We start from the raw sequence: 61,278 nt of genomic DNA, 5'->3' as shown, positions 1-61,278 counted from the left end.
TCTCGGGAACCAAAATTTCCAAGAACTAATTCCGAAAAATAAGGTTTTACTGAAAACTTAAAAATCCTTACTCTAAACATTTTTCTGCTATTAACTAATTAAATGTTTTGAAAACTTTAAATATTATAAAATTTTACAAAACATAAAGGCTTAACTTGACTCAACTTTTGATGTAACACTTCTGCCCAAAGGCGATGAGTTACATTTACCATATCATTCAAGTCTAACTGAAAACTTTTGTTAGTTTTTGTTAGTTTTTTGCCTAACATGATATAAATATCTCACTTCTGCTCAAAGGTATGTGTTACATTTTATCAAGTAAAACTAGCATGCGCATAATTAAAATAATTGTATCATTTATGCCCAAAGGTGATCGGTTACAAGTGTTTTGCACACATACTTAAATAAATTTTAATTCTACCCAAAGGTGATTTATTTTTTGTTTAAGTAGAACTTTTAATTATAGTCTATTAGTTTGATGTTAATAATAGACATATCACATCTTCAATAAAATATAATGATCATTCATTAAGCTAATAATCACAAATATAATATGTATTATTTAATATCCCATAACATTACTCGCTATAATTTTCTTCTATAAATAACTATCTCATCTAAATCATCCCCTCTAATAGTAAAACATAATATAAGTTTTACATAAAGAGTTTCAATAATATTTAGCTCTTCTCAATTTTAGTTATTCCTTAAGACATGATATGACTATCCTACTGCTCTTTATAATAACAATCATTCCATTGAAAACTGGAGAATAACTAACAGAATGAGTCAATCATAATGTTTCTAACAATAATGATAATCAAGAAGTTATATAAATAAATGAATCACTAGAGTTATTTTAGATTTAGTTTTTCCTAAGACTAATTAAAATAACTCCTAAGATTCATGCACTCCTTAAAAGTTCTAACTATAAGGTTAAATGACATTACTGAATACATCATAATGTACAATACCATAACCCATAAAGTTAAGGGATCACACATGAAAATAAGTACACTTTTCTAATGCATTACATACTAAAAGTTTCTATTATTACAATTTGTTGCCTTAAGTATCAACTATGACACTCATAAGTACAAAAGGAAAACGAGTATATTGATTAGCAACCCATGTAAAAGAAAAGAATATGGCAGTGGAATGATATGGGCTAAATTATATATAAATATTATAGATATTTTCTACATTTTAAATAGCTTTTGACGTTGTTTTTTATTTAATATTACTCTCAACTGACACATATTAAAAGTTTATAGGTTTCATAATGAAACGAGTTTAAAACTAAATAAGTGATGTGAATGTATTGTAGGTGTCGAAGTCTTGGACATCAAATCTTAGAAGATATATGGGCTGGGCCCACAAGAAGATCAAAAGAAGTAAAGGATTTGTGACCAGAAAATAAACTCGTAGGCTTTAAGATTTGTGAGAGCTAAAATAAAAACCCTACATAACTATTATATAATAATATTAAGATATTAAGGGTTTTGTTTTGGTTTTTGGTGGTGGACGTAGAGATTGAAGAATATATAATATTAGAACTTTGGGTTGTGCGGCTACGGTGGAAGCAAATACAAAAATAAAAAAATCACGAAAGTCAAAGATTGTTTTGGTGTTTCATAATTGGAGACAAGGGCGCAGATCGAGAATAATATATTGGAAGGTTTTGTTTGGTTTGGAGCTCACGTCAGGAAAGAAAGAAAAGATTGAGAGATATTATTATTAGACAGAATTACAAATTTTGTCCTTTAAAATAAGTCGAATTACGGTTCGTGTCCTTTTCTAAGTTTCCTTGCAGGCGGTGTACTTTAAACATTTTTTTCCTGCACGTTATGTCCTTTACGCTAACTGGGTTAGAAAAACTCAGTTAAATACCCTCACGTGAGGCGCATGTGAGGGTATTTTTGTCTTTTCGTCTTTCTGACTCCATACTCTTTCCACTGTTCCTCTTTCTCTCTCTAATCTAAACCACCGGAAACCACTGCCTTTTTTGCAGGTGGTCACCTTCTCCGGTCACCATCAAACCACTGTTCCTCTTCTCCGGCACCATCTCCGGTCACCTGCCCCCATCCAACCTCCGGCAACCACTGCCTTTTTTGCAACCAGCCACCACCACCGTTCACCGCCATATCCACCTCCCCTTTCACCAAATCCGCTACCACCACCGTTCACCGCTAAATCGAACACAAGTCAGATGTTAATTTCATGATTTTCGCCATATCCACCTCCCTTTTAACCCAGATCCAGTTTACCCATCCAATAACAATAAATTCTTTCTTTTTCAACTTTTACCCTTAAAAATCTCAAACCCAGATCCACAAACCCAGATCCAGTTAACCCCGCTGCCGCCACCCCCGAACCCGACCCATCCAGATGTAGCGAGATGTAGCGAACAAGAAGGATAGTTGCAGTTAATTAGGGTTTCGTCTTCCTCGCCGGAGAAGGTGACAGGAGATGGTGCCGGATTTAAGAAGAAAGGGAGTTGATGATGAAGTTGGGAACAGTGGGAGGTACAAATAAGATGAACAGGGGCAACAGTTTTAAGTGTTTGATGGTGCTGGTGGCGAAGCTATGGTGGCGGTGGTGATGGTGTTTGAGGAGTGGTTGTGATATGGTGATGGTGTGGTAGAACATAGAGAGAGAAGGATGAGAGAAGGAAGTGGTTGTGGTATGTGGTATGATGATGGTGGTGGCTTAGAGAGAGAAAGAGAGAGAAAGGAGGAGAAGGTGTTTTGCAGGTACAGACGAAAAGACAAAAATACCCTCACATGCGCCTCACGTGAGGGTATTTAACTGAGTTTTTCTAACCCAGTTAGCGTAAATGACATAACTTGCAGGAAAAAAATGTTTAAAGTACACCGCCTGCAAGGAAACTTAGAAAAGGACACGAACCGTAATTCGTCTTATTTTAAAGGACAAAATTTGTAATTCTGTCTTATTATTATTATAATAATAATAATTATTATTATTATTCACGTGGGGGTTCAACAAGAAAGAAAGAAAAGAAGAATATAATATATTTTTTTGTGAGATGTTATCTATCTCTCTTTTATTTATTTTACAATGTACAATAATAATTATATTTTATTTTTCTTTCATACTTTAATATGAGTGTCTAATTACTTTACACTACTTAGGTTTTGGTTAAGTACTATGTTATATTAATAGTTTGACGAATTATTATTTGACGTTGGTTGATTTAATATTATAGTAAAGTTTTTAATCGGTTTGGTCATAATATGGTTGAGTAACTGAATCTAGTTTATTGCTTTAATATTTATTCCACTTGTGTTTAATAGTTTTTGGTTATTGTTAGACGCATGATTAGGTTGGCTACTTTGTGTTTTCAACTTGTTTGCGGTTTATGGTCGAAATAACCGTAGGAATATTTTATAAAAGTTTATTATATTTTATTGTTCTATCACTAGAGAGACCGGGAGGTGATTTAGTGTTGTGTCATCTTTGTCTTTTGCGGGTTTGGGTAATAATTGCACGGGAGTGGGTTATCCTAGGTCCCTTAGATTATTGTGATACAAGTTATGTTCAAACTATTTATTAATACCCCCTTATATTAATATATATTGTATCCGAAGAGACTGGGAGGTGATTTGGGTTTTGGGGTATCATAATATTATTAGGTAAGGTGAGACCGGGAGGTGATCCAACCTTTGACAATTGAGCTTTACATGTCATTAGAGTTCTAGGGTGTCGTTGGTGAGGCCGGGAGGCGATCTAGCGCATTTTTAGTGGTCTCTAGTGTCATATTTTTTTAAGATATTGTTTTTCAACCAAGTCAAGTTCGTTAACTATTAGTTTAACTAGTAGGATTTCATTACCTAGATAGTCGTTTCTCATATTTGTTTTAAACCCAATTTTTATAAAGTTTTATTTTTAGTTTAAATTTTAATTAGTTAAGTTTTATTAGTTTAATTAATATAAAAAAAGAATTCTAAAAAATCAAAAGAAATTCTAGGTTAGTAATCTTTTAGGTTTAATAATTAGAGTTTACCCATAGTGCCCTAGGTTCTATATTCATTCTTACTTGCTAACTACATTGCGACCGGTACACTTGCCGATTGTGTGTTTTTTAGGTGAATTCGGTAAAACTTGGTTTTTAATATTATATACGTTTTTCACACATCATGGAACATAAGATGTTATTCAACTCACCACCATTAAAACCTTAAAGAGGATAATTCTAAGGTTTATAGACAAAATACAAGTATTACTTCCAACTTGAAGTTCTCTAAGGAGAAGTCTCGTTGTAAAAATATGTCATTATATTTGGCATAAGTAATAAGGCTATCCATAACTCAAAAGAACATCTGGCTAAAATAGTAGTCGTGTATTAATGATATTTAAGTCTGCTAATCATAATATTCCAATTAACATGATAGGTTGAGTCTAGTTCTACAAGTTTCTTTACTGATATCAACAAATAACTAACACGAGTGTTGGTGACAAAATTTAAATGTTAAGGCTATTATAACCATGAAAAAACTGTCTTCTAATTACATTGTATGATACCTTAAATATTCTAAAGATCAATCAGAATTTAGTATCAATACTTAAGCTACAGTATGACAATTGTGAGGTTTGCATAGCCAACATAAAGTCACTCTGACCTTAAACTCTCATATTATTTGTTATCAAAATATGGATTGAAACATTTATTAAATAGAATTAGATGATACTACATACTTTCACAATTTTTGTTATCATGCGAATAAGAATTTAACAAAAGATAAATGAGACTTATAAAATTCGCCCATTAAAACCAAATTTCATGAGAAATCATGACATGGTTGATGAGGGTGAATTTCACCTAATCACATTCTTAGTGATTTTTATCATGTGTTGATGCCCTAAACATTACTTGGCTTAAGGAATAAGTATGGGTCCAATATAAGTTATATTTTACTGACATTCGTGGAACTTATTTAAAACGGAATATTCAGACATAATTCTTTTATCATTTAAAAAGCTACTTACTTGTATCTAATCTGACTTCTATGGTACATGGTTTTTAAAGATATCCATTCATATATATCTAATACGATTTCTTCTAATATGTCCCTAAGTTTATTATGACATCTTGACGTTAATGAAATCAAATCAAGTCTAACATATATATGACATATCCCACATCACGTACATCATTGAAACTCCTCATGTATTGTTTCTAGAGACATTAAAGATCAGTGGGAGCATTAAGTGTCTTGATCATAATCTGCAAGATCTCCAAGAGGTGGGGAGTGAAAACTTGATATTATCTCAATTACACATCTTGTACAAGACACTGCTCCATCACAACACTATTCCATCAAAACTTATCTCTATAAAATTTATTACTACTCTTACAAAAGTTTTATTGTTTCTTAAATGTGGGCATATTCCGATTCCTTACTAAAATAATCCTCACAAGAAAAACTACGACGACTTACATCTTTAACTTGTTTCTCTATAAGAATCTATTGGTCTTTAAATATTGACCTTAAGCATGCTAATTTCCTAAAGGTTTTTAAGGTCAGTGGGAGCAGTAAAAGTCCTTATAATGACTTGTTAGAAGTACAAGACGCAGGGGGAAGAGAGTCATTAAATTTTACTCCAAGTTTAACTCCAATTACACCTCTTGTACACCATACTGCACCAACTCTTACACACTTAGAATCCTAAAAATGATAGCAACCTAACCAAGAGCAAATCCGTAAAACCGAGACTTTTAAAATTATCCAATTTTAACTCATGAGGCAACCTAGGTTTTAAAACCTACTAACATTGATGATTATGTAACCTCCCTAACTAAAGCTAAAAATGGATTTTGGAAAGCTTACTGATCAGACCTCTTCTAATTAAACCATTAATATCAATCAATTTTCTAAATGGAATAAAGCTATTATTAGCAAAATTGACTCCATAATTCATAATAACATTTGAGATTTTGTTGAAACACCTAAGGGTGTTCATAACTAAACTAAATCCTAACACAAATGTTAAGACACTAAGAAGCATGATTGATTATTAAAAGTTATATTCAAGAGGGAATAAATCATCAAAAAAACCTTCTTACCTATATTACAAAATATTTCTTTGAGGATCGTCATTATTCAAGTAGCTTAAATAGTTTAGAGCTACATTAGATGACATTAACACAACTTTCCATAACAATCGGCTTACATATTTATATATTCATAAAACAACCTAAAAGTTCTAAACTGAAGGACAAAGAACACTTAGTATGTAAATTAATAAAATCCATGTATGGGTTAATGCATAAATCATAATGTGATGAAATATTTATACAACTATTTTTATTAAAAACAAAGTGGATTAATGTACCTACCTCAAGATGAGTGGAGCAACTAAAAACAAACTTGTCCTTATATAGATGACATTCTTCTGACAAGTACATGTTACATAAGTCAAAACATTGTTCGTACATACTTTGATATGAAGATCTTAGAGATATCCCTTAAGTAATAGATATCATAACATTCTGAGATAGACCCAAAGGGACGTTAGTTTTGTTCTATAAGTTTTACCTTAAATGAGTCCTTACACATGTAACAAACAATATTGCTCTATTTAGTTAACTAATAGGGTTATTGAGATTATTACCTTATGCTTCGTTAAGTAGAAGCCTTATGTAGGTTTAAGTCTATATTCTCTCAGATATTACTCAAAATTACAACACACTAGATATGTCTAGATTAATGTGAAGTATCTAAAAGAGTATTAAAATATCTTTAAAAGAAATGAAAGACTATAATTTAAAAGAAGAAGTGAGAATTCAAACCGGTAGATTACTCTAAACATTGTTATATTCAAATATAACATAATGTAACTTTCAGAATATATTCTTATGTCAGCAGATAAATCTATCTCATGGAGAAGTCATAATCAACTAATAATAAAACTGATAATAACAATCTAAGTTATAATGCATAATATGTTGCTTAATCACAACGCAATTAGCAATAAATGTTGTTGAAAATTTATCATTGGACTCATAGTTTATTAACTCCATATAAATTATATATTGAAGATTTACGGTGATAAATTCAGCTACCGTGTTTTCTCAAATAGTAACAGTTCGAGAAGTGCTGCATTACAATTTCGATATTAAATTAATTATTCGTTTATTAACGAATTGAGGAATCTAAATTTTCGTAACGAATACGTTCATGATATGCTTAAGGATCCGATAAATAAAAGTCTCACCCATAAATATTATGAAAGCGCTTATAATAATGACGGGTTATTGATGACTATGTGCAACTAAATATCATACTATGAATGATTAACTATTAAATTTCCTCATTAGTTTTGATTTTTTACGTCTCTTAATATGTTTAGCATGCATAATGACATATAGACGAACTAATATACAAATCAAACGCTCTGAAGGGCTTACTTGAAAATTTTGATCATAACTACTTAGGTTTTAAATAAGGACTGCAGTATGATTAATGAGGGTCTTAAGCTGATGTTCAATTCAATGACTGTATTTATCTGCTCTAGTTTAAGTTTAAAACTAAAATGAGTATTAACTCCTGATCTGGCTTATCTAATACTCATAATAAATGATTACTCAGCCAAGTGGGAGAATGTAAGAATAAATATATATTATATATTTATTAATATGGCCATCGTTATCAAGTATAAATTAGATCAAAATATTAATTATACCTTATCATATATTAGTTTGGTAATTGTTGATGGGCATATTACCCTTACTAACTAATAAAGGGTTTCTCCTTGGGTGTATATATAGAGAGATTAATATTAACATCATAACCTAATCACACACACATGATAATTTTGTGTGCCTCCTCTCTCCTAAACCGGGTTCCTCTCAAGAACCCTAACACCATCCTTAACTATACATCCTAAAGGGGAACTCGATCAAGCTGACAACTATGTCGTCTACATCCATACTCTGCTGCGATTACTACTCTCCATGCTGTAACAGGTTCATAGGTTTAATATTTATTAGGTTTTCTAACACTTACATGAAGAACTGATCAACATAGATAAAGGATAGAATACGAAAATTGATTATTGTACATTACATACGCGACACCCACAGCCCTAGATTTCAAAAAATACGCGGTGGCAAATTTGTAAATTATTTCAAAATCGTTTCCATCCTAATTAACCGTTGCATCGATTCAACCATCGTCATCGGTGTCATTTGCAGACACACACTTCATTTGAATTTAAATTGAAATACGCCATTTGCAGACGTTCCATATTTTTGTTCATATGATCGAATCTATGATCAAATTGAAGGTCGATTGATAATTATTTGATGATTACGAGATTATATGAAGTGATTTCAGTGTTCAATTTCATGTTACAGGTGTTTAGTTGTTTTTGTTAGTTTTAGAACTTCTAACACCCAGAACTTCTTAGAACTTCTAAACCTTATCAGAACTTCTAAACTTTTTTTAACACCCAGAACTTCTTAGAACTTCTAAACTTTATCAGAACTTCTAAACCTTTTTGAACACCCAGAACTTCTAAACTTTATTAGAACTTCTAAACTTTTTTGAACACCCATAACTTCTAAACTTTATCAGAACTTCTAAGTTTTTTTAAACACCCTAAACTTCTTAGAACGTATTAGAATGTTTAAAGATGTTAATTTTTTTTAATACCAATAACTTCTTTGAATGTATTAGAACGTTTAAAGATGTTCTTTTTTGGTCAGAACGTTTAAAGGTCTTCATTTTTGTTTAAGAACGTTTAAACATAATATTTTGAACCCTAATCAGAGCTCGATTGAATGCGTTACTTCTGCAATTACATAATCGATTGATAATTCTAAAGCCTCTTACACATCAATTCGATTGATTAAATCATCAATTTTTTATCAATTTAAAGATTTTTAATGTTCAGTGACGTTCTATTTCAATTTTGGTTTTTGACTTTTGAGATTTCATACTGTAAGTTGTGATTAGAGTTTGGAAATTGGATGAGATAGATTAAGGAGTTCTGAATTTGGATCGGAATCGATTTTAAATCGATGAATTTGATCGCTAACTACTGTTTGGGTTATTTATGAAACTAACACCGCGTGAAATTAACATCGATGTTCAAAAAGCTCGCGTATCTAATGTACGATAACTGATTATTGTACGTTAACCTCCCCCTATATATATATATATATATATATATATATATATATATATATATATATATATATATATACGGGTGGGATCTAGAGAGAACTCCTCTTAAAAAGAGAACTAATAAAGAATTATTTTTAACTATTTTTAATAAAAAAAATTGTGATTTTTTTCTTTCCTCCTTCTAATAAGATGAAAAAAAAAACTTGTCCGTATAGTGCATATGTGCACTAATGCCTATTGCATATATACAATAGTGTTTTATTGCATATAATACAACACAATTGCATTATACAATACACACTATTGAATATATGCAAATACAACACTAATAATTGTATGCAATACACACTATCGCATATATGTAATACAACACTAATGCACAAATGCACTATATCGATTTATTTTTTATTTTTGTATATAATATAACACTATTGCACATATACAATACAAATAATTACATATATGCTAATCAACACTATTGCACATATAAAAATACACACTAGTGCACATATGCATTAAGAAAAAGTCGACGTATTGCATATATGCATTACAACGAGTTTTTTATTTTTATTTTTATATTTTTTGTGGTGAAGAATAACAACATATAAGAAGGATGAAAGAAAAAAAAATTAAGAATATTTTTTTAATTAAGTTAAAAATACTTTATTATTAGTTCTCTAGTTCTCTCTTTAAGGATGAGTTCTCTCTTTATCATTTCCCTATATATATATATAGATAGATAGATAAATGATCCAATACAATAATTTCTAATCATACATTACGTACGCGACTCGTATCCCCGTCGATTTCAAATAACACGCGGTGGCAATACTGTAATTTTCATCAAATCTGATTCACTGCTCCTATCGATTCTGTCCACCTTCACCATGACCGTTCAGCAATCCGTCACCATCCAGCGATTCTGTCCACCGTCCACCATCCTACGATTCCGTCCACCATACACCATCTTCCTCTGTCATGACTTGTTCACTGGTCAGTTGATAAAATTTACCAATTGAAACTGAAAATGTTGGACTAATTGATCAATTAAACTTTGAAATTGGTCCAATTAATCATCAATTTAAAGTTTCAATTGATCAATTTTGAGTTTTGAGTGATTGTTTGAACTTAATGTTTAAAGTTTTAAACACCATTTGCAGAAACCCAGTTGCAGACGTTCCATATTTTGTTCATATGATCAAATCGATGATCAAATTGATGGTCGATTGATAATTGTTTGATGATTACGAGATTATATGAAGTGATTTCAGTGTTCAATTTCATGTTACATGTGTTTAATTTTTTTTGTTAGTTTAAAAGTTCTGTTTAGAAGTTCAGAACTTCCAAACTTTTTTGAACACCCAGAACTTCTTAAAGCGTATTAGAACGTTTAAAGATGTTCATTTTTTTGTTTGACACCCAGAAGTTCATTGAACGTATTAGAACGTCTAAAGATGTTCATTTTTTTGAACACCCAGAACTTCATTGAGCGTATTAGAACGTTTAAAGATGTTCTTTTTTGGTCAGAAAGTTTAAAGGTTTTCAGTTTTGTTTTAGAACGTTTAAACATAATATTTTGAACCCTAATCAGAGCTCGATTGAGTGCATTATTTCTGCAATTCCATAATCGATTGATGAATCTAAATACTTCTACACATCAATTCGATTGATTAAATCATCATTTTTTGATCAATTTTGAAGATTTCTTGATGTTTAACGCCGTTCAATTTTGATTTGGTTTTTGACTTTAGAGATTTCATACTTTAAGCTGTGATTAGAGTTTAGAAATTAGATTAGATTGAGCGACGAGTTCCGAATTTGGATCAGAGTCGATTTGTAATCGACAAATTTTGATCGCGAACTACTGTTGGGTTATTTACAAAATTTCCACCGCGTGTTTTTTAATTTAACGCTCGGGAAGGTTGTGTACGTAATGTATGATAAGCCATTATTGTATGTTAACCCACCCTATATATATATATATCTCAAGGATGGGTATCATTACAAAACTGTTAAATTATTTAAGAACTTTAAGGAACCCTTGAAAACTAACGTTTTTATAAAAACTTTTGTATGTTAATGTTATCTAAGTGTAGGTTTATCATTTTTTACATCTATATTTACAATTACAGTTTTGAAAAATTAGTTTTTATACATATTTATGTTTTGTTTTACACCTATGTAAGTTTGTTAGTACACAAATTTTACACATATGTAAACTTGTGATTAATATTTTTAATTAAAATTTTTAATATAAAATATGATAAGACAACTCTTAAATAATGTTAATATATAAAAAAAATTAAAATTTTTTTTGGTTGTTTAGAGTTCCTAAGGTAGAGGGTAATGGGGCGCGAGACTGAGGGCGTGATCCAGGTGGCTGCAAAGGTGGCTCGCGCACACCACTACCCCCTCTCCGCGAACTGAGGCGCGATAGTTCCCCGTGAGCCGGACCGCAGGACATCAAAGAGACGATGGTGCATTGGAAGGCTCAAAGAGCCATTGGTAGCCAGCTTCTAAAGAAAAGAAGGTTTTTTTTCTGCTGTAGAGAAGAATTTGTAGGAATTTAGGCAGCTACAGGTTATTAGGTTTAGGATAAAGAAGAAGAAGAGGATTTTTTAACCTAATTACTTTGGGCTTTTTAGAGTTTAGATTGAGCCAACTTAAACTCTAATAACTTCAAATTTTGGGCTTGAAAGTTAAACATATCCAAAACACAAATCATATTTCAGCACTTACTTTTTTATTAAGAATTTCGGTTTTAAAAAAATCCTATTATTTTTTTATTAAGAATTTTTGGTTAAAAAAAACTGGATCAAGCCCCAAATCACCTGGACCACTACACCCTCTGGGCTTGATTCTGGGGCTTGATCCAGGGTCATGTCATCGCCTACATTTCGTGTTTTTATTGGATCACTTGGGGCTCAATCAAGCCCCATTACCCTTACCTTAAGAGTTCTTAACTTTTTTTAGAGTTCTTAGATGATACTAACCCTATATCTTAATATACAAAAATATGAAAACTAACCTGATTTGTCATGAGTAGCAACATTAAAATCGCCAACATTTAATGGGGATGAAGAACAGAATGTTCCAACATTAATTACTGGAGAAGATTTTATTTCTACATAATTTAGTGTAGAAACGTTAAATCCCTGATGGGGATTATAACATCGAATATTGACATAAGGAGGGGAAGAAAAAGCTCCATGAAAACTCGCATCATAAACAACGTCGACTACAAAGTTATTAGAAACAACGACTAAAGGAGAAGGAGGTAAACTTGAATTAGAACTCTTGGTGGAATAGTGATATACATGAAGATGGTAATGAAGTTATATGGGAGAGGGAATAAAGTAAAGTGTTTAAGGAAACATGTGAAAGAGGGTGCATTAAATAAAGATTGGGTAGATGGAGTAGATATGGGTGATGGTGATAAACATAGTACATGTTGTAGACTTACAATTTCAACCATCGGCTGCGACATTGACAAGGCCAAACAAAGAAATACCATTACTACCATTCTGCCCATCACCAAAGATGTATGTCGTCTATGCTTATCAACCACATATGGGGTTTTCATAGCTTTTCCATATATTTGGGTTTCCATCCCTCCCTATAGGGTTAATATCATTACAAAACTCTTAAATTATTTAAGAGCCAAAAGGAACTCTTAATAACTAACGTTTTTTATAAAAAATTTTGTATGTTAATGTTATTTGAGTGTAGTTTTTTCACTTTTTGTATCTATATTTACGATTACAATTATGAAAATTAATTTTACACCTATGTATGTTTTTTTACATATATGTAAATTTGTTATTACATAAACTTTACACATATGTAAACTTGTGATTTATATATGTAACAGAAATTTTATATATAAAATATGATAAAACTAGTCTCAAACAATGTTAATATATGAAAAAATAATTTAATGTTTGGCTGTTATTAGTTTCTAAAAGTTCTTAACTTTTTTTGAGTCCTGAAAGGATAGTAACCCCCCATATATATATATACATATATATATATATATATGTGTGTGTGTGTGTGTATAGGAGATGGAACATGCGAGAAATGATATTTCAGTGTAAGGCCCTGTTCCCGGTGCCTCACATCTGACGTTGGATTTACTCGTAAACGCAGTTCTAAATATCAGAGTTAATTAAAACTTTCGCGGAATAATAATATTGGTCAACCATTCATTACAAACATTCGTAACTTGTCTTTTAAAACATAATCATAAACGATAATATCAAAACAACATGACCAATCTTTAGATGCCAGCCTCTTCAATCTTGCCATGTGTCCTGCTCAAACCAGTTGTCTCAATCTGTTAACCCGCGTGCATACTAAAAGTCAGCTACGCTGAGTGAGTTCTAGTTAATCAGACGACATACGATACATTCACATAATTACATATGCACCCGAAGGTACATACCTCCATATTTACTTACATACTTGCATACACACATACTTTCATTCTTTCTTTCATACTTACATACATACTTCCATTCATACATATACGTTTAAAGAGCATTTTGCCTTATAACCTTCTCCGATATTATTAGGGTCGGTTCCCTACATTCGCCGACATTATCAGGGTCGGTTCCCTACATTTGCCGACATTATCAGGGTCGGTTCCCTACATTCTCCGACATTATCGAGGTCGGTTCCCTACATTCGCTGATATTATTAGAGTCGGTTCCCTTTCTAACTATGCCGTCCATACATTTCTATACATTCATAATTATAACTTTCGTACATTCATACATCACTTACAAATCATATATATACGTCAAACATATCTTTAAACCATCCCTTGACAGTACATGCAATATCCAAAGATCGTTCACGTACTATCAATAATACATACATAACATACATACATCATTCATACATCACATATCAATCATATCTTTAACTACCTCCTGACGGTACGTGCAATATCCGAAGATCGTTCACGCACCATCAAGCAATCATCATACATAAATCATACCAAGCATACACTTACCACTTAAGGTAAGTGTATTAACTATCACATCGAGTATGCACACAGCCCCGAAAACATAACAGGAAGTGGGGCTAGAAATTCACATGAATGCGGTTACGTTCACCATTTGTAGTTATTCCCTTCTTTAGCTGTGCGCGACTAACTGTATAACAATTTCACTTATCAATTATCTATCGCTACCCATAACGTATTTCTTGTTTAATTATAACCCTCAAAGAACGGGGGTCCGGGGGTAGCGCCCTTGGCAGCGGGGTTTGTCACACCCTCAAAATCCACTAACGGAGTCTTACCGTCAGAGGGTGTGAACTAACAGGATCGGAATCATTAGTTATAATCAAACCATAAAACAAAGTTTCAAAACCATGAAAACGTTTACGAGTAATTAAATGCGGAAGCGTAAAACCATAGAAAACAATGTTACGTCACGCAGGACGACTTAAAACCCAATGATAACGGTTAAAATAAGTTTGCATAGTTAAAAGTGTTTCAAGCAACGCATGATTCTAAACCGCGCGCCCGCCTCGGCTACCTGAGAATAACATACTAAAAGTGTCAACACAAGGTTGGTGAGTTCACAAGTTTATATAAAATAAAGTGTTTAGCGTTTGCGTTCAGCGTTTTGCGTTACAGCGTTTGGCGTTACAGCGTTTTGCGTTACAGCGTTTGGCGTTACAGCGTTTTGCGTTACCAGATAGTGTTATGTCAATTATATATCTATAGGTAGCTAGCCTATAAAACAAGTATCACTAAGTGTTCGACACCGAAGCTGACTGTTTATCATTTGCCTTGCCACCAGGTCTATCCCGACCATGGTATGTGTTTAGCCAAGATTACACCCACTCGACCTCCAGTCGAGTTTAGCGTTGGGTGGGGTTTGTCAAACCCAGTAGTACTACTCAACAATGACTCGCTATTATCCAATATTAAACGGTTCGATGTGAATGAAGGACTTTAGTTATTGCGTTTGCCACTTAGTCTTTACAAGTGATATAGAATCTATATTAACAAAATCTTAAATGCGTTTTCGGAGTATGTTATCTCCCCCAAGTGAAAAGCGTTTGAAAACAGTTTAAAAAGGGGAAAGTGAAACTCACTGTTTGCGAAGTATTCCCAAAATAATTCACCAAGATGCGCGTCACAGAAAAACTCTCTCTAGCGTTCTAAAACAACAAAGAGATTTTTCTAAGTGTCGGAATATTATCGAGTCTCTAGACCCGGCACATAATACCTATGCACACAACATGTTTCGTGTTTCATTTGTGAATCGTGTGTGACTTTAACAAGTGTATTTGTGATACGTTACATGTGTAAGCAATTATTTACGTGTCATGTATTCATAATGTATGTCACTAGCAATTATTCCCAGCAAGGGCAATTTGGTCAAAACATAACAATTATATAGTAAGTATCATGTTTCATGCATTTTCACAAAATTCAGCAGCTAGTTTCACCGAGACAGAAATTCTACTTGAAAGATTGTACTATTCCACCGATCATAGCATCTCAATTAATTTACCAAAAATCATCACAAAAGCATATATGTCTTAGGTTTCCAGAACATATTTTATTATATTTTTATTCCACATAAGTTTCTCACAATCATCGAATCATTACAGCAAACTCATAACAGTCAAATTCATGCGCAACAGAATGTTATTTGAAATTCCTGTTAAACGAAAAATCCAATAAATGCAAGACCACTTGGGTTAGGTTCCTAACTTAATAAGTCAACTTCCAGAAGTAGAACCAACCCAATTGGTCTCGTAGTTCATGAGATGTAATATTTACAAAACAACCTAACAGCAGGTCTAACAACTCAGCTTTTCACAACGTGTTTGTAAAATCATAAAAGTTAACTTTTACACGTCCAAAAATTGCAAATTGATATTCTTTAGAAACTAGACTCAACCTAGTTTACTGTAGTATCAATAATCTCAACCAATTTTCACATTTACACCCCGTTACAGTCAATTAAACATCAATAACACAATCTGTCCAGAAACTGTTTGCATCCAAACTCAACATATTAACTATCTACGGACCATCATTCATTCATATAACACTCTAGACTCCATAATCACTATCCATGCACATCAATTACACATTACATACATGATTAGGGTTTTTGTTTGAACTCAAATCAAAGACACAAGCAATTAACATGTAACAATATCCAATCTAGTTATCAAATCATCATCAAATCAACAGCAATCATATGAATTACATACACACATAAATCGGCCTCTAGGGTTTTCAATTAACACATTAAACATCGAAATTAAGTATAAAGGATGCATAGGATAGTCGTTTATACCTTCCTAGCACCTTAATCTTCAATCAAAGGCTTGAAATCTTGGTTGTATGTGTGTGTATGAGTGGCGGCAGCCAATGGAGCCAAGGGAAGAAGGTCCGATCGGGATTGTGTAGGGAGAGAAAGAATAAGTTAGGGTTTATTATTATTATTATTATTTATAATAATACTATGTTACACTTTGGCCCCTCCACTTCTAAGTATTACTTATCTAGCTTAAACTAACTTGTTTACATCTTGAGTTAGTGTTTATAACGATGTTATCACACAACACATAAGTCTAACACATAATTATCACATAATTACTGTTTTGACGTTTTTCGTTTATTCACCAATTGTTTGCGTCAACTCGTTTGCGTTTCGGTGTAATTCCCGAAAGACTACACATGTAGTAAGTGTTAAGCGTAATTTAAACCCTAGTTTAAATGTAATGAGGTGTGCGTTATAGATTCAGTGATCTTAAGTTTGAATTGACGGAGTTGAGTTAACGGAGTTAACCTGAAATTGACGATTGTTACAGGGTTCTAGGGGCGGCAGCCCCTAGCGGGGTCCAAGGGTCAGAGCCCCTGGCTGGGGTTAAGCTGCCAGGTCAGCTTGGGAAAATTTTATTTTCATTAATTGTCTTAACACATTTTCCATTAGGATTTTAGTTTTCTAATTCGCTAACTCATTTCTTATAACGAATTAAGCCTAATTCGTTAATCAATTCATCTTTTGTGATCTGGTTCGTTAACTGATTCCTCATCTGGTCAGCATCTGATTCGTCATTCCAATTCGTCATCTGAACATGACTTAATTCGTTATCTGGTTCGCTATCCTAGTTCGTTAGCCTAATTCGTTATCTTGGCGTAACGAACTGGATGCGCTAATTCGTTATCTTTTTCCTTAATGAATCACTGGGCGAATTGCTTCTAATTCATTAACTCCCTGTTAACGAATTACCTCTAATTCGTTAACTTCCCGTTAACGAATTCGGGTTAGGTCAAAGAATGTCAGAAACATTCCCTGACATCCCCTTCCTCGTACCCGCCGCCTTCCCGGCGCCGTCGTCGCCGGAAAGGCGTATTTTTGCACCATTTTAACCGTTTTTCATCACGTTCGATCCAGATCTGAGCTAAGGTGACCCCTAAGCTCATATTAGGTTCGGTTTATACCCGATCCACTCGGATCTCGTGACTTTAACGGTTTAAAGGTGTCGGCTCGTCGTTTCGCAATTAGATCTAATGGGTTTGAGGTTATACTATCATTACCTTGGTTCAGGATCGGTTTTCATTGGTGATTTCGGCTAGAGAGAGAGAGCGCTAAGTGTGTGTTTTGGGAGGTGTATGGAATGTGTGTAAATGAGAATTACTTGGTAATTAATGCTTATATAATTATGGATCATGGGCTTAAGCCCATGGTCTTTTCCTCTTTCCTTCATAACCCAAGTACATAACCCATATCCATTTAACCCAACACTAGCCCGACTCATAATAAATCATACTTTCATTTATCAACCGAAACTAGAAAAACGGGATGTTATATACAGTGAGAAGTGCGAAAAATAAATATGAACCATTGATTGTGTTTAATCAATGGTTTACAATAGAAATGACATTATTGTAATTAAAAAACACATTTATGATAAATTTTTTATTAAAAAAGGGTAGAAATGTCTTTTGTAGTGTAGGCTTCATTCAACCAGACATTAATAGATTCAATGGTTATTTTTTTATCTATAATCAGTGCTCATAAGATTAATACTATTTAATTTTCCTCATAAAAATTTTGCAAATAAGGTTTAATTTTTACGGTTTAGTTTCATATATGTATTGTGTATGTGTTATTTTGAATTGTGTATTGTGTAGGTTCATGTATTATACTATGTAGGGATTATTTCAATGTTAAGGTGTTTTTAGTTTATTTCTTTTTCACTAAACAAGTAACCAGTATTACATGTGTAGAATAACTTTGTTTACTGGTATGGTATGTAGGAAAAATACTTACTATATTTACGAAACAAGTAACTAATATTATGTGTGTAGAATAATTTTCACCAAACATTATTTTTGCCTACACTATATTAGATATGTCTACACTATATTTGTTATGACTACACAGCATTTGAAAGTGTGTCTACACTATATTAATTCTGCCTACATTACATTAGATATGTCTACACTACAATAGTTATGGCTACATAACATTTGAAACTATATATACAATGTATACACTAACTTTACATTTGAGATCAGATAGAAAAATAATAATAATTAATTACCAGGTTTTAGAATAAATGATTTTAGATCAAATGCATAATAATCACAAGATTTTGTTTTACAAAATAAAGTGTATGTGAATACAATATTCATAAAAACTTAAAAGTTGTATGTACTATGGATTATTACACACCCAAAATCATGAGATATTATGTAATAATAATAAAAATAATAATAATGATATTAATACTAATAATTTGTAATTACCATTAGTTACAAAACAAAACTATTTATATTTTACTAATGTACCATTTGTAATTAAATAATCAGAAATTAAAAAGAAATTATGTGATTGTTTAGAATTACTTCTCACACTTCTCGTACTAATAAGCACTTCTGAAATGAACCTAGTCCTAAGTTTTGTAGGAAGAACATAAAATTTTGAGTTAGGAAAATATGTGAGTCTATTTATGGAACTATTTAGCTTAAATCCTAGATCCTAGGAAACTATTTGGTATTTTGAAAGCTACCAATCTCAACCACTAGATTCTAGATCAAAAAGTATAGATTTATTCTTACTATTCATAGAAAACTACTTCTTTTTACAGTAGCTCACCCATATATATATATACACACACACACACACTAGGCTATATACCCGTGTGATACACGGGTAGAAAAAAGAAAATTTAATACATAAATTTTTAAATTGTAGTATGCTTGATGATTTATATTACGAGAAAGAAAGAAATGAGAGATCACCTTAAACCTAAAAAAGCAGCAGCTTGTTTATAGGTTGTAGTTGAATGTAGTTTGTTTAAGTCGAAGGTAGAAATCATAGAAAAATACATTAACAAAAGCAAATAGAACAATTACAAGAGCCTATTAAAAAAACTCATGTAACGAAAAGCTATAACACCAAAATCGCTTAACATAAAAGCGTTTAAAACCAACCAACCAATATTCAACACAACAAAGTGCCACGTGTATCAATACAAAACATCAAAATAAACTATTGAAAGTTTGAAACCTGGTTAACAAACATAACAGCAACACTAATTCCAATTTGAAAATCAACTACAAACATCAAAATAGATAATAAAATTTGCAAACATTAATTAATGACTCAAACTGAATAATGAGTAATTAGCACACATTAATGGAAAGTTGAAGAATGAAGAACACTATACGAAAGAAATAAAATTAAAAAAGCGATTCATTTTTAAAAAACTGTTTTAAGACTCAAATTTTGTAGATTTATCATCAACAATTGGAATTTGCAACTCCCCTATATAAATAGCTAAATAGATGACAAAAGTAGCAAAACATGAATTAAGGACTCCAACTAAATCATGGCTATTTATAAAACTTAATCATAATCTAACTTGAAGAAGTGTCCCAATACCAATTGCATATTTCATATGAACATCTTCACCCTCACCAGCTTCAGTGGCTCCCAAATGTAAAGGATAGTCCCAACCCTGAGCACGCATTTCAGCTACAAGAAGACCGTATGTTTGAACGATAATTACTGGATTGCTTGCTTTCATTGAAAATACAAAATTATGTTAGTTCAATTTTCTACAGATTCTTGAAAACGCAAATGCATATCCTGTGAAATTAAATCAAAGTTTTGTGTGACGTAAGTGACAATTTATGGAAAATTGAGCCAAACTCTATGCAAGGAAGTTGCTCACCATTCCCCTAGGAGAATAACAATAGTAGCTCATGATATGAACTGAAATACTACTATGATTGGTTCCAATATACATTGCCCTTTCATATTTCTTGCACTGTTCAACCAACGGGACAAAAACCTGTTGTAGCAGAAAGCGCATGCATAATAAAATCTATAAACTTTCAAGTAGATAACTGAGCAAAAATAAATCTAGAGTGTGAAATGTACCTTTTCGATATGCTCAAGTTTCTATTGATAATCATCATCAGTATACTCCAATTGCTCAAATTGGGCACATCGATCAGTTGCAAGAAATAAAGTCAAAAGATTGAACAATTTGAATGAAGAAAAAAAAAATCCGACAAAAGAAACACGGTGTTAAATTTGTACCAAAATTTCCAAGGTTGACACCGAATTTGTCAAAACATTCAGCAACCCGCAATGCAACTCAAACTGCAAAATGAATGGCAACCACCAGAGATATGGTATAACTACAAATGTACAAATACTCTACTATCACTTCTGTAAAATCTCCCTGCAATGGATTTCCAGCAAACTTTCAAAAAGATAAATTGATTAGCTCATTAGATACAACTCAATTAAAATTAGGGCTCAAAGAACTAAATTGTGCAGATGATTTGACATGAGACTTAAAATTATGAACATAACCTATAGTAAGAACATCAAGTATACACAGGTAACATTTAACCTAGACCAGTGAGAAAATGGACTCGGATTCAAGAGAGGAATGACTGAAACGGATTACCTGTGTGAAAGTGGAAGTGAGAACGGACCAGCTGTGGCGGAATAACGGCGAGTGGAAGGTGATAATGGCTTGAAAGTAACGGCGATGGTGAGGAGAAAGAGAAAGCAAACATCTGTGGAGGGGTTTTTCAAATTGTAGATAAATATATTAAAAGTAGCTTTCTTATGAAGAAACCTAAAACCAGCAGAGTAGCGTCCCTTTGGCGAACACGATAGTAAAATGAAGGTGTTTGTGACACGTGTCCAAGTTATCTTCTAGGAAGATATATATATATATATATGTATGTATATATATATATATATATATGGGTGGGATTTAAAAAGAACTCATTTTAAAAAGCGAACTAGAGAACTGCTAGAGAATTATTTTTAACTTTTTTAAAAAATAATATTTTTCGATTTTTTTTTTACTTTCCTCCTTTAATAAGATGATATTGTTCCTAAAAAAAACCGTCGATGTAATGCATATGTGCATTAATGTGTATTGCATATATAAAATAGTGTTTTATTGCATATAATACAACACAAATATATTATCTAATACACACTATTAAGTATATGCAAATACAACAATAATAGTTGTATGCAAAATACATTATCGCATATATGTAATACAACACTAATGCACATATGCACTATATCATTTTTTTTATTTTTGTATATAATATAACACTATTGTAAATATACAATACAAACAACTGTATATATACTATTTAACATTATTTTAAATATCAAAATGCATACTATTGCACATATGCATTATAAAAAAAATCGATGTATTGCATATCTATTACAAAGAGTTTTTTTTTAGTTTTTTTTATTTTTATATTTTTTTGTGGTTGAAGAATAACAACATATAAGAAGGATGAAAGAAAAAATACTTAAAAATATTTCTTTTAATTAAATTAAAAATACTTCATTATTAGTTTTCTAGTTCTCTCTCAAAAAATGAGTATATAGGGTTTGGATCAAATACAAATGAAATTAACGTGCAAAACATGAGAATCAAGTAGAATAATTATATATACAAGTAGAGTAATTATGTAATTACATCAGAGTAATTATCAAAGAGGTATTACATAATTACTCTACTTGATTCTCATGTTTAGCACGTTAATTTCATTTATATATATATATATATATATATTTGGTAGGATTTAAAAATAATAGTTTTGTGAGAAACATAATAATAGACGTGGACTCTTAGATCTAGGATCTAGTGATTGAGATTGGTAGTTTCTAAAATATGTATAGTTTCTTATTTATAGTTTCTTATTGTTCATATTATATAAGTTTTTGGAGTTAGTGTCTTCATGAAAGTAGCTTTTTTATTTACTTCCAACTTTCTCCCGATCTTACAAATGCAACCCCCCCCCCCCCCCCACAGACCACTATTTGTAGGATTTTTGCGTGTGTAATTATCCCACATGGCTTAAAAATCATTTAAAATTATTAACTTAATACATACATGCTTCTTTTTTAATGGATTGATCTAAAATCATAAGAAAAGGTTTCCTTATATTGTTCTTACATATTGTCATTTTCCTTTTAATTTCAACAAGCATTAAGGGCCGCTCAAAGTGCAAGACCAAATGGGATAATTGATCTAAGTAGACAACTATTTCAATTCTTGTGAAGTGGAACTTTTGGCCTACCCATATGTGTCTACAGCAACTTTGGAAAATTATCTCACAAATATTAAAAAATAAATAGGAGCACTTTTTTAAATTTACAAAAAATCAACTTTTCTTTTTCTACCCACAACCACGTTTAACTCCGTCTTGTAATATACAAAAACCTCTGACAAATTATAGGGGATGAGTTGGGATGCTATGGAGGCAAAAAATTCAACTACCAAAACCAAACTGTGGACACTCATGCCAGTTCAAACCATCCAAAAAAACACAGTTTTTCGTTCTAAACAGGCCATTTCATCCATTCTTTGAATACATGATACCAAACATTACCTACTTAAGAAACAATAATTTACCCAAAAATGATACACAATTAACAAATCGCGTTACAGTAACTTGTATTGTTCGATTAATCGAGACGCATGGAGACGCGAAGTTGGGATAGTAGTACATCCTAGACTCTGTAGATAAGCAATCTATCAAGAAAAAATTTAAAATGATAAGTATTATTATCAATGATGAACTTCAAACTAATCATTGTTCTTAGATGCAAAAACATTAAAAGAAACAAAATATATATATAACAAAAAGTTGTTAACTGACCTGCTTAAATGTAGGTTCTGAGGAACCCATTGCAGTCTCAATCCTTAACTTCTGGAAATGTTCCTGTAAAGAAACAAACAAAAAAAGAAAACAGACAACTTTATGAGGGTCATTCTTTATCCTAAATGAGTAAGACCGAAAAACAAGCCCATTATGTTCTCCCCTTTGACCCGTTCGAGATTAAACTAACCAATTAATAAGGACCAGACAAACCTGTTTTTCCCTTGTGATATAAGCACGCTTTTCTGCAGGAATTTGTAACCATTGTAGAACCTGATGGTTGAGAAAAAGAATAATCATATTATTAAGTTTAACAGAAAATACAGTAACTGTGAATTTGATGAAACACTTACTGTTAAACCTACATTTTCAGCATACTGGAATGCTTCATCGGTCTTCAAGCATGACTTCAGGGACCGAAGAACATCCTGGTAAATAAATTAACATAATAAATTAACGATTTTTTTAAAATCCCGTCTGGTTCACCCAATGCTTTAACCAACTTTTCTATAGTATATTTGCTCCCCTAAGATTCAAGAAGTGTGTCACCTTTTGTGCAGTTTTCTTCACTCTAAGCCTTTCATCGATCACAAATGCAACCTGTAAACGACCAGAAATTAAGAATCAAACTCTAGCCATTAGTCATGACACAAGAAAACATAAACATGAAGTTGCCTTATATTTCATGAACAGGTCATGTTTTATCTAACAAGTTAAAGGTAACACAAATAAATAAAAAACTGTATTTGTAATTCATAAACCGTACTAAATCATTTTATTTGAAAAAATAAATATCATCACTGAAATCATATATCTTTTCCTAGTTAACATACTAATTATTTATTTAGTAAAAACTGTATAAAAACTGTTGTGTCAGATCAACCCGACCTGTTTCGACCTAAACTACTTTTGACCCGTTCCCCAATCCGTAAAATAAACGAAAGTAAGGATGCATAGGAAAGTACCTTGTTAAGTAACCTCTTTGGTTCCTTGAATGCTGCCTTCTTGGCCCATTGATGAAATAAATGGGAAACAGTTGCTCGTTCTTCACTGCTGAATCTGTATTATCAATTATTTAAGATCCATTTTCGTTAATTTAACAATAGAATAATGAGACTTGCTGTTAAATAACACATTCAAATTCTTTGGCAAACCTAACCTTTTCAAGAAATCATTGCTATTACATGGCAAGATTGTTTCATCTGATTCTTTGGAATCTTCATTGAATAAATTATCAACAGTTTCACTGCTCCCCGGTTTTTCAGTTGTGTGTTCGATGTCTTGCAGATCATCAGTAAGACCAGATTGTTTATTTTGAAGTTTTTGATGATTTGGTTGCATGTATACTGAACTTGACTCATCCTACAAACAAAATTCAATGATGTAGAATGTCAAAACTGACCTTTGCTATGATGTTAAATTGTAAATAACAATTTTGAAACTTAAAAGAACATGCACCTGAATTTCAAGAAGATGCTTTGGAATTTCTTTTAGGAAACGTGAAGGTTGAAGAACCTGAGAGAACGAAATGGTGTTTAATGACTTAATCAGATTAAGGAAATTTCGGCCTGTTTACTAATAAAAATGTATACTTGGGTCATGTAAATCTCTGAAATGTCAAACGGGTAGATAAATAGGTTAGGTTACTAGTAAACGAGGGGGTTATGTTTATCTATAACTGGTCAAACAGGTGAGTATACAAGTTAGCTGAAAATAAATGGGCCAAATGGATTGATCTGGCCAAACGAGTTGAAAGTCGCCAAAGCATATTTTTAGTTAACTAAAAGAGTGTATTGGAATATATAATTAATAGGGTTAAGCATAAGGTATTATCCTCTAAATAGAGCTATATGGTCAACAAAACATGACCCGTTTTGAGTATAAGTTCGTGTTGACCGAATATCCAACCCGACCATTTTCCCAATCCCACCAGTAACTGTTTTCATCATAAACTACTATCAACAGTCAGTTATATTATAAAAGATGACTCTTTTACCTGCCAATTTGAATCCGTAGTGACATATAGAACAAAAAGTTTCTTTGTTGCACGAGTTATTGCCACATATAGTAACCGGCGTTCTTCCTATCATTAATCAAAAAAGAAAATCATCATGGTTTTTTCAAATAATAATCATTCATGTAAAATACAAAGATAAATTAATATAACTTCACAAGCATGCTTACCTCAAGCGAAGCACAGGTTTCTTTTACGATACCATTATTTTCATGCAAAAGGGGGATTTCAGATTCATTTGCCTGAAAGATTGACCCATAAGTAGTTTGTTATGTAAATATATATCAGTAAAGGTTTTCAATCCATGTACTTATGAATGGATGTTATTATTTAAAAATTCAAATTATTGTGAAAGAATAAAATATTAAAATCATAATTAGTACCTTAACTATGAAGACAGTGTCCCACTCCAGACCTTTTGACTAATGGAAGGATAAGATAAGATAATAAAGTAACAAATTTGTTAACTAAAATTCAAGATTATACAGCAAATCAGGTATATTATGATACATGGCTAAATTAGACAAAAGTGTACCTGATGAATGGTAGTAAGAGTAACGGCATGATTGTTATCATGCCGCCTCACACGAAAGTTCTCAGTTTCCCTTTCAGATATAAAGTCTATAAATTCTTTAAGTACAGTTACACATCCTTTTTCTTCTGTTGCATTATTGTTCACATTGAAATCAAAGTTGTATGATTTTAGAAACTCGGACACATCATCCAACAGATATTGAAGAACCTGAAAAGGCATTATAAAAACTAATAATCTAGCTATCTTTTATAGTAACTGTAAAAAAACTTACAGATCTAAGATCATGCTCTTCGTTTAGCAACTTCCCTCCATCAACATCAAGAACAGCTCGTTGCTCAAGAAGATACTTCTGTAAAAAAGAGACGAGAAAAAAACAAACAAACATTTGAAATGTTAATATATTTAAGTATTTAACCAATAAAAATTTATCTTCTTGCACAACTAGGTTAAACTGAAAGAATGGCATGCCTGAGGTATCATGTTTGCTACTGATCTGATGACAGCTGTAATAGATTGTTCCTGTCATTATAATGCTTATCTGTTAATATGTTGATCACTCTTGGTTTTTTTGTTTTTTTATGGCATTTACTTGTTTACCGAAACAGGGAATAATCAAATAATACATATGAGATTTAAATTGATGAAAATAGAACACATTTCAATAACCACAAACTGACTAATAACTGTCATTTTGGAACAAAGTAGATACTTGTGCAACAAAGTAGATAGCTATGCTTACCCTGTGAACAAGTTTTGAAATCATTTCTAAAGTAGTCAACACCTTACGGCCTTGAGTGAGCTGACTCCTATAATGAGAGATGGAATTAAATAAGTGCAATGCCAATAATAAATTCACTAAATATGTATGTACCCATAACACAATAAGAGGGTTATTGTAGAATTCTGCTAAAAATTACATAAGTTTTTCTATGCAAAGTTGTAAACTAGAAATAAAGTAATAATAACTTGAAAGATCATAAAACAATTTAAATCTACAACTGTATATTTTTAATGCATCAAACCTTTTGAAGGTACCGGAGATCTTTGAACTGAATATATCAGAAGCAGCAAATATGAAGCTGCATTTTCTTACATTTGAAACCTTATTAATATGATCAATTATCTGCAAAAAGAGAAAGTGAGAAATACATTTCTTAAAAAAGTAATGGAATTTGAAAATTAGAAAACAAAAAACAGAAAATGCTATTATAAATGTATACCCTTTTCTTTTCGTCTTTCTCTAGGTTTAACAAGGCCTTGAATACACGCCTATATGACCCGTCATCACAGGCCAGCAATTTGTTTTGAGCATGGATATAATAGCCTTTACTACCTTTTTTCTGTAAAATGCGACCCCGTGAACATTAAACGGAATTTTTCTTTCGCGAAAAGCTGTTTGAAACATCTTCCCTGACACCTGTTACATAGACTTTAAAGTCAATAACAGCTCAAAAAAATTCACATAAAAAGATAAAAGCTGACCAGTCGACGGTAAAGAACAGCAATATCTCCAAAACTGTCTTTAACGGATGAGCCTGAAGAAGTGAGTTCTAATATCTTGTCAACAACAAATGAACATTGTGCATCCTCATTACAACATTCTTTGACAACAATCTGAGTAGGTAATTCAGATCATGCAAATCAGACATATACAATGCTTATTCAATCAATAATAAGTATTTAAACAAAATTACCTTAGAACCAGAAGAATTATCAGTGAGAACCTTATTTAACTGACATCGTTTTGAATTATTCCGTATGAGAAACGAAGCAGCATCAACAATACAGCGAGTAGAACGATAATTCTTATTTAGTCTGATCTGGAACAAGCACATGTAAAATACTAAGATATAATTTATTAGAATATTCAATCTTTAAAGAAAAAACAATAAGAACTTTGCAACTGTTAAGTCGGGTCAGACCTCCTTGTGAGGTTGAAAATCTCTGCGAAATGACTTGAATCCGCTTACATCAGCGCCATTGAAACTGAAGATCGACTGCATTATGATTTGTAAATCTAAGATCAAATTTATATAAGTAAATAAAAGGTGGGATTTTAAAATATGTACTACCTGATCTTCATCTCCGACAATTGTTATGCGTTTATGTGATGCCAGAACGCGTAATAAATCATATTGCATAGTACTTGTGTCTTGAAACTCATCTATCACAATTGCTTGCCATGACTCCTGACACTCCTTGAAAACTTCAAATGATATACAACTAATATATGTCAAAATGAGAATATTCACATTTACCGGGAAGAATAGATACTCTCTAATAGAAGACTACAAGTTTTGCCACTTGTCACTCCTACATTTAACCTCACCCTTTTTAACAAATTTATAATAGTAAAATAATAGTTACCATTTTTAGTTTTAATTTAATATTTACTTCTTATTTTTTTTCAAACATTTGATATTTATAATTGTCTTTTACTTTGAAATTGTTTTAAGACTGTTGTATAACAACAGTATTAATAGTGTTTAACGGGTTTATTGTTTTCTTGTAGACTGATTATCTATTAAATATTGTATTTTCAAGAACTACTCGTGTAATACACGGGCCTCAAACTAGTATATAAATAGAATGCACAGATTTCTAACCTTCAGGAAAACCAGTAAGCAGATTGACAGAGCAGCTAATTAAGTCATAATAATCCAGAGCATTACATGATTTTAATATATCCTCGTATTTCCTAAGAATTGCAGCCTGATTGATTCAAGATTTATTATCAAACTTCAATTTTAAAAACTATAAATGATATAACTGTTTTATCTAAATTCTAAAGCAATCTTACTCCTGTAGCGTTTCCTTGCCTCTGGCAATCTTCAGAAGTTTTCCCAGAAGCTTTAGCCTGAATATATAGTGGAACATAATGTAAAGTTAATAGATGGATCGTGTGTTATAACTTGAAAAGAACATAACTAAAGAATAAATGATAAATTACTTTTGACACAAATTTCAACCACTTCTTTGACTTCTCTCTAAAGTCTTCCAGACGGTTCTTTGTCACATCAGCCTCGTTACAAAGTTTGTCAGAATCTGAAGTCTCTGTTAGACGTACAGCTTCAAAAACCGCCTTTCTTTGCTGTCCCTGACCATATAGCAAAAACTCTGGTGTACGACCTAGCCTATAATACGAAAAACAAGTTATAATAGTAAAAACAAATGAAATAAAGTAAACATGTTATATGTTTTCAAATGAATATATCCATAATAGGTTAATACTTTTCCGCATGCAAACGGCAAAGTTGCAATGAGAATGAGTGAAAGGTGCTGATCATGAGTTCCTTTGCTGCTGTCTTCCCAGCCACTGATCCGATCCGGCCCCGCATTTCTGAAGCAGCAGCGGTAGTGAATGTCATAGCCAATATGTTGGATGCTTCAATGCCCTATGTGTTGGTTGGTTGGTCAAAAGTCAAAACAAACACATGTAGAAATATTATAAGTCACTAGACTCCATCACAAGGACAAACAAAAATGAAAATAACCAAGTGCTTGGTGAGTTATGGCTGTCAATATTCGCCCTCCAAACATTCGGGAGTTGGTAAATAACTTATAAATCGTTAATGTGTCAACCATAAATACAAGAATCAATAATTTGACTAAAATCAATTACGAGGTTTTATGCATTAAATTTAGGGTTGTGAACTTCCAACACAGCACAAACCTAACACGAAATTTGCGAGTTATGCGTATAGCCTAAACAGTGTGAGTTTCAGGTCAAACCTACAAACACGTTTAGGTAAACACCTAAAACATGTCAAGTTCACTCAGCTGGCAGATTTGCAGATTGCCCCCATTATTTTTTTAAATTCTTCCATGACGCATTATATATCATAATTCATAACTTAACTTGGTGTCAAAACTTAGAAGTTAAAAGAGAAACTGTGTCTGTTTTGTAGTTAAAACGCAATTGTTATATAACCATATGTGTTTCTTGGTGTAAATTTGCAACTTTAGAAAGGTAAAAATGTAATACGCAAAAAACAAAAATCCAGGTTAAACGAGCTATGTTTGTTTCAAAACATCGATGCATGAGTTGTGTGTGGGTTCGAGTGTCGGGTTCATGTCGTGTCCGACCTGCAAACCCGTTTCAGCACCCCCTAACGAATATACACTTTACTACTTTAGTTAACTTTTGACCCGTTTCCTTTTAAGCAACTATTTTAGTATTTAGCCGTTCAACCTATTAAAAGACAAGACAAAACAAAACCCAAACCGGGCCATGCATAAGTAAGTAGGTCATACCTTGTAAAGAAGCATTAAGACACGCCCAACCATGGTGGATGTCTGAAATACATAAAAGACAACTAATCACACAAGGTTGGTTTATGGAAAACAAAAGCATAATTACAACCTTGCCACTTTTCCAGGTCCAGCAACAATCATCAAAGGAATTGAAATATCAGAGCACGCTGCTTCACGTTGTCTATCATTTAACGACTGCATATATTTCGCATACTCATCAGGCATACCTTCAGTTAAACCAGTTCCATCCAAAACAACAGGAGTTGTAATCTCACAGCCGTTGGTTATAGCATACTCGCTCTTCAACTGAATGGAATCGTCCAAACTCATTTCACCATCATTAGGCTGCTGATTTACATTAGAAGCGAAAGGCTTGAGTGGAGTCTTGAAAGAATCCAAGCTTATTAGATTATTCTGGTTTGAGGTGAGGAGAGGCAGTGGAGTTGGAATGAGTTACATTTGCAGATGAATATACTCGTCTCGGAGTCTGAAAATGCGACTCGGTATCATTAAACTTGAGATACTTAGTGTCTGAAAGAGGGACTCGAGCCCCAATTCTACATACAACGGAAACGAAAACTATGAATAATAATAATAATAATCGTTTGGATGTTAAATTGAAAGGCAAGTAATAAATAAATAAAAGAAGCTTGTGTTACTTTCTGGAAATGCGAGCCCTTTGTTCGTCTGAAAGTTGTTGGTCCATATATGGTCTTCTTCAGATGCGTGAGTGATTGGATGATGATGATTTATAAACCCCTATGTTTCCCTCGTTTAAAAATCTTGTTGCTTTGGCTCTCACTTGCGGCTCGGATTTATGTTACACATAAATTTAAATTTAATATAAAAAAATTTAGATCTCTATGTGCAATAGACTTTAAGTCCATTTCCCTAACCCCTCTTCCTATTGATTGGTGATCATACTTTTCATATATACCAATGGATTCTCTATTTTTCATCTTATTAAAATAATATATTTAAATAAGATTCATCAATGCTATTAAAGTATTCTTTTTCATCTTTCATTTAATGATTAATTTTGAATTTTAAATATTTTATAATTATGTTTGAACTTAATAATTCTAACTATAATTATGTTTTATAACCAATTTTATTTTATTACTCCGTATTTTTTGTTGATTTCATTCACAACCTTTTTTTCTTCACACCAGTTTTAATGTTTTTTATATAATAGATAATATATAATATATAATATAGATAATTACTTGATATTTAATCAATATAAGAGATCATGGATTTAATATAGATTGGTGATTTTAAATATTCTAATTGATTGTATATTCGATTTAAATCAAATAATATACAGTAATTGATTATAGTAAATATAGTAAAACTTAATGATGGTTAATAATAACAAATATACGTAACAAATAATCAAATCAAATAATATAGAGTTTGGTGATTTTACCTATTGACTGATTTAAATAATTGGTGATTTTAAATATTCTAATTGATTGTATATTGGATTTGATAATTAGTGTTCAGTTGTATTCAAATTATGTTAATTTTAATAAATAAAAACAAAATTAGTAACTTTTATTTTCACACCTTATATGAATTACATTACATAATATATGGTGTTATAATTGATGTTTAAATATAGTCAACATTTAGATTAAATAATATTACATTTATACTAATCTAATTTTGTAACATTGCATTTTAGTAAATTCAAAATTTTAAAATCCATTAATTACGATTTCCCTTCGTTCTTACTATAACTTTTTTGAAAATTTTTGAAATTTCCTAAATTTTTGTTTCTAATCAATTACCTGTATACCTTCCTTCTATAATTCAGTCTCCCATAATTCGTCTCAATTGATTAAATATTTGATTAAGCATCCTTAAGATTGACTATAAATACATATGTTGACCTATTGACTGATTTAAATAATTGGTGATTTTTAAATATTCTAATTGATTAAATTGGATTGGATAATTAGTGTTCAATTGTATTCAAATTATGTTAATGTTAATAAATAAAAACTAAATTAATAACTTTTATTTTCACACCTTATATGAATTACATTACATAATATATGGTGTTATAATTGATGTTTAAATATAGTCAATATTTGGATTAAATAATATTACATTTATACTAATCTAATTTTGTAACATTGCATTTTAGTAAATTTCAATCATATGATTTAGTATTTAAATATATTCTAATTTATTATAATTTTATATATTATATATACGGTATTTTTATGCATTAGATATTTAGATATACGGTAATATAATTGATAATTTGTTATATTAATGTAAATACATAAATTACTAACTTATATTTCTACATTAATAAGTTGCATTCCTTATGATTAAATATATTCTAGATTTAAAGATATTAATTTAATACATTTATATGTATAATATTATAATTTAATTTGACCACATTACATTTGAGTAATTCAAATTTTTGGAAAATCAATTATTCTTCATTCCCTAATTTTCGTCCATACTTTAACGGTGTGTTCCCGAGTATCATTTAATGAGGGGAGGGGAAGGAAAGGAGGAGAAAATATTAAAATATCGTGTTCCAAAGATTTTTTAAGGAGGGAATGAGATGGGAGGGGATGGGAGGGAAAATACTAGAAAATTTAAACATATAGTCATCCTTCCAAATTGGAGAGATTAGGAGAGAAAATCTATTCAATTACTAAATTACCCTTAAAAGCTAATTTTATTTTTGTTTTACTTAAAGGGTACGATAGTAAAACTATAGCTTTCTTTTCTTTTCCTCTCAACTCGGGAACACATGAAATATGTAAATTCCTTGATTTTTCTTTCCTTCTCATTAAACTCGGGAACACAAAAATAAGTTTTTCATCTCCTTTCTTTTCTCTCCTAATTTCCTTCCCCTCCCCTCCCCTCGTTAAATGAGACTCTGGAACATAGTGTAAGTTTATTGAAATTCCCAAATTTTTTGTTTTAAATTAAATCTCTATATACATTCCTTGTATATTTCATTCTCTCAAAATTCAATCTGTATAAATACTTCACTTTCACACCACAATTCTTACACTATCCCACCATCTTAGCAAAAATGATTGTCTTTATTTCTAAGGTTTCTATTTTTGTCTTGTGTTTATATCGTCCATTTTGTTATTTAGTATTTGGCTTAAAACTGTTATTTTTAATACATTAATTTTTTGTTTATATTTTTACCACTAGGAATATGGAGCCAACAAACATCACCATGTTGAACCAATTGAATGTTCTTAACAGTGAGTGTATCCTGAAGGTGCGTATTTTGAAACTTTGGCGTCTGAAGGACAATTCAAAGCCCGAGGAGGATTGGTTGATCAAAATGATTATGCAAGATGAAATGGTATTCTTACACATTCATTAATTTTTATATATCATTCATACAATTTTTTACTAATGTTAATATTAATGTTTCAGGGTAATAGAATTCAAGCTTATGTACGGAAGTCTTGCATTCCCACGCATGATGTTTTATATCAATTACAATTATTTTTGTTTTATGTTTTTGTTTGTATTTATATTAATAATTATATAATTTTTTTCTTATAATCTCTTTAGGTTATATATCAAAATCGAAGATTCAATGGAGATCTTCACTATTTCGTTTTTTCGGTAACGCGATTCAAATTTTCCGGTTGTAAATTCTAACATCAATTTTACATTTTTTCACATGATTCAAATCTTCCATAATTTGTAATTCATTAATTTTGTGATATTAATATTTAATTTTATCATTTCAGGTTATTGTCCCTAACTTGATATAGCTAATTAATTCATGGATTGGGTATTGTTTGATAAGATGCCTTTTATTTTTATTTAATATTAATGTATATTTCTGTTAGTATTCATGTATTTATTTATTTTTCACAATTTATGTAATTCAATTGATTATTATATAATCCGGACATAAAATTAAGTTGATTATTCTATAAGACATTAAATTATCTGTAGTAAAGATAATCAATCTTATATTGTTGTTGGTCAAAGTCCAATTAATTTACCAATGTCAACGCAATTTAAAACGTTATTATACTTTCTAATATTATCTTACGTTATATTTTTAGATTTATACACATTTAATATGACATTTTAGAAACCGATTTCCCCATTCAAATGTCATATATATATATATCAAAATTCAATTCTCATCGCTTATATGAAATTTACAAAAATATGTTATAGAGTTTGAATTTCACCATTTGTTAAAAAATATCTTTGTCAAATCCAATTTAATATACTTTCATGATTTTCATTATTGGTCAAATTTTATTTAATATATTTTCATGATTTTAATTACGTAAATACAATAATAAAGTTTCCATGATTTTCATTTATTTCCACATTTCCATGACTTTTATTATTAAGTTCTACTTAAAAGTTTCTTGTATTAAGTGAAGTTCCTATGGTGTTTTAAAATTTTATATTATGTACATACTATTTCCTATTAATATTAAATGTATTTTATTAATATAACTGTCCATTAAGCATAACAAATTTATACCATACTAAATACGCAATTTGAAAAATTTAAAAGATGTTTATAGTTTTCAATCTCATCATACTTAACATTTACGTTTTATTTATTTTAACTATATATTATTTAGTTAGTCAACTTAAAAAAATGGAAAGTTTTTTTTTAATTTTGAATTCTAAAAAAATATTTAATACAATTGATTATGGAAATTAATTCAGATTCCTTAATAATTTATGAAATTTGATCATCAATTTAGTCTTAAGTATAACAAATTTAGACCCTATTAAATACGGAAATTGATAAATTTAAAATATTTTTTTATAGTTTATAATCCCAACTATCAATATTAATGTCTTCAATCTCAACAAACTTTTAATCTTATATATTTGACAAATTATTGATTAGACATAAATGTCAAAATTAATGTATAAATTAAAAAAAATAAATATATAATGAAATTGATTGTTAAAGAATGTACTAATCATCATTAGTTCTAGGCAGTTCGCAGAGAACTAATCATCATTGATCCTAACACACACACACACACACACGTATATATATATATATTAACATGAACAGATTGATTGTTAAAGATGGTACTAATCATCATTATTTATTTTTAATGTTAGCAAATATTATTTCAAATTTCGTCAACATTTCAACCAAAACAATCAAACTTTGGTCACCATTTAATTAAATGTATACAAGTACGTTTTGTGATGTTAAATTTCTCTTACCTATTGTTATAAATTTAATGATTTATATCGTCACTAAATCTAAATCTAACTCTAATTGCATTTTGACATGCCTTGGAATATTGTGAGGTTAATTTATCCAACGATGTATATTGAAATAAAGTTTGTATTTTCTTCATTTATGATATTTTCTATGACAATTCGATTTTGGAACATAAAATTTTTTTTCTATTGTCTTCATTAGTGCTATTTTTATCATTCAAAAGCATGTACATATATATATATATAATATCATAATTACATTTAGTTATATTTATTTTGTGTCACCATTTTATAACCATTGTCCTCAAAGTTTTATGCTATTTTAATAATTTTATAAACTTTAAAACTTTAAAGTGTAACTCAAAGGTAAATTTTGTAAATCAATGGTCAAACATTTCATAATGTGTAGCATAACTACGATTGAAACTTATTATTTTTAAAATGATTTTCAGTTTTAAATTTAACTGGTCAAACATTCCATAATTTCTAAACGTACCATGATTAAAAATTCATTATTAATAAAAAGATATCCAATTTTAACTTAAATATTTTTACAATCTGGTCAAACAATCTATAAAAGGTATTCAAATTTCGTCAACATTTCAACCAAAACAATCAAACTTTGGCTACCATTTAATTAAATGTATACAAGTATGTTTTGTTATGTTAAATTTCCCTCACCTATTTTTATGAATTTAAATTTCCCTTAACATAGTTTGTGAGGAGTAAAGAAAGTAATAATCAAAAGGTTTGTAAATGAAACGACTTTTTTTATTAGTTAATTTTTTTAAGAACGTATTGTTTTTTGTTAACTGAAAGTTGTTAGTTGTTGTTTGGAATCAATATGTTTAGGATGACTGAGGAGTTCGAGAAGTCTAACAAACGTGAGATGGCAATACGCAAAGGTGTGTTTAAGTTAGATGTTTTGGATTCAATGTTGTTGGTTTTTTTGTGATCAACTTTGTTTTGATTAAAAAATAGTTTGTTGTAGTTAATATATTGTTAATAAATGTCCATTAGTGTTTTTTTGAAAGTCGTTTACATCTAAGTGGAACAATGTTTCAAAACCTTAGATGGTTGACTTACTGATGTGAACGGGGTGTGTGTTTAATAATGATGTTAGTAGCTAACACACTAAGGAGGAGCCCCGTATTGCGTTGAATACCAGTTTCAGTCATTACACGAACACTTTGGTTTCCGTGATTGACTTGACTGTGGACTCAGACGGATCTGCAATACCTAAAAGAAGTAGAAAAGGTAGACAAGATAATTCCCGTATTAATAGTTATTCATCATTATGTAATTAAAAATTTAGTAATAATTTTTCACCACCTTTGTTCAACAATCTAGGTGAAGAGGTTGAAAAGAAGCTACAAAGAGTCAGAGGAGAAGGAGAAGGTAAGCTAAGTATAGAAAACGTTGATGGTCGTACTTTGAAGACACCAATTAAAAGTGTTTCACCAAATACGAGATTGGTTAATGACGGTTGTTTGTCAATTTTCAATAAGACACCAACACCAACTAAAGAAACGGAAGAATTCTTTAAAGGTAAGTTTATAGCTGTATGTAGATATTATTATATTTGGAATGTTTTTTGAAATACTTTTTTATGGTTATGTTTATTTGTTCAGCTCTAATGCCGAACAATGATTTGGACGATGATTTTGTATCACCGCCGAGTAAGCGATTGAAAACAACGAAGGCAGCTGTTCCACATGTATTTTTTAAGTATGATGGTACTAAAATACGACCGAGAATTAAAACCTTTAAGTTTTTGAAATTCATTAGAGAGCTCAATGACCATCAAAAAAAGCTTGTTAAAGAGATCGGGTTTGGCACAATACTTGAACTTAAGATAGACCAGATACCAACAAGTCTCGGATACTGGTTGGTGAGGAACTATAACCATAAAACAAGTATCCTAGACATTGGGGTAGCTAAGATACATATAACACCACAACTAGTACATATGTTGCTAGGAATCCCGATGGGTGATACTAATGTGAATGAGATGAGTAGAGCACGTAACTCGGATGAAGTAGTTAATGAATGGAACAGTCAGTTTAAGCAGACGAACCAAATGTTGAGGCCGTCAAAGTTTTTTGAATATTTGAGTAGGAAAACAACCAGTGATCGATTGTTTGTGCTGAACTTCTTGGTTGCATTTAACACTATGTTGGGAGGAGTAACCAGTAACAACTGTGTAAACCGAAAGTTCTTGACATGCATTAATGATACCAAAGAAATTAAGAATCTCAACTGGTGCCAATACATGATTACTCTGATGGAGCGATAAAAAAAAAGCTGGACTAAGGCTAAGGAATACAATGGATCAATGATGGTGCATGTGGTATGTAGAAAAAAAACATGTTATTGTTTTTAATAAACTGATTAGAATACGTTGTTGTTAACGTGCATTTGCTATATAGTTAATTATTTGTTATGTTATTGTTTATTGTAGTTGGCATTAGCAAATTGGGTAAATGATAAAGTTAAGGATTCAGACAAGTTGGCCCATGCAGTCACTCGTTTTACTTTTGACGATCTGGATAAACTAGAGTTTGATGAATTAAATAAGCTTAGCTATGGGAAGTCCAACAAAGGAAATCAGGTTAAGATAAATGATGAAAAAACAATACAGAAACAAGATGTGGTTTCAAAGAATAAAAAACAACCGTTAAAATTGTTGTTGGACGCGGATGGTGTTAAATTTGCTAAAAAACAACAACTAATTTCAGAAATGTTAAAGACAAAAGAAGTTAATGTGGATCGATATGTTATATGCGATGTGGATGTTCATTCCAAAGGAAAGGGGAAAATAGTGGATGTAAGCGAAGATGTAACCGATTTTGGGGCATATAAAAGTTGCAAGAACTATTTAGGTGGTAATCCAATAATCAATGACAAGGGGCCTGGTGTTGTGCCAACTGAAACAACTGTGCCGCCTATTGGAGAGAGTGGGTTTACGCAATTTGAAATGGATACTCAACTCACTCAAACCGATGTTGAGGTAAACCCATATATGTTTTAAATGTAATGATTACCAACTATGTTAATTTATTATGAATTTAATATTAATATACGAGTTGTAACAAAATATTTTGGTATAACATTTGTAGGTAGCAGCACATTATTTGCTTGAGCAGATACAAGAATTTGAGAACAAACTAAGTGATATCAACCTCAGCCTTGAAGAAGCAAAGTACAAATACAAAAATAGAGAAGAGATTATTGAAGTTGAAAAACAATGGAAGTACACAATTGGAAAGTATTTCATCGGTGAAAACAAACAGACTGTTGGAGGGGAACGAGTGAATAATTTTGACATAAGCCCTGTGATTTTGACACAGAGAACAACTGAACAAATAGACACTAATGTTAAGAAATATATGGAATCCAAGTATAGGACGCCTGTGAAACAATCACTTGTGTTTAGCCTGTCAAAATTTGACCTCGGTTTAGCTGGTGATGTGCAAAAGTCAAATGGTGTTGGTGACAAAAAAGTGGCTGAGCATAATATATCCGGTGAGGACAACAAGGTTGAAGAAAACATATCTAAGCATCCTGGAGCATTTGTTGAAGCCATGTGTTCTCGGTATGTGCATCGTGTCGTGCAATTGAAGCAACCGTTGTTAAAAGCTGAGAGCCTCGTATCAGATATGATTTACGCGGCGTATGGCGAAACATGGTAAAACGGTTTTAATAAACGAACATTGTATATTATAGTTTTCTTGTTTTAACAAACTTCTTGTGACAGGGATGTGATGTTTAAAACGGCTGAAGGTATCGCCGTGGGTAGTGTTGTAATGGAGACATTGCGACCAGGTCTGTACGTACATATCATGGCTGCAAGTTCTTGGGCAGAAGTATTAAACAATGAGGAGAGTGTAAGCCGAAATGGCATGACACATTGGTTATTCTGCTCTGGTGTAATGTTGGTAAGATACAATACCCCCCGTGTTTACGAAAAAAAATAAGGTTAAAATTATATTTTACATAATAGTTAAATAAATGTATGAAACACAATTCCCCGATTACTATAAAATGGACGAAGCAACAAGGCTCAAACAGTTTGCATCAAACATGGTGTCGGTGCTGAAACAACAAAGTCTTCCCAATATAAATGGAGTAGATTTGGTGTTCATATCAATTCTTTACCCGGTCCGTTCCCACTACTATGTTATGGTGTTCAACCTGAACACTGGGAAGATTGAATTGCTTGATAACATAAAGTGTGATGCAAGATTTGAAGACCTATACGACAACTGGCCTTTTGTGATGGTATGTGTATTCAGGTTAATTATGAATAGTTATATTTTATTGAAAATTAGTGTTAATCATTAACTTGTGTTTGCTGCAGCGAGATACTTTTGCAGCGTACCTACATTCAGTTAAACATCGGGTGACAGCGATGATTAAGGTGTCGAAGGTAGTAGTAATCGATATGCCTTGGCGAACAGAACACAACTTTATAGATTGTGGAGTTTTTGCAATGCGTCACATGGAAACGTACATGGGTGGAAGCATGAAAGAATGGGAAGCTTGTTGCAATCTGTCAAAAGAGTTTGATGAAAAAGGGCGATATTGTAATAAGCAACAAATGGAGCTTGATGAGTTAAGAAGAAAATACGTTGCAAAGATTTTGTTAAGTAACATCAATGGGGCAAAGGATGACGTAATTAGACGTGCATTATTATTTGATGCGCTCCCTTTATCTGAAAAGGTTGCCTTGTATAGCGATGCATTGGACATGATAAAGATTCGTTTGACGGAAGTCGACTAGCAAAAAAAAGGTTTGGTTTTGGTTTTAGTCAATAACTTAATTATGTTATGTTTTTGGTGTGTTTGAAAATAATGAATTTTTTGTTTTTAGACTGTTATGTGTGAATTGTTTTTTTGTATGAACAATATATTTAATGATTAATGATTTGTATGGTTTCATAAATTCATGTCTTTCATTAAAACACAAATGTGTTACGCAAACGTTGATGTTAAATAAAATGTGATACACGAATAATTTTGTGATGCCGAGTAAATCAAGTGTAAATTATAGTATGGTATACCTTGTTTAAAACACAAATGGTAAAATCAAAATAAGTCACGAGCTGAGCTCGAGCTCTCATAAGTCAAAACGAGCTTGGGCTCAGCTTGGCTCGTTTAAGGTATTACACGAGTTCGACCGGGCTTAGTGTCGTTTAAGATCTTTCTTAAAGTATATAAAATTAATTAAAAACCTACATACATTAATTAATAAAATTGTAAACAAGATGAGTCCAAACTTCAAAAAATGACTCATGAACTGAGTTCAAGCTCTCGTAAGTCAAAACGAACTTGGGCTCAACTTGGCTTGTTTAAGGTATTACACGAGCTCGACCCGGGCTTTTGGTCGTTTAACATTTGTGTTAATATATATAAAATTAATTAAAAACCTACATAAATTAATTAATAAAATGATAAACGAGACGAGCCCAAACTTGAAAAATTGACTCACGAGCTGAGCTCGAGCTCTCATAATTCAAAACAAGCCTGGGCTCGGCTTGGCTCGTTTAAGGTATTCCATGAGCTCGACCCGGGTTTAGGGTCGTTAGGATTTGTCTCAAAATATATAAAATTAATTAATAACCGAGCTTGGGCTCGGCTTGGCTCGTTTAAGGTATTCCATGAGCTCGACCCGGGTTTTGGCTCATTTTGGCTCGTTTACACCCATACATCCCATATGAACTTTAAGGTTGAACCGTACCTATAAGAGTATAACTGATCATTCAACTCATCTTTGACTAATTTGGTCAATCAATTTACTAAGTCATGATCTTAGACAAATTCAACTAAAAATATTATTTTTACCAAAATATATTTCATCCAATGTTGCAGTAATTTTAACTCATATTAATTACTAATTAACTTTTATAACACAAAAGTTTATAAGATATAACTGTTAGCTTATTTCAGTCAAATATAACCAATAGCCTATTTACCTATGTACCCTTTTAGGCTATATATGACAATAAACAAATAAACAACTTTATCTTAAAAACAATAATGTATAAAAATATGAGAACTCAACTAGTAGAAAGTAACAATAATCATAACAGATAATAAATAATGCCAACTGTCTTGGTTCTAAACCAACAAATATGGAAAACAATAAACAACGATTTCTATTCTTCAGTTTGTGGAGGCGAAGGACGTTTAGACGGAGCATCCTCAGGGTGAATCTTGTAATGATTACGTGAATCGTGACCAGGCTCACCACAAATTCTGCAATGATTACGTGGCTTCCCAGCTTGGCTAATCGCTTGCTCACATTGTGATCTTATCCGATTGTGAACGCCACAACCTTTGTTCCTTATATCCGTAGGAACACGAATATTAGCATGCGTGGGTTGAGTGGTTTTAAGCATGTCAGCAAATATGTCTTTGTTGCTTGGTGGTGGGGCGGTAATATGTATCTCGTCAACATTAGCTTTATAATTGTTAATATACTCAGCATAATGGCTTAACTTCTCCATGTCACCAACCAATTGATTTATAACATGTTCATGCGCCTTGTTCATTTGCCGAACAACGGAGTAGGCATCGTTATTACTAGCGACATCGCCATGAGTATAAGAAGGAGCATGCAATGGACTATTAGCAACAACATCTTTCGTCCACCTCCTTAGTATGTATCGCCGAGGAAAAACACGGACCTCTCCCATTCTAAGCACATAAAAAATATGTCGACATAACAGACCAAATTGTTCAAACCTTTTGCAACTGCAATAAACAGTTAAGTCTTCTTTGCGATGCATAACCTGAATGTATGCAAAACCGTGTGTCACGAGTTATATATAAATAGGGAAAATACATTACAAAAAAATTATATATTTAAAAACATACCTTCCATGTTGATGATGGGTAGAATTCCCTGTCGATGATAAAAAACTTCATAAAATCACCAACCGGGTGATAACTCCTACACTGACATTTGTGAATGGAAGTATAAATTTCTAGCTGGACATCAAAGAAAATGTTTTTGGTGTAAATATCTACAGCCTGCTTCTCTAGGGGGAATTTACTCCATGTTTCTGGAGATTTGTACCTACTATCATGATCATTTTTCCTATGCTCATGTCGTTGATGTTCAATTGCAGAATCAAAGTGAGCAAGAAACTCTACGAGAGTACAATGTGGGTTGAAAAACTTACTAAAAAAATGGTTCTCACTTTCAGGCCTGGATGAGGTACGCATCAGCCCAGACATGTCTTCATCGCGATAGAATGCGGGAATCCATGAGCTTCGAAGTTGATAAATATCGGTCAACCATTCATGTTCGGTTAGATGAAAATCCTGCATTATGCGGGCCCACTGTTGTTCAAATTGATCAGGAGTAATCTGATCAGTCCAAACTATATCACACAACCTTTCTTTGAAATCGGTTTCGTTGCATAGCTTTGATCCAACCTGATATTAACAGTAATGGAAAACTATGAATAAAAAAAAGAGACACTAAAAGTTATTTGGTTTATTGGTAAAAAAACTGTATATGCCTTTCCTGAAAGCTTATCCATTATGTGCCACATGCACAATCTGTGCCTAGTGTCAGGAAAATCGTCTTCAATCGCCCTCTTCATCGCAGGGTCCTGATCAGTGACAAGAACTTTAGGTGCGTACCCAAATGCATCTTTAAAACACTTCAACAACCAGGTGTATGTTTCAGCCGTTTCGTTGCCAAGCAAAGCAGCACCAAGGGTAACGTTACAGTTATGGTTGTCGATGCCGGTAAAGGGTACAAACACCATCTTGTATCTGAAAATGATATATAGTTATATTATGCGACTAGCGAAGCTTTGAATTATTGGTATGTAAAGAAATATGCATATATAATTTACTTGTTGTGTTGGTACGTGGCATCAAATGATACAACGTCTCCAAATGTGTAGAAATTCCTCTTAGCGTATTCATCCGCCCAAAATAAGCCCTTCAAAACACCATCCGGAGTAGTTGTATATTCACACGAAAAATTTGGCAGATACTGTTTTTTCCTCATTAGTCGTTGAACCACCATTTCTGCATCATACTCACTAATATAGAGATTTTGGTCTCTCTTAAAGTTTTTGCAATCAACCTTTGTTGCGCCCACATGATTGAACCCACCAAAAATAGTCCTCATTATATTGAACACTCTAACCGGTCCAATATTAATGTTAGACAAATCACTCAAAAGTGTTTTCTTGGTAAACGACAGATTTCGAGCAGCACTAATAAAGTGCATATCATCCTCGGCAACAAAAGGGTGGTTGTGTGCCTCTATAAAATTATATACTACATATTTACCCTCAACCGTGAACTCTAGCCTAATTCGTGCTTCACAACCAGTACGTTGTGAAGGTTTCCTCCTTTTTTGTTTGGGCTTGTGTTCTTCATCTAACGTATCAACTTCCTTAACCGCCTTTTGACCTTCTTTTGAGCACACGAAATACTTACCCTGAATGGTACCCCGAGACTTCTACTGAGTTGCTTTCCTTATTGAAAAACCACAAGCTAGAGCATATCTTTTGTAGAATGATTTTGCAGACTCGAGGTTGTCAAAAATCATACCTTCAACAGGTTTGATTGATGCACCACATTCTGGATAATAAGATTTCTTTCCAGATATTGGAGAAATGTGTTCAATGCCAACTGATTGGTATGCATTATCATCTATAAAACACATGTACTTATTTAACATACACAACTTAATGAGATTAGAAATATTAATATATAAAAATAAAGAACCGTAGTTTAACTTTTTGAATTCCCTATCGAACTATTCTGTGGAAAATTACATTATTATATCAAATAAAAAAATATGAAAGCACAAATGAATTGCCATTGAAATACATTAAAATAAACACACGAAATCATGTTAACAGTTGTTTCCATTTACTCTTTTGATTTTGTTAATTTGTAAAACTAACAATGACAAGTTAAATGGATCTGTAACATATATTTCTCTGGAAGATATTCATGAATGGAAACACTCTTGTATATTTCTCTGGAAGATATTAAAGGACTCGAACAGAGCATACTTTTACAATAGCACTTGAACAAATTCAAGTATTTAATGGAAACACTCTTTTTTTTCCCGTAGACTAATAATTTATTTGGGATTACAAAATCAAATAGTATTCCATCGAAACATCTTTTAGTTATATAATCATATAATCAACAACAATCGTATACAAAAGTGGAAGAAAAATCGTATAATCAACAACATCGAAACATCTTTTAAGTATTGTAAAAATTAAATAACACACTTACCGTTTTCACCATCCATCATCGAATTCATCTTCTTTAGGTTTCTGAAAGCTTAATCACGTATACAAAAGTGGGAGAGGAGGGTTGACAGTTACATACTTATCTATATATTAGAGACTTAGTCTTCTAATAAACCCATAAAAGTAGGAAGAACACCGGTGTTGTTATTTTTAATTATAAATTAATATATTTTTAAAGTTACCTAACTACCCTTTATTGTTATTTTAAAACAACGCCATGTGTCACTACTGTTCTTACCATTCCTACAAAACTACTTATTTTTATTTAAACCCTTTTCTATATATATATATATATAGAAAAGTGAAAATATAACATACTAATTTCCATGAATTATTCATTTATCTTATTATAATTATGCCTTTATAATACTCTCGACCAAATCATTAGCAGAAACATTCAAAATTTTAACTGCTTCCATATCCCATAATGTCAAATCTATGATGCCAGTAGGATCTTTTACTCGTATAAGTATTCTAAACCTTCAAAAAAAATCATAGGTTAAATTCATGATATTGGTTACTGAATAGGCCTGGTCGGGAAGGTCCTCTTGATAAAGTATTAATGATTTACTAAGAAGTTTCCAAAAGACATTAAAATAAAATAAATTTAGACGGTGGAGAAAGAAATCTTTTAAAGACAGTTTAAAACAACTGAACAAAAGTGCATTTCTGGTATTTAGGTGAATATTAACATATATGTATTCATTGAAATCGGTTTAAAAAGGTTGTATAACATATATTATTATATACCTATTGATTAGAGAGCTCTCTTTATCTTTGCATTTATCATTGTTGCATTTTGTATCGATCTTTCTAACTCCCTTTGGACATGTATTGCAAGATAAGTAGTACCACTTTTGAGTTGGCGGTACATACTTAATGGTGCCAAGAATGACGACTGATCTAACCTGTAATAATAGACAAATGATATTGCGATATGTACTACTAGCTTTTTAAATAAAACAAAACCTGTATACTACTAATAACAACAAACCGTTTTAATATGGACTTCTGCAATGTTATTGAATTCAATCTTGATAAGGAAATCATCTTCAACAGAGCAATTAACTGATGAGACAATAGATTTCTGACTTGAATTCGTTAGTCCACTTGTTTGCTCAATTAGTCTAAGTATATCATATACAAAAATTATAGTATTATAATACTAAATATAAAGTTATAACATGTTCCGAAAACATTAAATTTAAACCTAATATGCATTGACAAAATATAAAGCTATAACAAACCTTTGCTTAAATGATATTATGTCTTTAATGTCTTCATCGATGAACAACTTTGAATAAACATATTTGTTTGTAGCCCATGTTTTTTCTACAAAAGTGTTTTACATGGTTTTGTTATAAAATTATTTTAAAAAAAGATTAAAAAAATTTAAAATAAATGAAATTAATAAAACATTTTAAAACTTATTTTCCCAAACCTTGTATATACCAAATTGCAAGATTATTACAACGTTTGTTTTGTCAGGATTACTTGAAATATAATCCTTCATCTAATTAGTATAATCCCAAAAGAACGTGACATTAATTGCATTACTGCTGTATACCAATTAGGTTGTGTTTTGATATTAAAAATATAATAATTAAAAAAGTAACAAAATTATTAAATAAAAAAAACTAACTTCAAATCTTCAAGTGGACAATAACTTTTGGTTTAGGTGCCCTTCCTTTTGCTAGAAAAGTAGTGGGCTTTTCTGAGCCCATGATGTATTCAAGATATCTTTATAAATAGTATAGATTAAAATAATTTTTTGGCTAACAAATAAAGTAAAATATTCACTCAATTACTAACAATTGTTTGAAATTCATTAAACATATTGTTGTTCATATATTCAAAACTTGCAAAAGTAAAGCCATATAGTTCTCCCAAGAAATCATTAACTTCAACAATGTTAGTTTGATGATTACAAGATACTTTGTTATGATTCCCCATAAACTTGTTGGTAGCACGATTTTCAGCAAGAGAAGCCTTAGTAATTAAGATAGTAGAGTTGAGTTCAATCAAACTTTTAAAATTTTGCCAATGTTCGTTAATGATGCCACCCAACATCTTATTTCCCTATAATTTAAACATAAAATATAAAACGTTAATATTCAAATAACAAGTATATGTAAATGATTATGTTGCTAACCAATACACATTAAATTACCTCTTCATCCACTAAAACCATCTCAACGGTGTGAACTTCACCCTGTAATAAATAGCTCAAAGTTTTCCATAACCGAATAATACTGACCTTGACATTGAAAACCTTTGTTGACATATCAAGTTTGTTGAGCATGGAATCATCTTCCAAAGTGTTGTTTTGGGTGAAATAAGAAAACACTTTACGTATCAACAATTGATATTTTAATATAAATAATGAGTTAAAAATTACCTGGTACTACCAAGGAGTTGCTTTTAACTGGTAGATGTTGACATGTTTAAACCAGAATATGTAGAAATGCAAGTGTGCCATCCAGTAGTCTTTGATTTATAGGTGCGTATATCATAAACAGTTCCTAGGGAAGTGTAACTTCAAAAGAGTAAAGATAGGAGTAAGATGATAAGAAATTCGAATTCAAATTGTCATCATCTTCAAAATTAATAAACTAAAATATGTAATGAGTTGAACATATTCAAATATGACTGGAAGTTCATAAGAGTAAAGATAGTGATAAAAAAATTCAAATTTAAATTGTCATCATATCGAAAATTAAAAAAATTAAAATAACTATGTCATCATCTTGAAAATTAACAAATTAAAATAAATAATGAGTTGGAAATAAAAATCAACTTAAACGAATTATTTGTTTGTTGTAACAAAAATTTGTTTTAGTTAGTCATGTAGGCATGATATAATGATTCTATCAAGGTTAAGAGTGAGCAAACATGGGATTAATAAACAAAACTTACCATATGTTCCTTGACATTGGGTATGAACCAATCAGAAACCAACAACAATATATAACACTGAGTTTATATAACTCCATAAATGATTTGAATTATTGACTGAGTAAAAAATTATTAGTCCCACCCGATACGAATCTATAAATCTTGACACATTACCCGACATGGAAATTTGACACCAGTAGAAGATCTATCACTTAGTCACATGCACAACTGGTTCAATATATATAAAAAAATGAGAAAAAAAAACATTGCTCAAAGTACTACTTCTCAACCATATAATTAAAATAAGATTTTTATAGCCGCCAATCCCTTTTCCTTGAATAATCAACATTATCATTTGTCTAAAGCTATTGAAAGAAAGAATGTGAGAACATAAATAATAGACTGTAAAGTTTAGTACCTAGTTATCATTATGTATGTTCTATCCTCCCGAATAATGAGAATGCCTATCTTTGTTCAAAATCAATCCCCACTGCCCACAATATATGGTTGCATTAGCCTTCACTAGAAAGAGAAACCTGGATATGTAAATAAATTAGTACATAGTAAAAATAAAGAACAAAATGAAAGGTTCATTCTTCATGTCCATGTTGTCGGGTCAACAAAACACAAGATATTGATATTATAAAAATTAAAACGGTTCATCATGCCCTTGCAAGCCCATATTCAAGAGGCAATGGGTTACATCAAATAAATATATGTTGTCTTTGTAATTGGCGGAATGGCATGATGCTCCATATTATATATTGACTAACATAAATTAAAATCTCATTGAGGCAATTCATCGAGTGACTTGTGTGCATATAAAGTTGTAAAAATTACTAAGTTTAACATACCCCGATTTAATAAAAATAAAGACATCAAACCCCCTAATATTGAAACAATATAATCATAATTAAGGTTCATAATGTCATCAATTAAAAATACAACCCTAAAATTTACAAAAAAAATTGTAACACACGAATCAATTGGAGGTCGAATATCTAGAATTCAAAACCATAACATCATATTTGAAATAATATATTGCTGTTGACACATAACACCTTATCTAAATCAAAATTTTAGGGTTAATAGAGACAGAACATACTGTATAAATTGATAACTCATGATTGGATGGATGGTGACCAGAATTGTTTATGGTCGTTGTTGCATTAGACGGAACCGCTGCCGATGATATTAACTGATCGGACGGAATTGGTTTTATAGATTTATTGTAGATGGAGCATGAAAACCCGAATTGTGAAAAACCCGTAGTAGTTCAGAGGATATGAAGTATTGGTGATAGGTAATATTTTTTTGATATTTTTAACAATAAACCTTGAATAAGTAATGTGCGGGAAAAAAACTATCTAGGTGATGTAAAGGGTATAACTGTCCCATAGAGTTTTCATTTATTATAGAGTGTAGGTTGTTGCCAAAATTTTAAAATCAACACTTTTTTCATCATAAAAACCAGTTAGGGGCTATTCGGCAATTGCTGAGTCATTAAGGTGTTGTTTGTTTTTTAAAAAATAAAATGTCTGCAGTCTGCGGACCACATCTGCAGACATCTGTAGTAGAAGAGGTGGACCAAACCTCTACAGTCTGCAAGAATAAGACTATTTGTTTTTTAACGTCTGCAGACTGCTAAAATAAAACAGAAGTTTTTAAATAAGCTGAAATTTAAATAAAAAAAGTCATTTAACATAGAAATTTAAATAATAGTCAAACAACACTGAAATAATATTCATAAAACCACAATAACATTTTTTAAAATAATTTGTTCGGTATTTTGCATTAACTGCTCAACAATTTCATCTCGAAACTGCGTCATATATTCCCGATCTGATGCAGTGCTATTTGCTTCAACCTCCTCTTTTTCCGCATCAACGTGCACATGAGTATTTCTGAATGACATTGTTCAAACAACTCATTGCTCAAACCTTCTTTCCTAATACAATTATGTAGCGCGAAATATGCAATTGTAATGTTCCATTGTGTCTCCAACGAAAATGGTGCCATCCTCTTCAATATAGGGAATCGTGCTTTCAAGACACCAAAAGCACGCTCAATAAACGTTCCGAAGTTGTGCATGGTTAAATTTTTCTTTATTGGTAAATGCACGTCTCCGAAGAAAATCTTCAAGCCAATACCTCACATTACGATATGAAGCCATAAATCCTTGTGTGTGTGCATACTCGGCATCACAAATGTTGGGCTATACTTAATGGTTTATGCCGTCTATTTGGGCTTGTTTTGGGCTATATTGTAACACCTAAATCTATTGATTTCAGTGGGCTTAGTGTACAGGCTAGGCTTAGGGTTTGTTGGTGTGTTATATATATGATGTAACTTGGTTATCATAGGGTTGTTCGTTCGTAGACAGTGAGAGACGAGAGAATATATTATCATTATAATTGTAATCACTGTTAAGGGCTTAAGCACCCAACATTGAATATAACGTGTGTTTTGACGCAATCTCGTATGTTTTATTGTGTTTGTTCGTGCTACTACTGAATCAATCCTTTGTTAGATTCCGCCTAACAACGGATTTACGTGATATCACATTAAAAGATCCTTCATCGGGATTTACAATTGGTATCAGAGCCTATAGACCTATTCTAAGCTCGGACTTGGTGATATCATTGATTCCATATTTTGTTTTTGGTAGATCATCTTTAAAGATTTATGGAAATCAATAACAGGGTTTTCATCGTGTTCAATGGGGTTGGTTGAGATAACTTTGGGAAAGATTTGACGTGATCTTTGGTTTAAATTCAAATCCCTTCATTCTCGGGATTTGATTCAATCACCAAGTTTACCAAGTCAAGCTTTTAAGTGTTCTCGGATAACTTCTGATCGTTCTCGGCCAGTTATTAAGGTTCTCTGCAAAAGATTGGTTGATCTCGGCCACATTTGAGTGTTCTCGTTATCTCCTGATCGTTCTCGGCCACTTTTTTTGTGTTCTCGGACATTTTTGGTCGTTCTCGGGCAACATAACTAGGGTTCTCGCATAAATTGTTTGATTTCGGCCAAGTATCATCATTCTCGGGCACTTTGGTGTGTTCTCGGCTACTGTTCAAGTGTTCTCGACTAATCTTCAAGGTTCTCGGGTTTTGGTTGTAATTGGGCCGGGTATTTTCTAGGCCTTAGTTATTGGGTTCTCTGTTGGATTGTTAGATTTTGGGTTTTCGGGTTTTTGTTGGGTTCTCTGCTATTGGGCCTGGTCTCTTTGGGCCTTAGTTACTGGACTTTTATCTTGAACTAAACTTTGGACTGTTCATTTGGACTATTGATTAGGATGGACCAGTTAACTAACACATCATCAAATTTTGCTTTGTATCAAGAGTTGGACTCCATCATGGGAACTTCTACTCGTGTACCCGTCTATTGTATCATGAGGGGTTAGCTGAGTGGAAGTTCAGGTTCTAGAAATATTTGAAAATGAAAGATTCGAAAATTTGGAGAAGCATTGTCCGGGGTCCTCAAACTATCACTTATCAAAGAGAGAATACTAATGATATAGTTCTTAAGTCCGTTGAACTGTACTGCAACGCGGATTTTGAAAAGATTGAAGAAGAAGAGAAGGCTCTTGCTACTTTAACAATGGCACTTTCATCTAAAATTGCCCAAGGATTCAGAGAGCTACAATCTGTTAAAGTGTTGTGGGAAGCCCTTATTGAATTGTATGAGGGAAACGAGGATATGAGAAGGAGTCGACAAGACCTGCTGCGACAAAAGTTCAATATGTTCAATCATGTTTTGGGAGAGCCTTTGGAAACACAAATTCAAAGATTCGTTGCGTTGGTGACTGAAATGAGGTCTGCAAACATCAATCTGAATTCTATTGAAACAAACAACAAACTATTTAACTCTCTGCCACAAAGCTGGGATATAAATGGTGTAGTGATCAAGAAGACTAAAGATTTAGCCAAATTAACTTTGTCAGAGGGATGGCTATCATTAAGTCCTGTGACATGGATGATAAGCAACGTGCTATAAATCATGCTAACTCCTACAATGCAGCTGGCTACAGTGTTGCCTCTAATAATGCTCTTATATCACAAGATAGTTTTTCTATGTTCAAATCCTTTCAAGGTTAGTATGCTTAGCCACAACAATATCATAACAACTTCTCTATGTTTAGGTCCTCTCAAGGTCAATTCACTCAGCCACCACCACAGCCTGCTCCTGTGTTCTTTCAACAACCTGCTCCGGCAACTAAGGCTAAATCCGCTATTGGGTCTTCCAGCCAGTCTCCCACTCAAGTTCCTTATATTTCAAAGGAGACTCAAGAAAACATTTCCTTGATGGTAGGTTTCATGAACTGCTACAATGCTTTTCTTGCTGGAGATCTAGCTCAACTAGTTGTAGTTACTAAATTGGATCAAATCCATCCTGATGATGTGAAAGAAATGGATATCTCTTGGCAAATAGCTATGGCAGTGTTCAAGGCAAAGAAGTTCACCAAGAGAACATGCAGGAAACTACTGGAATCTACCAGCTAACAAGAAATTGAGATTCAATAAAGAAACTCTAAGGTGTTATAACTGTCAAGAGCTGGGTCACGTTGCTCGTGAATGCACGGATCCTTCCAAGGAGGTGAACAGGGAAAGGGCACTGGTTCCGGTTAACGGGGTTAGAGAGGAGAATGCAGCTAACGCAAGAGAGAATAAGCAGGGATTGGTGGCTCAGCAGTTTGATTGGAATGACCAGATGGCAGCACTCAGCATCAACAATCAGACTGCTAACTTTGCTTAGATTGATGTTGCTGAAGAAGAGAACGATGCTGAGGAGCAAGTAAAGGATCTTCAGTTTGCTTTCATGGCCTTTACTTCTTCCAACTCTTCTAAGGTAAGTTCTGAATTATGTTCTCAATCTTGCATTAATAAGCTAGATTTATATAGAGCTTACAATAGTAATCTAATTAGATAAATGGAGGGTATAAAACATGAAAACTTCACCCTTAAGAAACTTGAAAAAGCTTTAAAAGATAAACTACAGGCACAACAAAAGGATTTCTGAAAGCTTCAAACAGATTTTAGCGTAAAATGTTGTCACCACTTAGAGGTTAAACAAAAATTTTCCGAGCTAACCACCGAGTTAGAAGCTTCTAAGTTGGAGATTGCTAAGTTAACTAATAAATTTGAAAATGCTGAATTCAATCTTAAAAAATTCAACGTCTCTAGTGCTGTTGTTGAGTCCATGATTGAAAAACAATTAAAATGGAAAGAGAACAAGTGTGAGGGTATTGGGTACAGTGTGGTTCCTCCTCCATATAAGGACAATTACACTGGGCCTCCTTTTACTAAAGAAGAGGAAGCAATGGAACCGTTCATGCGGTATGGTAAGCCGACTGCAAATGGCAAAAGTGCTCATGGTTCAGTTAAAGCTACTGATTCAACCTTGAGAGTGAATGATACTAATGTGTTTGCTTTACGTGCAGATGAAGTAATTATTGAGGATTGGACTAATGAGGAGGATGATTTACCTATTTTGAATAATAAAGACATTAATTCTAACGTTTCTTTAAATTTACCTGTTTTGAATTCTGTTGCTACAAATGTTTGTGTGGGCTCTGTTTTTAAGAGCAAAGAAAATTGTGTGGTTGATTCTACTAAAATTTTAAAACTGGTGGTGTGGTTTCAAATAAATTTGATAAAAGTAAAAGTTTGCATAAACGTTTATCACCTAGGTTTGTTAAAGAAGGAAGTTCATGTTTTCATAATTGTGATAAATCAAGTGTTAAGTCCAATGTAGGACAAACTGGCTCACACAACAGGTCAAGACTAGGAGTAGACCATAATTATTTCTATGTTAAAAGGCAAACTTGTTTTAACTGTGGCATTCCTGGTCACATTGCTAGAAATTGCCCACACCGTCCTTATGTCCCATACTATGGACATAATCATAGGAATATGCCTCTAGATACCTTTCATAAATTTAATTCTAATAAATCAAGGAATTACAAGGGAAATCCCTCTGACGGTGATTGGAAAAGAAACAAGGCTGACAGGTTAAACTCCCATCAGATTAAGTCTGCCTTGTATCAAAAGTGTGACAGAAACTCGATTCGGTCCCGAGACCAAACTCGGCATGTAGATCGAAATCGATCTGGAAACCAAAGTCCAACATGACTTCCTTCTGCAAATAGGAGACAAAGTCAACCGTTTATGTTAGTCACAATGTTTTAAAACCCGACTATAAATGGTTTCCCAAATCTCCGGTGTCCAAGTTATCAGATCTTCCTGCTCGATCTCAGATAATCAGGAAGACATGTCTTGGCAATTCGTAACACGTATAGATGAATCAGGCTTGCCCAACACTACAATGGACTGGGTACCAAAAACTAACTAATCTCACACGTCGTGCAGGAACAACTATGGAGTATTATCATCAGACCTTGGTATGTTGATAGTGGCTGTTCCAGGCACATAATATGAGGCATATCTCAATTGCACAACATTCAAATATTCAATGGAGGGTATGTTTCCTTTGCGGGAGGAGAAAAAGGAAAGATCACACAGAAGGGTACTGTAAGTAATGGTGTTCTTAAATATGAGAATGTTAATTATGTTCTGGAATTGAAACACAGTCTGCTCAATGTCTCACAGATCTTTGATAAAGGCTTTTCAACTCGTTTCACAAACAAGGAGAGTCTAATTTTAAAACCTGGTATCATCATACCATAAGATTGGGTTCTTGTTTAATCAAAAAGAAAATATAATGCTTACGTGATCGACATGAATAAAAATGTTCCGGATGAAATTACCTGTTTATTTTCAAAAGTATCGGAACATAATGCAATGCATTGGCATTGTCGTCTTGGTCATGAAAATGTTAAAACTCTAAACCATCTTGCTAAAAACGACATTGTCTGTGGTTTGCCTGTCAAAGATTTTGTAACAACTGAGAAATGTATTGCTTGCCCTTTAGGCAAACATCATCATAAATCTCACAAGCCAAAACTGGTCAATACTATTTCCTCGGTTTTTCAATTGCTTCATATGGACTTGTTTGATCCAGTTCACGTATTGAGTCTTTCTCGCAGCTCTTATTGTTTGGTTAATACTGATGACTACTCACGTTTTACTTGGGTGTTTTTCTTGTCAAATAAGAGTGAAACTGCAGAATTGAGAAAGCGCTTTGTTGTGCTTATGGAGAATCAACTCAATATGAAGCTAAAAGGAATTCGATGTGACAACAACACGGATTTCAAGAACTCAACATTGAATTATTTTTATGCCAAAAAGGGAGTACTTAGACAATACAGCTCAGCTTGTAAACCGCAGCAAAATGGTGTAGCTGATAGAAGGAACATAACCCTAATTGTGGCTGCAAGAACTATGTTGTGTGACTCAAAGTTACCTCTGTTTTTCTGGGTTGAAGCGGTCAACACAGCATGCTATGTTCAAAATCGGGTGTTGATCAACAAATCACAGATGAAGACTCCTTATGGAATCGTTTATGGTCACCAACCTACTATAGCACATTTTCGAGCTTTTGGATGTTCGTGCATTCTACTAAATCTCGAATCAACTCCAAAGTTTGGTGATATAGCTGATGATTGCTACTTTGTTGGATATGCTGGTCGCACTGCCTATAGAGTTTATAACAAGGCAACAAAGCAGATCGTGGAATCTTAAGATGTGTGCCGACTAGAGGAGAATGAAACCGATGCTCGTGTTGATCCTGGCTGGTTGTTTGATTATAAATAACTGTTTAAGCCATTTAATGTATTTCCAGTTGTCAATGTTGGAATCTCAGGTGCAGGGATTTCTAATGATGTTGATGAAGAAGGAGACATCTCTGCTGATTTTCAAAAGTTTCCAGTGCTGGGTATAGATCCGTCGGAATCATCTGATATTGCTCAGCCGTTGTTCTTCAATCAACAAAAAAACGTTACAGAGATTATCTCTTCACAAAAGTCACCTCAAGAATGTGAATTACCCATAGTTGAGACTCCTATGGCCGATGTTATATCAGTTGAGGGGGAGAGTGCCATTCTTCAAATCTTTGGTAGCACTCTATTTTCAGATGTTATACCAAATGAATACATTGCTAGTACCTCATACTCGCATAGTACCACGGCATATGGATGGAGGAACCCTCTCTCTAAAATCCTTGAAGATTCAACAAATCTACTAGCTACCAGTTCCATTCCCGATCACTCCATTCCAACAAGAATTCAACGGGATCATCCAATTGAAAATGTCATTGGTCCCCTTGAATCAGGCGTCTCAACCAGAAGTCAAACAGGACACATCAACTGTTGTTTATATTCCAGCTTCATTTCTCACATTACACCTAAGTCCGTTGAAATGGCTTTGCATGAACTAAGTTGGGTGGAAGCCATGCATGAAGAATTAAATCAGTTTGAGACACTCAAGGTTTGGAGATTGGTTTAGTTGCCCGTCGGGAAGAAGACCTTAAATACGCGATGGGTTTTTTGTAACAAGCAAGATGACACTAGGGTTATAGTGCGAAATATAGCGCGGCTTGTGGTTTGTGGTTTTCATCAGGTTGAAGGTTTAGACTACACTGAAGTGTATGCTCCGGTGGTTCGTCTTGAGGCCATTAGGATTTTCTTGGCATATTCTTCCTAAATGGGGTTCACGGTTTATCAAATGGATGTCAAGACTGTGTTTCTGTATTAGGAAGTAAAGGAGGAGATATATGTGGATCAGCCACCAGGTTTTATCATTTCGAAGCATCCTAGTCACGTCTATAAGTTAGAAAAAGCTCACTATGGTCTTCATCATGCTCCTCGGGCATGGTATGCCACTCTAATGGCTCATCTACTAGGACATGGGTACAAGCGAAGGACCATCGATCAGACTTTGTTCCTTAAAACTATTGGGATATATCTGATCTTGGCTCAGATTTATGTGAACAATATCATTTTCGGTTCCACCAGTACTGCTCTATGTTCTGAATTTGAAGAAGTAATGAAGAAGAGATTCGAGATGAGTTCGTTTGGGGAGATGGCGACATTTTTGGGGTTACGGGTTTGTAAGGGTTCGACAGGAATTTTGCTACATAAATGGAATTATTTTGAGGACATGCTGGTGATGTAACACCCGTAAAATTTTTTTCTTGCTCGGACAATTGTAAAGTATGTACATTCCGGGAAATCAAATTCTTTCTTTTCGTATCCAAGTAGAGGGGCCTTGTGGTAATTCTTGGAAGTTAAATTAATAAACTTTGGGAACAAGATATTACATCTTGCAAGTGGAGGTGCTAGTTGTGAAATTGCATAAAATATAAAACAACTAGGCCACTTGTTTTTCCTTTCCCCATTTCTTCTGATCGGATCAAAGAACCCCCCCCCCTTGCGTTTTTTCATTGTTCAAGCCCATCCACAGATTAAATAATCTATTTCCAGGTTAGTACTATGTTATAGAATGCCTTTTTCATCGATAATCCATTCCTATTGCTCCATAATCGATCATATTCTTCGTTTAGGCTTAAACCGGAGGCTGTCCAGTTGACCCACAATCGGTGGCTGTTTGTTGCGGGTTTTTGTTATAATAGCTACCTAGGTATGTCATTTACATCATATTAAAGCATCATGACCATTGGAGATGTTTAGGTTGGTCAATTAATAACAGTTTGAAAAATAAAGTTTTCGGGTGTTGAAATCGTTAATTTTGCCATTCGCGTGTTATTTGAAGGAATTGTCAACCTAATCAGTTGGTATACTTTTATGATGATATGAGGTCTGTAGGAAAATTATTTTTGTTAATATAAGGTCTGATTTGGTTGGTAATCCTTTAATCGGTTCGTAAGAGAACGAAAACTTGGTTAATTGTTAAGTAATGTGTGATGTAATGAATCTGCCAACCCAACCAGCTCGGGTGGTTAAATATTGATAGGTTGGCTGTAAGAACAGTAATTTTTATCATTTTGGGGCTGGTTCGGTTGGTGGTTTGGTAAACCGTTCATTAGCGGGCGAATTCGACACAATTAACGTGAGGCGGGCAAAGTTTGTGACCCATTGGTTTGATTTTAATTGAAGGGGAGTTTTGGATAATTTAATGATTTTGGGGCTGTTTTAAATGAATATTAGTATTAGATGAGGCTTCGGTCCAATTCAATTATGTTAGGACGTCCCTTAGAGCGATCGAATCGATGCGGTCTAGAAAGTGAAATTGTGTGCTATAACTTGGCAGGCTTGTGAACTTGTGAGTGATTAGCTAGAGGTTCCCAGCTTGTAGATAATTGTGTGACCTATATCAGGTGAGTTTTATGATGCCCCTTTCTAATTGTTTTACGTTTTGGGCTAGCATACACGCTTTATGACGATTTTACCCCTTTCGAACCGCTTGGATGATATTGCATAGATTATATTATATTTGCTATCTATGCTTGGAAGTTTACATAAATTATACTTGATTTATTTGGATATGTGTGTGTGGCCACCACGTAAATGTTTCTGTTAAGCCATGACTAGGTCGAATGGATGTTTTAAAATTACTTAATTTCCCTGTTGGGGGTTAAGGTGGATGTGTCCCGGGGTAGTTTGACTGTCCTTGGGTTGAAAGGATATTTACAAATACCCTAAAAATTTGTAAGTCCTTGGGGTGGATGTTTACTCGGGTTCTTGACTTTGTGTTTTGGACTTGAGAGGATGTGACCCGTGTTACGTGCTTAACGGAAGAAAATTATTTATTTAATAATTTATTTTTATGGAAGTCGTATGTTAAATATTTAGTTGGTCTTTAATAGATTTTATTTATAAAAACATGAACTCACTCAGCTCAAGCTGACTTTGCTTGTATGTTAGATTGATTTCAGGTTGGGTGTGGATGGGTATTCTGCTTGGATGTGCTCAACGCTACCCGAGGTCCCCAGGAAGTTCTAGTCGATGCTCCTTATCATTTTAATAGTTAAGACAATTATAATTTACATATTTCGTCTTAAGAATAGTATTAGGATGTTTTGTTAATTTTCCGCTGCAAGGATACTCTATGTTGAATTTTTAATTATATGAAACCGGTTTATCTTTTATATTTGAATTTGTTTGGAATGATTACCAACCGTGGGACTCCCGGGTTTTGGGATCTTACATGCGAAATTCGAGTTCCAAGAGTGTAAGAGTGCGACGAATCCTATGGTGGAAAGACCACTTCTTTCATCTGATCCTGAAGGGAAATCCGTAGATTAAACATATTATCGATCAATGATCGGATCCCTGATGTATCTCATCGCCAGTCGTCCCGACATCATATTTGCAGTCTGTCAATACGCATGCTTCCAGGCTAATCCTAAACTTTCTCATTTAATTGCTGTTAAACGTATTTTTAGATATCTGAAAGCGCGACCGAAGCTAGGTCTTTGGTATCCCAAAAACTCAGAATTTGACTTATATTCCTTTGCTGACAACAATTATGGAGGTGATGATATTGACAGGAAATCTACGTTTGCTGGATGTCAATTCTTGGGTGATCGACCCATTTCATGGCAATGCAAGAAACAACAAAAGGTGTCCACATCCAATGCTGAGGCTGAGTACGTTGCAGCTTCCGCCTGCTGTTCATAGGTAATCTGGATGCAACATCAATTGCTGGATTATAGTTTGGAATTTCTTGACACTCCAATCTTTTGTGACAATGATGCTGCTATTGCCATTGTTAAAAATCATGTTCAACATACTGAAACAAAGCACATTGACATAAAAATTCATTTCAATCGTGAATGTTACGACCGGAAATTGATTCATCTTGAACAAATTCACACTAAGTCCACCACATTATTATTAGTGCTTGTAGGATTTCTTAAAATGTTATGTTTCGACGATTGAGTGTTTTTGGGGTTAAATTTTTACATAAAAGTTTATTCTTTTGTTAAAACTTTTGCACAAATTTAGGGGGAGAAAATAAAAAAATTACAAAAAGAGTGTGAGTGTGTTTTATAAAAATAAAAATAAAATTAAAAAAAATATATTGTTTTTGGTTTTGGTTCTTTTTCTACATGGGAAGTGATATGAATATTCAGTTTAAGCTTTATAGAAGCTCAAAATATTTTTAAATGAAAATTTGATCCAACCTTTGGAAAATGATAGATAAATGGATTTTGTGTGCCTAACGTTTGAAGTTACTAGGCTAAAAGGGCTTTTGAACAATCATTGATTTCTATGGTAGCTTTCCATGATGCGTAAAAGTTTGACGTGATGTAAACTAAAGCTGCTAAACTTACCGTGGAGAGTCATTTTGAAGGTTTATGCATTTCTCTAGATACATCTCTCTGAATGATAGATAGAAAAGCAATTACCAGTCATGCACGAGCCCGTTAGTGTCTTGATGACCAAACTTTTTTTTTGTCTCTTATTTGCTATTTAATATATATATATATATATATATATATATATATATATATATATATATATATATATATATATATATATTATAATATTGATGTCATAAAAATATGTTTTAAAGCTTAAAGGGTCAAACTAGAGCTACAAGGGTGAGACATTCAAATAAGTCCTAAACACCTTGAATGTAAGGCTTGTAAGTCTGGATGGCATGTAAGTCCAACGTTCAACCTTAAAGCTTAAAAATATCTGTTTGTATAGTAAAAATATTTTGATCAAGCACTAGGGGGTTGGAGTCAAATTGAGGTGATCTAAGAAAAGCCAATACGCTTTGAGAAGAGATAAATAGGCATCATAGGTCCATAAGTGATGTCCATCTAAGCTTTATGCATAATTGAACCTAATGCTTATTACTGATGCAATGAAAATCATGCTAAGTATCTAAATACCTGCTATCAACTTGTTCTCTATGCCATAATAATGCTGAAAATGAATCACTGTGAAAGCATCTTAATCAATATGATTTCATGTTCTGTCACACCCTCAAAATCCACTAACGGAGTTTTACCGTCAGAGGGTGTGAACTAACAGGATCGGAATCATTAGTTATAATCAAACCATAAAACAAAGTTTCAAAACCATGGAAAACGTTTACAAGTAATCAAATGCGGAAGCGTAAGACCATAGAAAACAATGTTACGTCACGCAGGACGACTTAAAAACCCTATGATACAGTTTAAAAATAAGTTTGCATAATTAAAATGTTTCAAGCAATGCATGTTCCTAAACCGCGCGCCCGCCTCGGCTACCTGAGAATAACATACTAAAAGTGTCAACACAAGGTTGGTGAGTTCACAAGTTTATATAAAAATAAAGCGTTTAGCGTTTGCGTTACAGCGTTTTGCGTTACAGCGTTTTGCGTTACAGCGTTTTGCGTTACCAGATAGTGTTATGTCAATTATATATCTATAGATAGCTAGCCTATAAAACAAGTATTACTAAGTGTTCGACACCGAAGCTGACTGTTTATCATTTGCCTTGCCACCAGGTCATCCAGACCATGGTATGTGTTTAGCCAAGATTACACCCACTCGACCACCAGTCGAGTTTAGCGTTGGGTGGGGTTTGTCAAACCCAGTAGTACTACTCAACAATGACTCGCTATTATCCAATATTAAACGGTTCGATGTGAATGAAGGACTTTAGTTATTGCGTTTGCCACTTAGTCTTTACAAGTGATATATAATCTATATTAACAAAATCTTAAATGCGTTTCGGAGTATGTTATCTCCCCCAAGTGAAAAGCGTTTAAAAAGTTTAAAAGGGGAAAGTGAAACTCACTGTTTGCGAAGAAGAATTCCCAAATTAAATCACCAAGATGCGCCGTCACAGAAAA

General features: G+C 32.6%; 1 protein-coding gene and 2 pseudogenes across 2 annotated transcripts; all 3 read right to left on the bottom strand.

Moving 5' to 3' along the window:
* Nucleotides 1–23,092: 23,092 nt before the first annotated feature.
* LOC143604048 (ATP-dependent DNA helicase SRS2-like protein At4g25120) lies at nucleotides 23,093–30,485 on the bottom strand (annotated as a pseudogene). Its single transcript, XR_013148216.1, has 27 exons — nucleotides 30,270–30,485; nucleotides 30,156–30,197; nucleotides 29,133–29,296; nucleotides 28,852–29,035; nucleotides 28,702–28,758; nucleotides 28,508–28,613; nucleotides 27,974–28,107; nucleotides 27,824–27,898; nucleotides 27,596–27,721; nucleotides 27,384–27,515; nucleotides 27,122–27,318; nucleotides 26,924–27,024; nucleotides 26,641–26,707; nucleotides 26,370–26,420; nucleotides 26,173–26,250; nucleotides 25,902–26,108; nucleotides 25,750–25,788; nucleotides 25,537–25,608; nucleotides 25,349–25,435; nucleotides 24,811–24,867; nucleotides 24,512–24,714; nucleotides 24,318–24,411; nucleotides 23,902–23,952; nucleotides 23,718–23,780; nucleotides 23,566–23,625; nucleotides 23,353–23,415; nucleotides 23,093–23,225 (listed from the first exon to the last, which is right to left on the bottom strand). The product of XR_013148216.1 is annotated as an ATP-dependent DNA helicase SRS2-like protein At4g25120 (transcript).
* Nucleotides 30,486–41,533: 11,048 nt separating this feature from the next.
* LOC143604047 (protein FAR1-RELATED SEQUENCE 5-like) lies at nucleotides 41,534–43,953 on the bottom strand (annotated as a pseudogene).
* A 1,074-nt stretch (nucleotides 43,954–45,027) lies between these two features.
* Nucleotides 45,028–46,958, bottom strand: LOC143604046 (uncharacterized). The gene is made up of 8 exons (XM_077080645.1): nucleotides 46,932–46,958; nucleotides 46,845–46,886; nucleotides 46,610–46,753; nucleotides 46,127–46,187; nucleotides 45,922–46,006; nucleotides 45,669–45,801; nucleotides 45,425–45,582; nucleotides 45,028–45,154 (listed from the first exon to the last, which is right to left on the bottom strand). Exons 1-8 carry the CDS (start codon nucleotides 46,956–46,958, stop codon nucleotides 45,028–45,030), a joined length of 777 nt encoding a protein of 258 aa, XP_076936760.1.
* Between the last annotated feature and the right edge of the window lie 14,320 nt (nucleotides 46,959–61,278).

The sequence above is a fragment of the Bidens hawaiensis genome, unplaced genomic scaffold, assembly GCF_021521415.1.
Source record: "Bidens hawaiensis isolate Kalapana, Puna unplaced genomic scaffold, B.hawaiensis_p1.1 tig00063781_1, whole genome shotgun sequence".
NCBI classification, from domain to species: Eukaryota; Viridiplantae; Streptophyta; class Magnoliopsida; order Asterales; family Asteraceae; genus Bidens; species Bidens hawaiensis.
This window is presented reverse-complemented; position numbering and strand designations above follow the sequence as displayed.

Coding starts and splice junctions, on each gene's coding strand:
- LOC143604046 (XM_077080645.1), bottom strand. CDS start 46,958: ATGTCAACAAAGGTTTTCAATGTCAAG. Junction 46,887..46,931: donor CAAAGGTTTTCAATGTCAAG/GTCAGTATTATT, acceptor TATTTATTACAG/GGTGAAGTTCACACCGTTGA. Junction 46,188..46,609: donor TTATGGGGAATCATAACAAA/GTATCTTGTAAT, acceptor TATACTAATTAG/ATGAAGGATTATATTTCAAG.